General features: G+C 35.0%; 1 long non-coding RNA gene across 2 annotated transcripts; it reads left to right on the forward strand.

Moving 5' to 3' along the window:
- The first annotated feature begins 4,248 nt into the window (after positions 1-4,248).
- Positions 4,249-24,130, forward strand: LOC135293931 (uncharacterized). 2 transcript variants are annotated; one of them, XR_010356050.1, is made up of 4 exons: positions 4,249-4,620; positions 13,826-13,888; positions 17,600-17,745; positions 20,273-24,130. It is a non-coding gene; the product is annotated as an uncharacterized LOC135293931 (long non-coding RNA). The 2 variants fall into 2 exon arrangements; XR_010356049.1 differs by having other exon boundaries at positions 4,250-4,620; positions 17,600-24,130.
- The last annotated feature ends 47,959 nt before the right edge of the window (positions 24,131-72,089 follow it).

Consider the following 72,089-nt stretch of genomic DNA (forward strand, 5'->3'; position numbering starts at 1 on the left):
CCCGCTTCTGGCCGGCTGTGCTGCCAGTCCATGATATTGACTTTCAAGGTTCAAGGAATCACAGGCACTGGCTCTCTCTCTCTATCTCCCAGGTTGTGTGTGTGGCAGGTGGGGGGCCTGATGCTTCTCAGGGCTCCTCCACCCTTCCATTTTGCAAGGCCTTCACTCCCCTCCTCTGCTGAGTCTCCGGCCTACCTCACCCAGCCCCGTGGCTTCCCTCCTCCAGCCAGCCCTGGCTGGGCAGGGGAGCTCTGAGCTCCTTCACCCGACCGGAACCAAGAGAGAGTTCTCCTGGGAGTTCTTGCTTTTAACCCCCTGTGTTCTCAGAGGCGGTCCATACCTTCAGTGGCCCAACCAGGTGCCAATATCCAAATCCAAGCACTGATTGGTTTGACCACAACCTCCCAAAAAACTCACTTCCTTCTTAACCTAGGGCATAGATCAAATATTTATGAGTTAATTTTGCTCTGTTTTTATCTCTCTGCAAAAACTTTCAATTCAACCATGCTGCTACTGCAAATATATATATATATTTTTTTTTTTTTTTTTTATTTCAGCTATTCTTGTGACAAAGGAAATTCTAGAAGACTTACAATTTTTCTATCCAGTTAATCTATGGAATAGCTTACCCTAATGTAGTTGAAGCAATAATAATAAGCAGGTATTTCAACTAATTGGAAAGGTCTGTTTACATGGAAAAATAGAAGAAGAAACTTTGAAGATACCAATATTTATCTGTTTTATGACTGGCTTATTTGTTGGCTTATTTGATTGGCTTATTTTTTTTCTGAAGCACATTCTATAAAGTGGTGGACTACCGAAAACAGCATTAAACTTTGAAGCAGGGAGAGCAAATATGTTACAAGGTTTTACTCTGCTTCAGTTCTTCTATATACTACAAGTAACATCTATAAGCTTAAACATACTCCAGAAAAATTCTTCATGCAAAGCAATTATGAATATTTCTATAAGTTTAAAAGTTGCATTTTAAAGTGAATAAGCAAAGGTGGAATTTGTCCAAAACCAACACCTACAACAGACACAAACTGTGGTTTTAAATCAGGCTTTGTGACCATTATAAGTGACACAGAAATCTCATTCAGTGGGAAAATTAAAACACTGAATACTCAATTTCTCCCACACAGTTACAAGTAAAGAAGTTAAGACAACCTGTCATTGTACTCCTATGTTTTGAATACCTTGAAAGATGTGAACCTATTCCCTTTGCAACATTACACAATGCCATGTAATGTATTTTCAGAAATGTGGACATGACTTGTTTATAATATAATTATAATCCAATTTTAAAAGAAACCAAAATACTCATATTTTTTTCCTACAGAAATGCTTTGTTAAACAAGTCTTTAAATTGTTTAAAAATGGTACTAATCTCTTTTACATTCAATATCGGTTTTCAAGTTTTCAAGCAATTGAGTTTTCCTTGTAGCTATTTTAAAATCTTGTTTCTTTCATTACAATCCTAAATTGAATCATCAATACCTTAAGTTATTAAAGATTTGGGGAAAGCAGAGAGGAATGTTAGGAGAGCATTATACCTGGAAGTCAGCCAGGTCGAATATGTGAGAGCCATCCAGACTCCTGAACTTAATGCTATTATTAAGTGTTTTTTAACAATCAGAGAAGTTTATGAAACACCAGCCTCACACTTATATCAACATCATAATTCCAAAAAAAGAAAAAAATATATTCTAACATCTGGAAACAGGACTGGTGAACTCTCCACTGAAATTTTGTTCTTTACTGGATAATCAATCATACTCGGAGGAGATAGCAGCAAAGATGGGGCAACCCTGCATGTAGGGGCAACTTTGGATGGGGCAACCGTGGATGTAGGATGAGAGGCTGGAGAACAGCCCTGCAGAAAGGGACCTGGGTGTCCTGGTGGATGGAAGCCTGGAGTACAGACTGAGTACAGACCTCGTTGCAGTCTAACTCTCATATTTATCTGAAGTAGACCATCCAAACTATACTTTCTCTTTTGCCTCTAAAGCACTGGAGTGGAAGGCATGTTGTTCCAAAGACAAACATTTCTATTATGAACCTTACCACAGGCAGCAGGTTTGTTCATGTCAGATTTGTTCACGTCATAAACATACTTGATAGGTGACATTTATTTTTATGTAAAATAAATACTTTGATTAATTCATCTGTGTTTACCTGCAATGAGGTGTGTTGGCTATTTCCTGCCTCAGGAGCTGGTGTTTGTAGAAATATATCAGTCACATGCTAGCATCTCAAACTCCACACTCTTGTATAAATACAACATATATATGCAGACCAAAATCTAAAAAAACTCCCATCTTCTGAAAAATATTCCACACAAATGCATAAAAATGAAAAAAAAAAAAAAGTGGCTATTTGAGGTCCTTTATTCATTGCCTTGTTTTTCTTAAAATGAAAGATTGGTTTGGTTCTATATTTACTTTTATTTCAATGTAGTTCTATCTCAGATCCCTGCATCATCCAAAATTGACCATCTTTGAACATTATCAAGCAAATCTGTCTAGCAAAAAGATAGAAGCTATAAAACAAGCATAATGCTGTCAGGCTTCAAGATTCATCAACAAATAACAATAAAAACAAATTGTAAAAGCAATTTTTTATCAAACCATACCATCTAGATGCCTTTGTCAGTGTTAAAAGTGATTTTTAATCTCAGTGGAATTTGGCTTAATATAACAAAAAGTTATCTATCTTTAAAAAAAAAAAATCTATAAAAATGAAATTTAAAAACCTTAAATAATACAAAAGAAAAAAATACATTGCAAGTTGTTTCTTTATGACTTTCTTTAACTTTAGCCTAAAGACCTTAAGACTTGGTTCTAATGACTGTCTGTCATTAGACAGACAGTCATTAGAACTAACTAACCAGGAACTGAAAATGAATAAATTTAGTAAGGGTTTGTGTATCTCCTCTTGCTAGCTATGGTGAGTATGACACTACAAAAAATTACTTGTTTCCAACAGTTTACAAAATAAGTCAGTCAAGTTTAACAAACATTGTGATGCACAGTTACTTATCAGTGTCCTAATAGTTGGTCCAGTGAAAGAAAATTTACTTTGAGCAACATCAGTAAAGATAGCAAAATCTGATCTGAACACTAACAAAGTTTTTTTCATGGAAAGGTTTCCCTTACCAAAGAGATGTGGTTTATCCAAAGCTTGCCTGCAATATTCTGTATGTAGTAGAGCCAAATCTTATTATATTGCTAATTAATCATTTTTTGCCACCCTTGGTTACTCAGCTATGTAATTTAATTAAACCAAGTCAATTTCTATGGATTATTTTAAATAAAAAATTGCACAGCTATTTAATGACCAATCTTTTGTTCTCTGTGATTGGTAAATAAATATCTATCCAGTTGCATGCTCACTGTTCTCCCATTAGGATCAGGAGGAGAATCAGAATGGCAGAAGTGGGAAAATTCAAGGGTCAAGAGAATTTAACAGCTGAAGGAAAAAAAAAGAAGTAAACATTTCATCAAGTGAGTCAAGAAGAATCAAGAAGGTGATCAATGCCGAGTCAGTATATGAGCAATGGCTACTTTGGAAAAATTCCCACAGATTTACTGCTGAGCATGGGGTTTCATTGCATCCACTATCACTTTGGTCATGTTGGGTCAGCTCTCCCAGTTGTCTCTTTCCAACTCTTGTGCAACCCCTGGCTACTGGCCAGAGTAGGAAACAGAGAAGATCTTGATGCTACATAAACACTGCTCTCTAAAAGACGAAACATTGTTATCAATGTTATTGTTATGTTATATTATAACATACATATTGTTATGTTATAACTGTTGTCAAAACAGTTTTGGTCCTAAATATAAATCACAGCACTATATGGGCTGTGTAATACACCACTCTGCTTGGTGAGTTCAGGGGAAGGTACTTGTATCTACCCTGGGCCGTATATAGGAGAAACAACAAAATTGTCAGGAGGTTAAAAAAAAACCCACACTTTTACTCACAAACTTTAGAATATTCCAATGGAATAAGTCACTTGGCAAAGTTTAATGTAGCAAGCTTTAACTTGTTCAGACACAACAAGGGATTTAAACAGCTATCAATTGTAATTTTTCTTGGTCCAGCTTATTGTGTATTTTGGGAAGAAAAAGTGAAGAGATAGAGAATGAGGAAAGAGAAAGAAAGAAGAAGGGAAAGAAGAAGCGAAAGAGAAAGAAGAAGGAGTTAGAAAGGTAGCCACCACATTGTGCAGTCCCAGCACCTTTTAAATCCAGGGTAGTGGAGAGCACCTCATAGCACAAACTTATGCTGATATCAGCACTAAAGTCTTGTGCCTGCATTTCATACAGAGTCAGAATGTTCCCAGCTGGCCCTTGCAGCCAACCACCCCCATTACTACGGTGATCATTGCTGACTTTTCCAATGCTCACTCACCTCAGTGCAGCACAAGAAGACTCAGGGGTGCCAGGGGAAGCAGAGCAGCCCACCTATGGCTGAGCTTACCGTGTTCCCCACCACCTCCAAACTGATTGTTTTGAGCCAGTCAGCCTCTCCTCCAGTCTCCTGCAGACTGTTAAACAAAAGTGAGCTCCGTGCCAGCCAAAGTCAGCATTTTCCCATTTCAAAATGAGCAGCTAGGTAAGTCATTTGGGCCACGGTCGCTTAATGTGTTCCTAATCAAAGAAAAAGGCTCAAATTTATACTCTGTGTAGTTAAATGTTTCATTTTATTAGATAGTTAAAGAGTTCTGCTGTGTTTTTTTCTAAACATTGAAGCACTGTCATGAGAAAAGAACTTTTTGCCATAATAGTGCCATGAGGGAAAGTCCCATTTATAGCTAGTGCGTAAAGAGAGTAAAAGTAATAATATATAACTATAGAAACAGGTTATAGACAGTTGAAATTATAATAATTTTTTCAAGGAAAAATCTTCTTTCAACTAATTTAAATGCATTTTAAACAACATATGTATTCAGAATATTCTGCACCTTTAACAAAAATTTTGCATTAAATTCAAAGAAAATTTTAAGTATAGAAAAATGTTGATGTTTTGGTTTGTTTGATATTGAATCATTGAATTGATGTTTTCAAATATCAATTTAACACAAATATGTGTGCTCATAATTAGTTATTAATACATTGCTAAACAGTCATCTTGTAGTCATCAGTAAAATGTGTAATCCTCCAAAGAAATATGTGCATTTAACAGCCACAACTGCCTAGCATTTAATTAAAGGACTACAAAACTGAGATTTAAGTAATGAGTCTTAAGCAAAGAGTCTTAATCAGTTTTTGGTTTATGGACACAGCTTGAATAGAGTTTGGGGGGAAAAAGAGAGAAAGAAGTAGGTATTAAGACCAAGGTTGAAGCATAAATTGCATCACAACAGATGTTAAGCCTCTTTTCTGGGTTATTTGGGGCAGACACTAGGAAAGAATTAATTGCACTGGAGAGAATGAAGCACATAGATTAAATATCAAGTTGTATTTTGTGAGAAAATGCTAAGGATTATAGTATTCTGTGACTGAAAATGGGAAGGATTTGAAGCATATGTCTGTGAAGCAATTTGTGATAAAACTTCTGTAGTTTGAACCAAATTCAAAATTTCATTTGATAAATTTAGTTTGATAAATTACTATAGAGACAGGAATTAAGATCTCCTAATTCATACCTTTATCAGGAGACAACTCTCTGTGTATATATTTACAGATTGATTATGCTGAGCAGTAGAAGAGAGATTATTGTAAAGGACTGACCTTGTCTGAAGGCCAGATGTTCACCAAGCCACTCTATCACTCCCCCTTCTGAGTTGGACAGAGGAGAAAGGAAGATGGAAAACAACTTATTGGTTAAGATAAAGAAGTTTTCTAAGGAGAAAAGAAAAGATTATGTGTGCAAGCAAAGTGAAAAAAAAAAAATATTCTATTATTTACAAGTAATGCCTTCCTAGGAAGCAGAGCTTCAACATTTATAATGGTTGCTCAGAAAGGCAAATATTGTAATTAGAAATGCACCCCTCTTCCTCCTCCTTTTCTTAGCTTTTTTATCTGACCTGATGTCATATTCTATGGAATATCCCTTTTGTCACTATGGGTCAATTGCACTAGTTGTGTCTCCTCCCAGGAATTCCCACCTCCATCCTACTGGTAGGGTGAAGAATGCAGGGGAAGCAGCACTGATTCTGTGCCAGCGCTGCTCAGCAGTAGCCAAGGCACTGGGGTTTTACCCACACCTTTCCTACCGATACTGAGCACAGCACTGTAAGGGCTGCTGTGAGAAAATGGACTCCATCTCAGCCAGATCCAGTAAATCTATCCATGACACACAGTCTGCCACATATACTTGAGGACTATGTTGATAAATCTCACCAATTGACTTGATTGGTGTTAATTCATTTACATTCTTAGAGGAAGAAAACTTCTAACTTTGAATTGCATGACATTTGCATGACATAAACATTTTTCAGACAAGGAAAAGGCTGACTTCTGGACATGAATCCCCCACATTTTAATGGCTTGTAATTTCAAGTATTATGTGTGGAGAGAGACCACAGAATCACAAGAAAAAAAGAAAAATGGTTGGAAGGATCGTCTGGTGATTGTTTACAATCCAGCTCCCCCTTGAAGGAATGATAGTTTAAAATCTTAAATAAGAACATTCAAAACATTTTCAGTCAAGTTTTAAATATCTCCAAGGGTATAAATTCCACACTCTATGTGTTCTGCTACTTAACAGCTGTCATTGCAGCTAAACGTTGCTAATGCGCAGTGTGAATTTCCTTTGTTGTGACTTTTTTTTTTTTTTTGACCTTTGCCTTTATGTACCGGTTTTAAGATAGAGTTAATATCTTCACAATAGTTACTGTAGTGTTACTTTGGATTTGTTCTGGAAACTGTTTTTGACAACACTGAGACATTTTAACTATTGCTGAGTGTTTACACAGCCTCAAGGTTTTTTCTGCTTCTCACCCCACTAGTGAGGAGGCTGGGGGTACACAAGAATCTGGGAGGGAACACAGCTGGAACCGCCAACCCCAACTGACCAGGGGGATATTCCATACTATATGGCATCATCCTCATCAATAAAAAACCTGGGGAACATTCAGAGCACTTTTTCTTTTGAAGTAACTGTCATGTGATGAAGCCCTGCTTTCCTGAGATGCCTGAACACTTCCCTACTGATGGGAAGCAGTGAATGAATTCCTTTTTCTGCTTTCCTTGTGTGCATGGCTTTTGCGTTACCTAGTAAACTATCTTCATCTCAGGAGTTTTCACAGTTAGTCTTCTGATTCTCTTCCCCTTCCCATAAGTGGGAGGTGACTGACTGGCTGAACTGTGTTTAGTTGCTGGCTGAAGTTAAAAAAGACAGTGCTATGCACAACATGGAGCTCAAAAGGTTCAAGATAATGACAGATTTTAATGGAATTTGCTGGATCATGAACATGAGCATAAACAGCAGGATAATTTTTACCATTTTCAAACAAGTTGAAGAATATTTAGTTAAGATATTTTTCATTAACTTCTCTGCAATAACAGGAAAATACAAAAAACAAAAATGAAATTTAAAAATGTCCACAAAGAACTAAAGCAAGCCTTCAATGAGTTTCAAAGCCTTTTAAGTAACAGAAATTTGTTTTTGAAATAATATAAAAATGATATTAGACATAGTTACTGCTGTTGTGCTATGCACCTGGGATTAATTTATATAATAGGTGGGCAGGCACGCTTGTTAAGCAATTTGTACATTGAGAATTTAGTAATCAAATCCTCAAGTAACCTGATAATCTGTTTTATTAATGTACAACAAACAAAAGATCATGAAAAAATTAATAAAGGAAAATTGCACTGGGGATTACCATGTTAATAGTATACAATGCCAAATATAATAAGAAGTAGACTTTTTTTTATTAAGTACTAAATACAAATAGAAAAGAAGACAGAATATTATGACTGTTTCCATCTGGCAAAGAGCATGAGGTTTATTAGTAAGCTACAAAATGAGCAGCTAAAGTTTGAATATAACATCTACACAAATTTTGGTAAAATAACTTTTCTTTCTCTTCATAAACCTGATTTTTTCATAAAGAATTGGTTTTACTTTGTTCATGGTTTTTATTACATTTGAAGCAGCAGGTTTAGGGTGTTTTTTAATGACCAGATATGGAACATTTAGAATATTCCGCTCCTGGCCTTGAAAAAAATGACCACTAATATTCTTCTAGTTAAACCTGTGCAAGTAGTTCTTGCTGTGGTGTGTAGTAGAAGAAAAGTTACCTCCTTCATGCACAGCCTCATTGAAATGCTGTGAATATATAAGTCTGACACTTCTGCTTCAAACCAACCCAGAACTGTTAAGCAGGCATCATAGAAGGATAGTAAAATATTTCTATAAGCTTGTGAGGGAGGAATACAAAACTTGCTCTAAATATAGGCAGCATTTTCTGCAGTTATGAAGCTATAAATGGAGTTATGCAAAAGGATGGTGGGGTGGTAGGGACACGATAAAATTTTAGGAATTGTGACTAGGGCTCTGTGTCTGTAATGTTTTCTGTCAAGAATATAATAATAAGTGCACACTAGTTATCTGCTTAGGTGTTTTCACATTGAGTTTTAAAATAAGTTAGAAAGTTTATGCACAATTTAGCAATTTCTTATCGGGGGATCTAGAGGAGCAGCATGATTTCAATAAGTGGCAATAACTGCTACTATGCAGTCAGCAATCTCGATGGCAGTATGCTACCATTCTGTTCTTCATCCCCAGAGGCCAAATCTGTACAGTGTCCTGCTGTAATCAGCAAATTACCCAAACACCTCAGAAGGGCCATAGACTAATTTGTTTTAGATATTGCTTTTCTTCCTCCAAACAGAAAAACCTGTTTGGTCACTGCTGGAAATAGCCAATAATTTAAAATTCATCAAAATCAAATACTGTGTGTGGCCTAAAAGACTGTGATTCTCTTGAATAGGTTTAGCCTAGTGAATCATGTCCAGTTACCTATATCATTCTTCCATAAATAGTCCTTTGCTATGTGGTCTGCACACAGATCATCTTGATCTTTTGTTTCACTGTAGTAAGTGAAAAACATCAATAACAGAAAAAGAAATAGACCATAAAATAAAGACAAATATCTTTTGCTTTGAACAACTGCATCACAAGGTATATGTGTCTGGTGAATAAGAAAGTGGAGAGGAAATCATCTTCCAACCTCCAGATTTCTGGTCTGGATTAAGGTCAAATCACCACTTCTCAAAGTTTTTTACTGCACATAAAAGCACAAGCATTGACCATTGGATTCTTAGCATTTTGTGTACTTCCTCCTCTCTCTCTCTGTTGCAGTTTTAGGTCTAGATGATGAATTTTTCTCAGGACAGTGAGGTCTAGAAAGTATTTCTAGACCTCACTGTCCTGAGAAAAAGTCAGAAATCAGGAACCTCTTCCTGTAAAAGAAATTCCATATCTATATCTCTGTCTTGTGGATTTAGTTTAAAATAGTATACTCATAAGCAAAGTTCCAAAGCAGAAAGAGGAGAAAACACCATTTCTAGCAAAACAGTCCTTCCTTCCTTCCTTCCTTCCTTCCTTCCTTCCTTCCTTCCTTCCTTCCTTCCTTCCTTCCTTCCTTCCTTCCTTCCTTCCTTCCTTCCTTCCTTCCTTCCTTCCTTCCGACACTTCCTTCCTTCCTTCCGACACTTCCTTCCTTCCTTCCTTCCTTCCGACACTTCCTTCCTTCCGACACTTCCTTCCTTCCGACACTTCCTTCCTTCCTTCCTTCCTTCCGACACTTCCTTCCTTCCTTCCTTCCTTCCTTCCTTCCTTCCTTCCTTCCTTCCTTCCTTCCTTCCTTCCTTCCTTCCTTCCTTCCTTCCTTCCTTCCTTCCTTCCTTCCTTCCTTCCTTCCTTCCTTCCTTCCTTCCTTCCTTCCTTCCTTCCTTCCTTCCTTCCTTCCTTCCTTCCTTCCTTCCTTCCGACACTTCCTTCCTTCCGACACTTCCTTCCTTCCGACACTTCCTTCCTTCCGACACTTCCTTCCTTCCGACACTTCCTTCCTTCCGACACTTCCTTCCGACACTTCCTTCCGACACTTCCTTCCGACACTTCCTTCCTTCCTTCCGACACTTCCTTCCTTCCTTCCTTCCTTCCGACACTTCCTTCCGACACTTCCTTCCGACACTTCCTTCCGACACTTCCTTCCGACACTTCCTTCCGACACTTCCTTCCTTCCTTCCTTCCGACACTTCCTTCCTTCCGACACTTCCTTCCTTCCTTCCTTCCTTCCGACACTTCCTTCCTTCCTTCCGACACTTCCTTCCTTCCTTCCTTCCTTCCTTCCTTCCTTCCTTCCTTCCTTCCTTCCTTCCTTCCTTCCTTCCTTCCTTCCTTCCTTCCTTCCTTCCTTCCTTCCTTCCTTCCTTCCTTCCTTCCTTCCTTCCGACACTTCCTTCCGACACTTCCTTCCGACACTTCCTTCCGACACTTCCTTCCGACACTTCCTTCCGACACTTCCTTCCTTCCTTCCTTCCGACACTTCCTTCCGACACTTCCTTCCGACACTTCCTTCCTTCCGACACTTCCTTCCTTCCGACACTTCCTTCCTTCCTTCCCCTCAAATGTCACGCTTGTCAAATGTCATTATTCGTTCCATGAACTAAGTAGAGCCCAAAATGGCAAAATAATATTGTGTCTGAATTGGTTAAAGGACAAAGCAACTCAGTTTTACATTTGATAGCTGCTGTGTACATAGGCAGTCCCTCAGCATTTTTTACAGCATATACAAAGAAAAGAATGACCTTTGAAAGACATGGCTTCAGTGCTTTGCAGGCATCAGTGGAAAATAGATGCTAGTTCTATTTTTCACAAAATAGCCACTAATTTTGAAATATTTTCATAATATGGACACTCAGTAATTCTAAATTTAAAACTGATTAAAAAGCTAGATTTTTATTCCCTTGCAGTGATTACTTTGCCATTTCTTTACAGTCCAGATTGGTTTGGGGTTTTTTCTGTATGTCATATTTACACCTGAAGTTAATTTTATAGAATTGTATGTGTCAAAAATGTTTTTTCTATTTAAATGTCAGTTCTGGGGTTTTTTTACTATATCAGAAATATTTAAATCTGGGTTGTTTGTGACTATGATGGGCTGGTTATTTTATGCAAATATCTATATTTTCTCTGCAAAGTTTTTAGGACCCATCAGTTGAAATTTGCTCATTCAAACTGAAAACTGACTTCATGTTATTTTGGTTTAAGTTTGTTTTGGATTGTATGCACTATCAAAAGAAAATAAGAATTTTCTTGTGAAAATTTTGGATGGGGAGAAATCACTTATACACCTCTATTGTTATGTAGAGTGCAATTATACGTAAATACCAACATAAAACTTCACCTTTTCCGTGCTCATTTTCTATCTTTGTTCTGTCTTTCTACTAGTCTCAGCACAATTTTTTTTATTTAATACAGGAAAAAAAGCACATTTATAATAACACACAAGTGTGGTCTTAACCTTTCTAAAAGCGGGTGTGAACAAACTGTCATAGCCCTAAATAGAAAATAACCTAGACAATGCACCACTTAAGGATACATATGACAACTGCCCTTGACCCAGGAATTTTTTCATGATTTCTGCTACACATTTGAAAGTATTTTAAAAAATATTTGCTGTCAAATTCTGCAGTATATCTACCTCAAAGGGGCAAAAGGATCTTTGGACAGGGGTTCTCAGGGCTCACTGAAAGAGCTTTAAACTAGATTTGAAGGGCAAAAACTAAAAATTAGGTTCACTACATATAAATCTGCTGATGACATGATAATATTTGAGGAATGGTGTGTGAGATCTTTCAGTCTGACACCTCAGTAGAGGTAGGGGATGGAGATCGATATGCCATTAAATATGCAAGAATTATTGATGTGTTAGAAATCATGGATGCACCTGGGAGTGATCCCAGGAATCAGGGCTTCTTGCCCCCAAAAGATCAATGGCACAACTGAAATGCATCTACCCTTTGTACACAACATGGGCAACAATGAGGAGAAGTTGGAAGCCATTGCATAGCGGTAAAAAAATGATGATATAGTGGGACAGAGTGGGATGAGTTGCACAACTGGAGTTGCAGTACTGGGTGGCTATAAACTCATCAGAAGGCATTGCCAAGGAAGGAGAAACAGGCAGCCCTCTATGTTAGAGCGTGCTTTGATTGACTGGAACTTTATGATGTTTACAATAGGATTGGGTGTTGATAAGGATAAAGGGGAAGGTCAACAAGGCAGATATCATGGTGGGAGTCTGTTATAGACCTAACCAAGATGAAGAGGCAGATGAAATATGCTATAAGCAGCTGGGAGAAGTCTCATGATAGCTAGATTTTGTTCTTGTGTGAAAATTCAATTTAGCAGATGTCTGCAGGAAATCACATGGGATAGTCTAGGATGTTCCTAGAGTATGTGAAAGGTAGATCCTGACATAGCTGCAGAGTGCTGTGAGATATCCCACTGGACCTGCATTTGAGAACAAAGAAAGACTAGTGGGTGATGTGGTGGTTGGAGGCTATCCTGGGCACAGTGATGACAAAATGATAGAACTTTCACTTCTCAAAGTAGTGAGGAAGGGGGTCAGCAAACCCCCCTGTTCTTGGACTTCTGGAGGGCAGGTTTTGACCTCTTTGGGTTTTTACCCTTGGGACAGAGTCCTGAAGGGCAAAGAGATAGCTGGACATTTTTCAAGAAGAGGATCACAGAGGCCATCCCCATGTGCCAAAAGACCAGGCAGCAAGATAGAATATCAGCCTGGCTGATTAGAGTGCATTAGCTTGAACTCCAGGACAAAAATTGTGTTCAAGGCTGTTGTAGAAGTTATGCAGGGAGGTAATTAGAATGGAAAAAGCCCAACTAGAAATTAAACTGGCTACTGCCATTAAACACAGTAAAAATGTTTTTGTATATACATTAGCAACAACAACAACAAAAAAATCTAAGGAAAATCTCTGTCCTTTATTTCATTCAAAGGGAAACAAAATGACAAAAGATGATGAAAAGTCTGAGGCACTTAATGCCTTCTCTGCCTCAGTCTTTAGTAGTAATACCAGCTGTTCCCCAGGTACCCAGCCACTTGAGTCAGAACATGGGGATTGGGAGCTGAACACAGGGATGGGGAGCTGAATGAAACCCCCATAATCCAAGGACAAATGGTCAGCAATCTGCTACATGACTTAGACACACACAAATCTATGGGGCCAGGTAGAATCCACCCACAGATATTCAGAGGTCTGACAGAAGTACTCACAGAGCCACTTTTCATCATTTACCATCAGGCCTGCCTAACAAGAGAGATCCCAGTTTCCGAGAAGTCAAAAGGAGTCTCAGAGCAGCTGTTACTGCTCCTTACAACCACCTAAAGAGACTCTTCTCCAAGATAACAAGTGATAAGACAAGAGGAATGGCCTGAAGTTGCACTAGGGTAGATTTAAATTGGCTATTAGAAAACATTTTTTCATGGAAAGGATTGTCAAGCATTAGAACAGGCTGCCCAGGGAAATGGTTGAGTTCCCATCCTTGGAGGTATTTAAAATATGTAGAGGGACAATTAGGGGCACTTAGGGACATAGTTTAGCAGTGGACTTAGCAGTGCTGGGTTAATGGTTGGACTTCATGACCTTAGGGGTCTTTTCTAATCTAAATTATTCTATGATTCTACAAATTTGACCAATTGCACCGAGGTCAAGGAGGCTGCAGCCTCTGAAACATTGTGTCAGATGTGTTGTTTAGAACCTTTGAAAATCTGTCACATTAAATCTTTGTCAATAGTACTGGCTTTACTAGAAGTAAAGGCTGGTTATTCTGTTATCAGGGATGGAATTCTCGGGATTATCAAGCAAGGAAAATTCATTGCCTTACACTGCTCATTTATTTGGTAAGTATATTTTTGTTTTTGTTTTACAATTATTCATAATAACTTTTAAGTGTTCTGTAGTATATTTTGAAAAAGTAATATAATGTTAATAACTTAAAAGTATAGTACACCTTTTTCTATGAATTTTTTTATTAGGAAGATTTAATTTTGGATATGAATTGAAAAAATGACAGCCCTCTGAAATACAAAATGAGTCATTGTATTAACAGTTTTGCAAAGTTTGCCTTCTATTTGGCCATATTATTTTTTATTTTATGGTATATATCTGGGAAGCATGATTATTCCTTTGTCATGTGCTGGCTAGTGCACAGAGAGTCAAACAAGCCCTCATTGAAGGGCAAAGAAGGCTGGTTTATGTCTGGGAGCAAATGAGTGTGCTCAGTTGGAAAGAATTTCTGAAGTGCATCATGTAGCAAACCATTCTTGGCTGAAGACAGACCCCAAAGGTCTATCTCTCAGGAGAGCTGTCCAATATTAGATGATAATACCTGCATTTATTTTGCCTTGGTTAAACATATAGATGTTAGATTTTGAAGCCTGAGAGGGTCACTTTTGCCTGTCTTAAAATCAATGGGAAGGAAAAAACCCAATTAAACCAAACCCATTTCATCTGAGGAAATGCATTAAAACAGATGAATTATTTTTCCTGACGAATCTGCCCCTTTCAATGAATTTACAAAGAAACTCAAAGTAATTAGGAATGATTATGGCAACTGAAGTTAGAGAATGCATTTTCCATTTTTTGCTATGGAATTCAAAATGTAGAGGGAAGTCTGGGATTGTAATCCATGCTCTCAAACACTGTGCCTCACATTAAGTTTGAAAGCCTGATGCCTTGTCAAGGAACCTCATTGAAAATTTTAGAGTGCTCACTTCCATTTGAGAACTTTAAGATGCGATCTAGTATATATTTTGAGGTCTGCAGACCTTAAGAGATCTGGACCTACTGTAGAGTCTAGCAAAAGGCCACAAATATGTTTGAGGGACTGAAGCATCTGTCCTATGAGAAAAAATAGAGAGAGATGGAACTATTTAGCCTAGCTCACCTCCGGGATAGCTCATCAATATACATGAATACAAGACAGATGGGTGCAAAGAGAATGGAGCCAGGCTCTTCTCAGTAGTGACAGTAACAGGAACCAGAGACAATGAGCACAATCTGAAACATTGGAGGTTCCATCTTAGCATCAGAAAACGTTTTTTTTTTACTGTGAGTGTGACTAAGCACTGGCAAAAGTTACCCAGAGATGTTATTGTGTCCATATCCTTGGAGATATTAAAAAAAAATCTGAACATAAAAATCTAAGCAAGGGAGTTTAGGTGGCCCTGCTTGAGTAAGGTGGTTTAACAAGAGATCTCTTTCAGATTCAATAATTCTGTGAGTCTGTGATATGAAAGGCAGATCTTGACATTAAAATATCATACCTTATAAGAAAAACAAACAAAAAAAATTACTCCATTCCATGAAGAATTTTAATCTTTTATGTAAATTAGAAGTATGCAGATCATGTAAACATTACTTTGGAAAGATAATCTAAGACTGTGGTAGAAATGCTGATAACTAATGGTGTGAAGGATTCTAGAATATTTTTGAGTTTTTTCCAAGATTTGGGGAGGGGTCTGGAAAGTGAGTGTTCTGAACACAATTATGGCCATCCCTAACATCTATTTACCTCTTGATCTCAGTGTCACAAATGTTTGTGGACATGGGCAAAAAAATCAAGCAATCAATAGCTTGTGGCATAGCAGTGTCAATACAGCTAGAGCTTGTTAGTGATTGCTTTAGAATTTACTAAATATAGCACAGTGCAGTGGCTAGGTAGTGAAAAAGACCTAAGTGCCAAGCTTCTCATCTCAGGGAAATTGCTTAGGGTTTTTTTATGGTTGATTTTCTTTTAAAGGAAATCTGACACTGTTCAGGGCACCTACCTCTAAATTCATACCACCCAAGTTCAGAAATTTAAGTGGCTTGTCTAAGCTAACAGTTCAGTTGCCTTAGGTTTCTGCTCTGTAGCTTCTATTGCCACTTACAGCTTCCATTTCAACACTTTGTTTTTAGTTAGGTTAACCTTAGCAACACTGATAGATGCCATGTCTCTCATTCAGTGTAAAAAAACCCCATCACCCTGTCTACATCCTTTATAGCTGAAACAGTAATATCTGTTGGCTGTAAAAAGATACAGACAGAGCTGGAGTAAGAGTTATCTGTGTTTTCCTATACTTTGCTACAAAGAGAGGCTTACTGTGATCTGGCGATAAACACAGATGTGCAGGAGTGACTGGACTAAAGCCCTCTGTGTGAGAAAGAAACAGCAAGCTGCAATAAAAAAAACACAGAGGGGAACAATATACAGAGATACACAGACACAAAAATATTGCTTTCAGTGTCATTTCAACATAGAGCTTTTTGAGCTAAGTGTTAGAACTATGCTGAAAAGAGCTAGAAATTCTGAGAAAGGAAAATGTAAAGAGCAGTGGCATTTTGTTTTCTCATTGATTCTAACCTTATGTGATTCTGTCTTCAGTGAAAGAAGATGTTATATATTCCTTATATAACTTTGGGACATCTCACTCTGCAAAATACTCCAAAATATTGCTGCCATTATCTCATACTGGCCAATCACTTACATTTGAAAACTACTTAGAGGTAAATGGGAGATAAGGTTGCTGGTTTTTTTTTATTTTCATAACATTCTTAAAACTTGACATTATAGGATTCAAAAACTCCTTAATTTTATGACAATAAGCTAACACCCTACTTTCTCATTAAGACACTGAAAAGGAGACATCTGATGGCCAAGTTGTTTTAATGTAAGATATATCGTTTTATAACAGATGTGTCAGGCATATTGAATTGTCTCAATATGGTTGCATCTTTATATTACCATAAAAGGAAAACAAAAAAGATGGAAATTAATGCATATTTTGTTTCCCTGCTTTTATATTTTAAATTTTTCTATTAAAAAAGAAGAAAATATTAAGAAATATTATTAAATGCTTGCCACACTTCATTCAGATTATGACAAAGTCAGCTCAAAATATTGCAATTCTTGCACTGATTTTAGTGGAATTTGGATCAAAATTTGCTTCTGAATGAAACAGGTAAGGAACATGAAGTAAAAAATAAAGTCAATCCTGAATGAAACATCCTTAGAGATGAAAGTAGCCTTGGGAGTAATTGTCTGTGAAACAAACTGAACAATGAAAATGTGGTTATAAAACTTTTTGAAAATAAGTAATGAAATGATCTTTTATCTTGGTGTGTAATTAGAACTAGTATGAGTATTATTATTAATAAAGGCAACACACAGTTACTAAGAATGCATTGTAAGCAGTCATATAAATAACAAGCCCATGACAGATTATTCATTATGATTTGGAAAAGAGCACAGACACAGGTCAGAAAGATTTAAATAACTTCTACAAAAATCATATCAGCATTTCTATATTTTCCAAAATCACATAAAATTATTAAAACTTTGCTTCCTTTTCCTGTTATTTTGAAATTTTCCTTTAGAAAATATTTTTTCCAAACAAATACATTATGCAAACATCTAGTTCCCATAAAAACAATCTCGTTAAAAATAGTTCATAAATAATATTTGATTTTTATGACTAAATCCTGTCTTGAAAAGCATGGACACACATTCTGACCTTCTATGGTCACACTTGTTTTCCTGACCTGTTTTTCTTGTCCCCTTTGTTTTCCAGAAGTGCCACTGGCAAATCACTGCTGCTCAATGTGCTGAAGAAAAGCTGGCTTTCTCACCATGTGTTGTTTACACTGGTAAAGTGTGCATTAGACAGCAATTTCTTCCATCTATTACAGTATATTTGGCATTGCTCAGACTGGGAAGGTAAAAATCCCTTTATTTTGATATTTTCCTTACTAATCTTAACACCCAGAATCACTCTTATTTTTATGCGAGTGAATTGAAAACAACTCAGGAATTAATGTGAACATATATTAGAGTGGGAGGAATGTCAGTTTCTGAGTTAAGTGTATCAGGTGATACATGTCAATTATAGCAAGCATTTTCTTCAGGGAAAAGGAAGAGCTGTATCAGTAGTCTGATAGCAGACTGAAGCTGAAGCAGTCCATGTAGAAAATCTCTTTGTTTGGTGGTGTTGGGTTATCTTTATAGATGTGTATGTACATGGCAATGATCTTGGTAATTTCTTTGGAAAAAATTGTAGAAGAGTAGATCTAAATTTTGTGGAGATCGAGTATAGCAATAACTAGGTTTTGAAGGTAACTGCTGTTTTTTTTCTCATTTTCTTTCTATTTTTGTTTCTTTTTCATAGTTCTAAAACAAATTAAGAACCGGAACTTCACTTTAAACACATCTGCTGTATTATCTAACCTCAAAACTAAGCTTAGGCTGGAAAATAATAAGCAATTTTTGAATCAGATTTCACCTGATGTATTTCTGGGTATAATGTCAGAATGTCTCTGCAGTTCATCTCATTCTACTGCTGAACTCAGAAACACGTTCAATCTGCACAGTCATATCTCCCTCTGTCCTTAGAGAGATCCTTGATGAAAGTACTATCCCCTAGATGAGGGCGTGCAGGCAATAATTCCAGGGGTCAAGTAGGCATGTGTTGTGGTTTAATCCATCTGACAGCTAAACCACACAGCCATTTGCTTATTCTCCTCCAGTTAGATAGTAGACAGGATAAAAAAAATTAAAAAAAAAGTGATGCTTTTGTAGGTTGAGATAAAGACACTTTATGGACACAAAAAGAAGGCAAAATAATTAAAATTGTAAAAGAATACACACACACTAAGAGATGCACAATCCAATTTGCCACCAATTACTGACTAAGCAGTGTGTTACCACTCCCTGGCCAACTCCCTGCAGTTTTATTGTTCAGCATGGCTTTCTACACTATGGAATATTCCTTTGTGTCGGCTGTCCTGGCTACGCTCCCTCACAAATTCTTTTGCACTCCCGGCCCTCTTGTTGACTGGGCAGCGTAAGAGGCTGAAAAGTCTTAATTTAGTGAAAGCACCTCTCAGCAGCAACTAAAACATCAGTGTTTGTTATCAACAATTATTATCATCCTAAGTCCAAAACACAGGACTTTACCAGCTGCTAGGAAAATTAATGAAGCCCAAACCAGGACAGCCTGCATGTCTCCTACTACTTCTAGAAGCTTCTGTTTCCTTTCCTATGTCCCTCATGCTTAGCAAAATGTCATTCAGCTTCACTTATCCATGAATAAAAAAACAGTCATTCTTCTTGATCCCACTGAAGCCTCAGAAAAATACTAATATGTCACTAATGGAGTTTTCATGTTACCCGTTCAGATTTCCATCTTCAACAGCACTTCAGCAACTGAATGCACATCCATTAGTCACCTTGAATTCCTGTTAAGAGTTGTGTACTCCATTAACCCACAAAACATTCTCTTCTCTTCTCTTCTCTGAACAAATGTTATTAAACAGAGTTGCAAGAAAAGTGCCTCTAGTACACTGACCATGTAAGAGAGTGTGCCCTCCCTGCACTTCTTATCTTCACAATGGTTTTATGACATGGAGGGAACACAAATCACAAGTCTTTGGTAAAAGCCAATTGCACTCTTGACTGAAAAGTAAGCAATAAGAAAATCTATCTACACAAAAGATAAGGGCTACTGTGCCAGGTCTTTCAGATTCTTTCAGTAGGTAAATTAGTTGAGCATGGGTAGGAGATATTTGTAAAGATATATACATCAGTGGGTGACTGCTAAACCTTTTCATTTAAGAAATAGAACCTCATGAAGAGCTTGCACAAGACTTTCTAACCATAGGTGAGTATTCCCAGGATTATGTGACTGATGAAACGAAAATCTTGTGTGATTCCTTCATTAACATTGCAGTGAACACAGCTTAGTATGTTTCCAAACAAGCTGGCAATGTTCGAAGCCCAGCTAGAATTCCATATCTATAGATATGTACCAAGCTAGGCAGCCCACTCACATCCTGGGTGTTGGCAGCTGGGGCTGCAGGGTGGTCTCTGTGAGGGGCTGCCAGGGTTGTCCTGTGCCATACACAAATGGCTCCTGCAGCTCCAGGTGACCCACTGGAGAGCATGGCTGAGCCTGGAGCCAGGGCAGTGGCTCCTTGGGGAAAGGGCAGAAAACTGAGAAAGAGGAGGCAGAATAGTCAAGCTCAATAGTGAAGCTGAGCCTGTGAAGAAACAGTATTTAGGGAGAAGGCATTTTTTATTTTGTGGTTGTTTTTCACTGTCCTGTCTCTTATAAATTGTCAACAAATTAAATTCATCTTTCCCAAGTTGAGTCAGTTTTGCCCATGACAGTGATGGTTGCAGGTGATCTCCCTGCCCTTGTCTTAGCCCATGAAGTTTTTCATCTTATTTTTTCCCCTTCTGTATCCAGCTGAAGAGGGAGAGTGAGACATTGGCTGGGTGGACATCTGGTAGCCGGACAAGGTCAACCCACCACACATTCCACTAAACGGAAGAAAAATGGACAAAACATGTTTGTTGTTTTAAGGAACTTTATTGAGAAGTGTAGCAAGTATAATAAATGCAGTAACAAAAAGATGTCATTGTTCTTCATTTACACTTTTTTTTAAAGAATAAACTTGAATAAAAGGTGCCATTTTCTCTGCAAGTGATAATGGTCTAACATGGATTCTAATTATTTTGCTTGTTTATAAATATTTTCTTCCCTTGCCATTTATAAGATACTGCATCAGTCTTTTCAGTTCCCTTTGGTTTTTCCTACTGCAATATTGCTGTATTTGGTTTGTGTGGCCAGGTTTTGGCAGTGGAGGCACTGGAGGGGTGTCTCCTGTAAGGAGCTGCCAGAGGCTTCTCCTCTGTGCAGTAAAGTCAACGCCAGCCAGCTCCAAGACTGACCTGCTGGTCAAAGCTCCAAAGCCAAACCTGCTAACAGTGGCAGGAATACCTCTGCCATAACAGATTTAAGAAGCAAACTAAACCCTGCAATTACAGCCAGAGAGAGGAGTGAGAATGTATAAAGCTGCCTTTCAGACGCCCAGGTCAGGTAGGAAAGCAAGGGATGATGTGCTCCAGGCACTGGAGTTGAGATTCCCCTGCAGCCCGTGGTACAGCCCATGGTAAGGCAGCTCAGCTGTGCCCCTGCAGCCCATGGAGGTTCACCATGCAGCAGAGATCCACCAGCTGCCCATGGAGGACCTCAGGCCAGAACAAATGGATGACTGAAGGAGGCTGTGGCACTGTGGGAAGCCCTTGCTGGAGCAGATATCTGGCTGGAGCTGTAGACTTTTGGAGAGAAGAGTCTATGCCGCTGGAAGGACATGTGACCTTACAGAGGATCCACGCTGGAGCAGAGGAAGAGAGAGGAGTCATCCCCCAGGAGAAGAAGGATTGGCACATGTGATGAACTGACTGCAGCCCCCATTGCCTGTTCCCCTGCCTTGGGGTGAGAAGGCAGAGAAAACTGGAAATAAAGTTAAGCATGGGAGGAAGAGCAGGATGGGGAAAATGTGTTTTTAAGAATTTTTTTTCTCTTATTATCCTACTCTGATTTTATTGGTAATAAGTGAAATAAATTTTTCCCCAAATAAGGTTTGTTTTGCCCATGATGGTAACTGATGAGAGATCCAGCCCTGTCTGCCCTTTTGCTGTATTTCTCTCCCCTGTCCAGCTGAGGAGTGAACTAATAGAGCAGCTTGGTGGGCACTTGGTATCCAGCCAAGGTCAGCCCACTACAACCTTTCTGGTTTTTTCACATCATTCCTTCTACTTAATAAGGAATAATATAATATATTAATTAAAAATATACATGTATGATTGAAGCCCAAAGATTATGAATTTTGATATGATTATGAAGAAATTCTGTATTTGTTTCTCCATGCTGGATAGGTGGCAGATGTGAAAACACTGCTATTTATGTCAAAATATTAGCAAGGAAAGACTTGCAAAGACGACATCAGAGTGGTGATATGCCACAAAGCACTTCAGTCTCTGAAAAGACACCAAAAGAACCATTCAAGGATTAAAGACAGTTTGAATATAAACAAGTTTATTATTGAAGTATCAATTACTGCATGCATCAAAACAACTAAATAAGGGTTACACTACAAATGGTAACATCAAAGCAAAAGATAGCTCTAATTTTTGTTGAATACTAGCATGAAAAAACATTTTAATGGAGCCTGTTTATCAGTTCCTGTATTTTCTTCTAAGAAGCTTCTTTATCCCCCATGGTAATAGCTGCTGAGTGTCATGAACATTTTGAGTGATGTCTTATTCAAGATGGAGAAAAAAGGTTTAGGCAGAACCGTGTGCCTCTGTAAAATGGAACTTTAGGAACTTTATTGGTTTTAATTGTAAAGTTTGTAATATAATGCATCTGTATGTAGACAGTACATATGTGTGTGCCTGTGTATACATATTTATATATACATAGCCAATGTGTCCGTGCACAAATTTTAATTAAAAAAATCATTATACTTTGAAGACATATATGAAGACAGGGTGCTCACTTCAGAAATGAACAATCTGTAAACCAGATTGGAAATCCCTTTATCAGGATACCTTTACCATGCACATAACCCATCCCATTAATCTCAACAGAGATGCCTGTCTCTGTAACTGTACTTCAAGCGAGTCAGGACTTGCCTGCTTGGCATTAAGGATGCACTTGTCATGTCATCTGTGTTACATTTTATACGAGAGGGAATGCAATTTGACCTTTATTTTCTTAGTCTTTGAGAATAAATTAACATTAAATTTAAAAGATAAATGGCATTGCCATTATAGGTTATGCTGAAAAGATTTTTCATCTATGTCAACTTGCTAAATACTATTTGTGCATAATACCAGCACATAAACTCACACAAGTCTTGCTTTCATTCCATATTCAGACTAGATTCTAAGTAATGTGATTATAACGCATTCTGTGGAAAAATGCTTTCATCTAAAGCAAAATAAAATTAATATTGATCAATGATCAATACCTGACAATGATCAATACCTGACAATGACATACCTGATAATCAAAAGCAAAATCAGAAATGAAGGGTAATATCGATTAACAAACTTAAATTGTCAGTTAATTGGATTTTCTTTCTCCCAGCTCCAATTATTGTTGTTCATAAGAAGCCTCTAGACCTTATCAAACTTTACATGTCAAGTTCACTGGTTTTCTTTTCTAAGACAGACTTGTTTATTTCACAGATCATGCCTGATCCCATGGGAATTTCTATCTTAAATGACTAAAGTGTACCATATGTATTAGAGACATCCATACTTTGGAAGTCAAAGTGAGTTGATGTAATTCCCATTTAGCTGTGTTCTGGTACTATCTTTAACTGTCAAAATTTTTGGAACGTACTTGTTTGTTGACTGACACTTCTATGTATCTGTTCTTTTAACCTGCCATTATAAAGTTTATCTCATTCACCTGTGAGTAGTATGATTTTGGACCTTTTTTTCTTATGAGTTATGACAACATTTCCACAGTTCCGCTTTTCTTTCCAGTATTTATCTTTTATCACTCATAACAGAGATTCTCATAACTGCCAAGGGGTGTCTGTTTTGTTTGTATTGTTGAATTCACTCTCTAGGAAATACTGAGATAGATGGGTGCAAATCCATAAGAAAATAATCAAACAATTGCTAATTCCAGTCAATTAAGTGATATCAAAAGAAAAAAAATAGAGATAATGCTGTTCCATTAGTATATTTGCATTCATTTAGTGTAGATGTGAAATTTGAAAGTCAGACTTTTTAAATTGGCTGGTCCTAGTTCTGCCTAAACTGCTGTGTGAGTTCAAGCAACTCACAAGACTGCTGAGTGTCGATATTTATGTAAAGGAGAAAATGGTGCTCATGAACTTATGTGATATCTGTACTGTGCTTTGACTAAGTATTTATTTAAAATGCTTTGAGAGTCTACTTGAAAATGTCTTTGTTTGTGGAAGCTTTGTCTTCTCATTCCTTTTCTCTAGATGTGTGGTGTTTTCTCTACTTTGGAGTTCTGTATTATACAGTATATTAAGAGACTTTACCATCTTATACTGCGCAAATATTGAGGAGGCAGAAGTCATACTTAAGTACCCAACACATAGAAAGGAAAATATTTAAATATGGTTTGGCAACAGTGCATATGCTATTTGTCCTCTTTCAGTGAGAGGATCTCCTTCACAAAGTAGAATAAAATTCACTTTTACAGATTTGCCATATTTTCTGACAAACTGTACCTGTAATAATGAACAGTACATATTTAGCTTTTGTGATATCCAGAAATATAAACATAAATATAAACAAAAGCAAGTAGTTGTAATAGAATATCTTGAAAATTATTTGAAAAAGAAAAGTCTTTGCACCTGATGCTACACTTTAAGCTTTGCTTTTATTACTGTAAAGATAAAATTCTTTCTTGTACTTACATTATAACATACCACTTGCATTTAGCTTGTAAAACTGTAAAAAGGCTATAGTAGTCCTTATTAAAGTAATTAACATATAAAGATAAGATGCCACCTACTTCAGTATGGCTGAATTTCAATACTGATATTTTGGAAAACAAAAGAATCTATTAATGTCTTTAATTCTATTACTTTAAATCAGTTTCAATATAAGACTGATTTCCATTATTGCACTTTTAAAAAACAAAACTAGTATAATAACTAAGTAAACACTGCAAGTCAAGTCTAAAACATTGTGGAGTTATCTAATGGAAAAAAAAAGCGGGGGGAGAAATTAATATTGATAAGATTTTCAGTGCATTTTTTCCACTGATAAATAATTAAATAGAATTCCATAGAAAATATTTTATTCTAAAACAATACAATAAAAACAAAACCCCACAATGAAAGAAAACTAAATAACTTTAGCTGTGATCACCTGACAATATTCTCCCTGTCTTACCTCTTGTTCATTAACATCTATATTTCCTGACTAAGTTTAAAGTGCCTAATTATAGGACCTATATTTAAAAGACAAACAAACAAACCTAAATTCAAACCCAAACCAAGAAAAGGATCATCAGCCATTTTATTCTTTTTCAGTCTGTAGGGAGACAGGAACTTTCATAAGGTTTGCCAGTATAAAACCTGAAATACCTTCTGAAGGTATTAAACCCCAACTAAGTCCATTCACTACTAAGAAATCTACCAGAAAAATGTTCCTAAATTTACATACTGTACATTAACATATAAAGTTGGACGGGCTTAACCTAGACTCTGATAATGAACTCCATTACATTTTTAATAGTTAATTTAATATTAGTCGAATAGAAGAATATTCAGTAACATTTGATAGCTTCATAATGTTGGGAGAATTGGGCCTTTCTTATAGGCTATTATTGTACAGACCAGAACATACATGTCACAGTGGCCATCTTTTTCAGTGTTCTTTTACAAATACCTAAGCCCAAAACCAAATCATTAACCAAACCACATTTGTTTATGCCCCCCAACCTTCACAAATAATAATAATTCTCAACTCTCTGTCCCAAAATGCCAACATTTACGTACTTTGTTTTTAGACATATTTGAACAAAAAAATTCCATGAATTTTCATTTTCCTTTTCCAAGAGTCCATTTATTTCTACCTTGGTTTTAGTTTAATTAAAGGAATGCAAACTGTCTTTTAAAATGTCTAAAGAATAACAAGAAATAAACAAATGATCTCACATAAAATCTGGCAACCTGAGTTCCCTTTAAATTTTTGTTGTTATTTTTCTTTCTGTTTAAGAGGTAAACATTATTTATAAGTGATAAATTATAAATAATAAAGTGATCTGCTGAAAGAGCAGGGAATCATTTCAACCCAGTCTTGTAAACTATAGTACAGAAGATTATAATTTTTTGTAGTTAATATACAAAAACTGTAGAAAGGAAGAGCTGGCCTTCAACTTCATATAGGCATGAACTTTTTCTGAAAATTAAGAATGGGTGTAAAAATTATTAAATTGTAATTCATAATAAGTAATGCTTTTCTTTTGTGTACCTTGCCCTTAATTTTTACGTCTTTAATTTGCACATGAAAAACTTAACAAAGATCTGGTCCTATAATTTTTGTGTATAAATTCACAATTCCTACAGAGTCTGTATTATAAAGGTACACAGGGTAAATTTGTGCTTTCCTACAAAATGTTTTGTTCTGTTCAGTAGGAAAACATCAACAACAAACACCAGAAGCCTCAGTAAGCATGCACATCTCCCCAGCCCAATTTATGCACTGAAGCCAATGTAAAATCTACAAATGAGAACATAGAAAGAAAATATGCCATAGAACAGATCCTCACGTGGTGTTAACTGTCATTTCTTTGCTGAAGTAACTAGAGTATGATGTTTTTCACCAGCTGAGGGTCTTCCCCCGGTATTCTGTACCTTCTTCAACAGGAAAACAAGCATTGATCACACTGTGAACAGCTCTAATTGAATGTTTCTTTGCTTTTGAATGTAACACCAGCACAAAAAACAAAACAACAGTGAAGACTCAAATATATTCCCCTTTCTTTTCACTAGGATTAGTAGATAGTTTGCAGCAGATGTATAGAAATACTTTGGAAAATTATTTATGAGGTGGCCAAAACTAATGATAAAGCTTAAAGTAGGCTTATCCTTTTTTCGTCAGCATTTTTTGGTATGTGCTTATTTTCAAGCATGTGTATTCCATTGAAATCAATAGAATAAGCCTGTTTTTAAAGTTGGAGGAAACTGTATACCTGTTATCCTAAAATTGATCCTATATAATGATTCCAAAGTTTTTGCTAAAATTTTGGCTGCAACTTGGTATTCTTTTTTGCAGTTTTGACTAGTTAGTTAATTTTCCATGATGGTGTCAATTTTATGTATACTTTATGCAGAGGTAGAAAATTGATGCAAAAACAGACTAATTGTTCATTTTCAGGCAATATGGGATTTCCATAGCTTTGTATTTCCTTACATGCATTCACCACAATTGCAATTTTCCGTCATCCTTACTTAGCATTGTTATATATAAAACATATATTTAATATACGGAATTTTATAAAATATTATTGATCCTTCTTAAATTGTTCTGAGACCAGTGTAAATCTCCTTTAGGCATTCTTTCTTTTCTTTGTCTAAAACATACCTCTTTGTCTGGGACAATTTGTAAAATTATGGTTCAGGGAAACGTTTTTACCAAAGCAACTGATGTTTTCAGGTCAGCTCGCAAAAATAAAAACCAAAAATCTTTCTTCATTCAATGTCTTCAATTAATACATTTTACCTGCCAATATTCATGGATATTTTTACCAAAATTTTTCATTTTCTATGTGCTCCAAGTTCTCCAAGCTTCTTAACATTGCAACAATGACATGATGCTGGGATTATTTTATGTAGGTGCAGATGGAGAATGCAGATGGAGGTGCAGAATGTAGATGTAGATGCATCCATATGTATATTTCTTCAGCTTTTGCTACTCCTGAAATTGAACTTGATTTCTTTTCTACATGGGCAGGAGGAAAAAAATAATAAGTGATTTGAAAAAAAACACGTATACACGTACATTACATTGAGTAATTTACTAGCATGTTGATATGGTCTCTACTCAGGTTTGATCAAGCTCTACAGCTGCAGAGCACAAATTTCACCCCACATCCTTAAAATATTCTATTTATTGCAACAGAGTAGCCATCATTGCTCCAAGAAGGAAATATGTAACTTCTATACAGAGATAGAAGTTGTTACAGTTTTTTTAAATGGGCTTTTCTAAAGCTATTTGACTAACCATGCAAAATACCACAGTGAAGAAATTTTACATTTGTCTTAGTGGTAGTAGTCATCCAAAGAATTTATCCTAGACTGCCTTGTCTCTGGATTTGTCCCTAAAAACCAGACTGAAACAGCCCCAAGCTTCTTAGCAGCTGAAATAGCTGGGTATATGAACCCTGCCTCTGAAACGATTTTTCAGATAGATTTTATTGAAAACTTATTGCCATAGCTCAAGGACTGTGGCTTTTGTTAGTCAAAGAACATTTTGCTTAATTTCTTTCCATTTAATTTTCCTTTGGTATCATTCTTTCAGAGCTCACTGAAACCTTGTAGTTCACAGGGCACAATCTGTGCAGGTATGAGTGACAGCTATAGAATCAATTCCGACTTTACAAGAACAGTTGTCTTTCTCAGAACTAGTTTTCTTCTTGTGTTACCATGACATTCAGGATCACATGTATGAAAGCTGTTTCCCACTTGAAAAAAGGTGTCCTTCATGATGGATCTTACTTCTAATTTCACTGCAGCCTGTATTGGGTGACCTTGAAGACTTGCTGCAAAGCCCATCTGTTTGTTGAAGCTTTCCTTTAAAAAAAAAAAAAAAAAGTGATTTGATTGGCAGGCTGATTAAAATTACCTATGAGTAAAGTTAGGACCTGTTGTTTCAGTGGTAACAAAATTACAGTAGGTACAAAAGAAAAGAGAGGAAGATTTACAGACCTCTTTAAAGCTTCTTAATTTTTTATTTCTTTTAAATTATTCTATTGTTTACTGTATGTATGGAGCATGGATAGGCATTGTAAGCAAATATGAGTTAGCAGCACCATCGTTTTAGAACAGATTGACAATGTCCACTTCAAGGTGTCTTTGTCTTTTTTTCTATTGCCTCTTTGTTTTAGAACTAAGACATCTTATTCTACCTGAATGGTCTAAATTAAAAGAAATCCTTAAACTCTGGAATTTTGGGTTATTATGATTTGACCCAGCTGTCCATCACTCTTCTTCATCAAAGTCTTTACAGCAGATAAGGTACCCTGATGGTCTCTTTGTTAGGAACAAAACTCTATGCCACAATTTCATGTTAAAAGATAAAAGGAAGTACACATTTAATTTTTGTGGGGAGATATTTCCCACATAAGGTTTATAACTTCCTACGATATATTCATTCTTTTCTTTATTTGGACTCTTGAATCTGTGGATTGTTTTGCAGTCTTAAGGAAAAAAGTGTCTCCCTGCATTTATTTTCAAGTAGCAGTGACCCATATGCGAGTCAATTTGGAAGGCTTTGTTCATCACAAGTTCTATTTTAATCTTCTTTTACCATTTTTTGGGAGAAAGAATAACAGTTTTAATTTCTTTCCTACTCCTTTTCCTTTGTTGTTTTCAATTCCAAGCTCAGCCAAGAAGTTTCTCCCTTTAAAAATATATATAATTTAACATATCTGTGTGACTCACTACACTGAAGCAAAAATCTATCCACTCAGGTTACAGAGTACATATGAACAGGAAATTACTAGGTCATTTTTTAACAAACTAAGAAGAGGATCTTTAATGTTTAGAGCCATTTCCAGTTTTCCCAAGGGCTTTATTTATGTAATAAAGATTTTGCAGATTTATTTTACAAAGCTCTAAGTACCCCCCTTGCTGCATACTCACATAGTAGCAAGATAGCATAGCACAAATAGCTGACACTCCCTCACTGCCTTGTGGCAGACAACATCACACCATTGTAGGAAGAAATGCTGTGCGTATTTGTTCATTTGAAGACTATGCATGGACTTTAGCAAATCTAAGAAAGAAGATTTAAACAGCTGGGCAGGGACATGGACACATTATTAGCAAAAGTCTTAGCAACCAGACAGAGCAGAGATTCAGAGACCTAAATGTTCTAACAAAAACTATGCATACTCTTCCATAGCACAGACATGCCTTTATTCTGAACAGAGTGTACTTGCTGTATAAGCTATAATTACCTGTAACCTTCAAAATTCCCTTTAGCTTGATATCTTAGGTCTTCAAACCTCTCTAAAAGCTTTGTCTATCACATTAACATTTGTTAGGTATAACATATCCTTGCATTGAAACCATTTTTGGAGAGAATGTCAAATTATTCCACTTATATTTTTCCCATTCAAATACAGATAGACTAACGGCATTAGCCAGAGTGTTACAACTCACTTTATTACACAGACAAGAGAATGCATTCAGAAATCAGAAACAGGTAAAAAAATCATGCGTAGAATGTTAGCTGAAAAAGCACCTGCTTAGGAAACAGTATCTTGACCAGAAAAACAAACACACAAACGAACGAACAAACACACACCCTTTAAAAAAAATCACACAGACCTCAGTATACTTTATATGAAGTTCTTTAACACACAAACAATACTTTTACTTACTTTTACGTTTACATAAAATTTAAATTTAAATTCCTCTTGAAGAAAGCCATATTCTGAAAGTCTGTAGTTTATTTAGCTGTACAATGTATGAATCAAACAAAACTATATTACTAGAAAAGCTGAATTACCTTATCTTCAGACAACTATAAGTACTAAAAATTGAGAAAAATATTAGAATCATGGAACTTCCCAGGTTGAAAGGGGCTAGAAAGATCAATCCTATGGCCCAAACTCTCTTGAAAAAGGGATCTTATTGTATGATAAGGCAAAAAAACTCGTTATATCCTGTGCAAAAAGTAGTGTTCTTTGAAATATTTAGAGATCTTCAACCAAAGGAGACTATAAGAAGGATGCACTGAAAAACAATCTCCTGTAATTCAGAAAATTTCCTGCTTTCTCATACCTCATAGTGCAATTGGTCTCATCCGTCTATTGAGGTCGTCTTAAAGATGCGTAGTTTTGGTGGACAATTTATACACCTCACTCTTATATTTCTGAACATGAATGTATTAAAGTTTCAGTTGCTTACAAAGTAACAAATTGCACTATTTGAGAGGCCCTCAGTATCTGAGGCAATCACTTGAGACTGTACTTAAAGCTATTGAAACTTAGAAACAACTGCCAAATAGCTCAAACCTGCTTGTCAAAAGTATCAGGACTATGAACTAAATAACAAAATGGACACATAGCACCTGACTGGCAGTTTTAACTTTGAAACATTTATTTGTACTGTCTAACGGAAGTTTATTTCACTAGTAATAATTGCATTTGTATCTGTAACTGATTTCTAAATTTGCAAAAATATCTGTACATCAGTTTGGATTTTTTCACCTAAATTTTAATATTGAATGCAATATATTGCAATTCTACATTGTAATTTTCTTCTAGTTATTTGCTAGCCAAACACTATTAAAATTAATACGGTTTTGGCAACTGACAATGGATAAAACACTGGGAAGAGAAACAATTTTGGTTTTACCTTCATTATTATTTTGTCAGTCTGATAAGTAAATATTAGGCATAAACATTTTAGAAATATGAGACATAGGCATTTGTAGATTACTTTTAATGTTTTATTTACTTTAACAAAACTACATATTTTCCTACAGCAGTAATGAGTCAGGAAAATTTCAGATACTTTCATTCTCCTATCTTTTAAAAAACATACAAATTTCAGGGCAAGCTATCATCCTGTTACTTAAAGAACTTCTGTGTTGCAGGAATGTCTTTCACAGTCAGACCCTGAAATGGTCATTCATGCTTTTGTTATTTCAAAATTAGATTTTTGCAATTTCCTATTGGCTGCTTGCCCAGTAGGATGCTGTATAAACTCCAGCTGGTTCAGGATGCAGTTGCCAGGTTTCTGTTCTAAAAGGGACAATCCAAGCATATTTCACTCTTTTTGAAATCTTTGCTCAGATTGCTGGTTAGAGAAAATATTGATTATCAAGTAGCCTTTCACATTTTCCAGCAGAAACATGACATTAGTCTAATGCACTGATTCAATATTTTATTTTAAGACCTTGCCTATGAAACAATACCCAATGAGGAAAACATCCATGTTGACCAAGGTCAACTTGCAAATTTTAGTGAACTCTTATGCAGTATCAGTAACACTATTTTTCTCACTTAATGTAAATGATCCAAAGTTTCAATATCAATTTTTACATAGAACTACTCATTTGTGTAGATGGATTGTCACGGGTTTTCACTAGCTGAGAATCTGAGCCTTGGTTTTAATATATTTTTTTAAATTGCATTTTGTGATTGATTGAACTGAATACAGGGTCAGAGGTTTTGACATTTTCACTCAGGTTTATGATCTAATTCGCACTTTGGACTGAGACTCCGCAAGCAAATGATTTCTGTTTGAGTTCATCACAGAAGAAATTCTCACAGATAAAAAATAAATTCAAAAGAGAAAAAAATACTGACTTTTTCTATGGTAGCTTACACTAGTTGATGAAGCTTGACATACTTCTCAGCTTTTTCAAATTGAACAAACTTCATTTCAGATATAAGGGACATCTGGAAAAATTTAATGTGTTACTGAAATTGCATTAAAACATACAACAACAACAAAAAAAAAAAAGACAGAGACATCTAGTAATTAAGAAACTTAAATTACTTCCAATACAAATGAATCCTATTTTTAAAGTTCATGAAACGTGGTTCAATTATAAGTCAATCTACCAAAATGAATAAACTACTGAGTTCTTAAACTGTCTTTCTTACAATGGTCCCACGTATTGAAAACTAGTTTTAATTCAGTGGTTAATTTTTTTGGTTGGTTTTTTTTTTTTTTTTTGTGGGGTTGTTTTTTGGGGTTTTTTTTTTGTTTTTTTATGAGCAGGAGTGGATAAGTAGTATGTCCACCTGGAGCCCTGAGTTCCACCAGGTGCTGCCTCCTGGAGCAGTGGTTGTAAGATTATGTACTTTGAATGCTGCAGGTATTTTTAGAGCAAATTTTCAAAAGCGTTAAACTTAGTAGCAGAGGTGACTGGTGTCATTTCCAGAAAGCCTCAAAGATGTTAAGGGCAGCCTACAGAAGGGAACTGAGAAGCTCAACTACACTCCTGAAATACTGATGCCAAGAAGTGATCTTTAACTTTAAGCCAAATGGTCTGTAATGCCTCATGTTCGCAAGGCTATAGCCTTGTACATCACAGATTTCCTCTGGGTCCAGCATGCAGATCCAATGGGTCTATTATTGTTATTTTTCTAATCTTTTCAGTGCCTTCAGTTTCACTTGTCATGATAGTGAGGGCTGTGTGGCCCACAGAGCAGCCAGTATGGGACTGGGTGCTCCCAAGACAATGAATGCTCTGCAGCGAGTGTGGAGCTGCACAAGGGTGGCAAAAAACATGACATCTCAGATAGACAGGAGAGAAGGAGCTATGGATTTGTGCATGCTTTGTACTGAATTTACTTTCAGGATGAGGGTAACATGCCATACATCACCTTATATCCATTGTCAGCCTAAACCATGGTCCCAGTTCTTAAATTCGTTTAACTTCTGAGATATCCAGATCATTCAGAACAGGGTTTGGTTTTGGTATGGGGTTCTCCCTCTTTCTCTCTCTCATTATGTTATTTATGAACTCATTTATGTTTATTCAATTTTGGCACTTGAAATACGAGTAGTTGCCTGTTCTGTATGCAAGAACTTGATATTGCTTTTAATTTTCACAGCTCTCTAAAACTGTCCTTTTATTTTTGCTGCCCTGTTTTGCTGAAATTAATCTGGGGTAAAAAAACCCAAAGAATAAAATGGGCTCCCTCTGAGTACTTAATTTTCTTTGTGTTGTGATTAGAGAGGAATTCTTTTCAGGAGAGGATTATAATCACTTGTTTCAAAACAGATTTTTAAAGACAAAACCTCAGCAATAAATTAAAATGACACTGTTACATAGTTCATTGCACACTATTACAATATCTTGCACTGCTGGTTTACAGGATCTCAGATACTAAATACATATTCAAAAGGGGACAAGTAGATTGTTGATTCTTGTCAACAAGACAAGACATAAAAAATATACATAAAAATGGCATATATTGTTAATAGCATTCATTTCTCTAGGCAAATTACCAGTATCAGTTTTATTTACATCCGATGAAACTCTCATTCTGTTTAATATTCCACAATAAATTACACCATGTTCTTTAGTAGTATTATTGTAGTGAATTTGAATTAGAGAAATGAACAGGCTTTTCACTATTTTCTGCATACTGACAATAAAGAATCTCTTATATTATTCCCTGCTGGCAGAAAAGATGAAATTTATTCCTTCTTCTGTTTTTATTTTAAATTTCTAAGAAGGAGAGTGAAAACAGAAGATGCACTATTTCACTACTTTCTGTACATTTTTCATAATAATTTAAACAAAGAAAAATATTACTTATGAAAGTGAAAAGCAGAATGTCTACTAAAGGATAAAAAGTGTTAATTAAGCTAAATAAAATATATAATTGAAGACATAAATTGAGAACAAAACATGGTGTGGAAATATTATTCTTACTAGAAACAGTAAATGTGGCAAATTAAGATTGTACTTAAAATATTCTGTCTGTTTGCTTCACTCATAAAACTGAGAATGCAGCAAATACATAATTTTTTTCATAGTGTTCAGTAGTAGTGGTATACATTTATAAATCATACAATAGAATTGAATCAGATAGTCTGACTATTTTAGGGTAACAACTACATATATAAATGACTATACTGAATATTTGGAATTGAAACAAAGGTAAAAAGATGCTACTAAAACTGCAAAAAAGAAATGGATTTTATATGTTTTCCATTATGGAAATACGGATTACCAAAGGGGAAAATATATAGATATACTGAATGGGTAGTTTCAGTTTTTCCAGGTTTTGATAGCTAAAGTGTAAACAAATCTATTCGGAAAGGGATATAGCTATTTAGGGCCTTAATTAGGTGATTATATGCAAAATTTAAACTGAAATGTTCTCTTAAAATTTTTTTTAAACTGAAATATATTTACAATTAATGTATTTTTAGTGTGTTTCAATAGAGGAGGGATTCAGAGTACTGCATTAGGAAGCAGTAAATATGATATTGGGTCTGACTTTTTACTAATTTTTAAAGTAATAATTTCCATATATTCTGAATTACTTTTGGTTCTTCCCAAAATATATTCCCAAATTCAGGTTCTTTTATAGAGTTGAATTAGGAATAAGAAAGACTTCAAGACTTGTGGAAAAAAAATCAGACTAGATGATAGCAGTTATCTTTTTAGCCTTATATTTTTTCATTTTTTTTAAATACCAGAGACAATTGAAAGTGGTTTTCATCTCACCTAAAGTTGCACTTTAACTGTCTATATCTGAGCTAGAAATCCTTAGTAGTTGCACAATTGAGAAAAAAAGGTGTGTTTCAGGACAGTCCATTTTATCTTCTTCTGAAATGGCTAATTCTCTACAGAGACTGTAAAGAATTGTAGGGCCACTAATTCAAATGCAAGCATCCATTTTCTAGGATTCACATTTATTTACTCTCTTAAACCTCTGTAAAGAAATGAATTAGAAATACTAGAATAAGAATTTCTAGAGTCTTCTGGGTTTTTTTTCATCTTATTAACTGTTTTCAGAGGAACGAACTCAGACATTCACAGAAGGCCATATCACAGACTTCTGTTTATCTCTCTCTCATCTGTTACTCCAGCTATCTGAAACTGGAGAATTCTGCTTACAGCATTCTTAAAAAGATAACAATTATCAGCCTAGTTTAGGAACTACAAGTGCAGATCTTGACATGTATATAAACAAACAAAAAATATAGCTGTACCTATACTTAGCTCATTTTTTTTCAATGCATAGAAAGTACTGACAGCATTTATTTCCTTTTAGCACCATGTTATTTTTAGCCACAGATAATTCACATGATGTTTGGATGATTTTATGGTCTTGGCTTTTTTTCCTCAGGTGTACATCTTTAAAAGAAAACTGTTGGGGTCTTATTTGCATTTTAGGTTTTTGGGGTTTTTTTGTTTTTTTCCTATTTAAATCTTCATTTTCATTCATGATTCATATCAGTTTATTTGGGTTTTTTTTTCCAGGAAAGTTGGCTAAATGAACAACAGTTCTTCTAGGTGAATAAAAAATAAATTCCTTCCTCTCGCAATATTATGAGCATTAAAGTGGTCAGAAAACAATTTATTATCCTTACATTTGTCCTTGAATTGGTCAGTTTCACAGGGGCTGACAAAGACACCAAAATTGTATATACACTATTTTGGTGCAACACTCATTTTTATTTGGGCATTACACAAAACCCTCAACTTTGCCATGTAGCACCTAAATGCTTGATATTAGTCCTTTGTTTCTACCCTCTCATTTTATGGTAATTATAACATTAATTTTAGACCTCTGAGAAATCATTTAGGAAAATTCTATAGAAATGAATATCAATGTAATAGTTTTATCACCTAAAACATATGTTATGCCCAGTCTTAAAGTATTCATTTTAACCTGTAATCATCATGGTTCAGAATGACATGGAAATGCTCACTAGGAAGCTGTTAAATTATAGTCAGACACCTTACAAATGTAATGAAGTATCTCTTAGACTGATATCAGAACTATTAGTCATATGGAGAATGAAATTTTTTTTTCTATTAAAAACAACAAAATTATTAGTAGCAGGAAAAAAAAAGTTTTTAAATATAATACTTTGACAAGAAATTAAGCAAAAATAAAACTTTCAAAAGAGTAGTGGAAGGAAAATATAGTATGGAAAATTGGAGGAACTACTTAAATACGTACTTTGTGCATGCCTTTTGAATGGGAATTTATACTGTGTTTTCAGGTGTATCATTTTAAAATACAATGAACTGTATAGATAATACTTAAACCTGATTTCACTGCTAAGAATATAAGGTTCAAGTTGGAGCACATCTAAACCATCAGTATGTACATATAGGTGTATGCTTTGTCAAAAAGATACAGATACAGATTAAGAATAATATACAAATAACTGTGATCATTCTCAGCTGGTGTGGAGAGCAGCTGCAAGCATTTGAAGACAATCAGCCATCATCACCAGTTTGCATTCCGGCCAGCTGTACTCCATGTGTGTCACATTTATCCATATCTCTCTATCTCTAATCTCTCTGTCAATCTCTGCCTATCTACAAAGGGCAATCAAGAAAGGAGTCACTTTTTATTAATGAAATTTCCATCATTTGTAAAAAACATAATATTAAAAAAAATTACTTTTTTAAAGTAAAAAGAAAGAAAGAAAGAAAGAAAGAAAGAAAGAAAGAAAGAAAGAAAGAAAGAAAGAAAGAAAGAAAGAAAGAAAGAAAGAAAGAAAGAAAGAAAGAGAATATGGCTTAGAGACCAGAATTTTCATTGCCAGTTTGGAGCCTAGATATTCTTATTGTGTTCTGTGCAATAAAATACTTTTTGGTCAGTCACAGAGGATAAATCTTCAACTCAGACATAACTCTATGTCAATTGAGGACTTTTCTCTTCTTTTTTTTTTCCATTAGTAACGCAGATAAAGAAGAGCTTTATTGGCCAAGAGGTATTTTTATTTGTGGAGAGAAGCTCCATTGTTCTGGGGTATTTCTTTCCCAAAGAGTTAGAGAATTAAAACCCAGCTTATAGAATTTAGTTCATCTCTGGATTATTTGCTATCTTCCATCTCACTATTAAATCATGTGTAGAGCTATAACTGAAATGATACTGGGGGCTTGTCATCTTGCACTAGGAAACCTAATCCCGTATTTACCTTTAATTGTGCTCTGACACCTATTAGTTTCAAGATTGTAAACTAGGTCTTCTCTGCCCAAGGTAGCTAATTAAAAGTATCTAGATACTGCACGCACACAGAAAGCTACTGAATAATACATGAAGATTGACTGAAGTCAATTTCTTTACATTTTTATCTTTTATTCATTTAGAATTTTCCGAAAAACAAGGTTTGTTAAGGCAAAAAGAAGCTGAAAACATATACTATTAAATTTTTTTCATTCATTGTACCAGGCACAGGACACACACTCTTTTTATTTTGATACATTGATTTTTTAAGCAATAGTATAAGGCATCCTTGTGATATTTTCCTTCACAATGCAGATCACTTGCCTTCAAGAAAAAATTAAGCAAATTATAATAGAGACAATCAGCCATTTTAGCTTTAATTTAGGAATTATCTTTTTTTGCTACTGTTGTTGCTTGAATTTGGGTTGAACTGTAGGCAAGTCAATTAGACTGAAGTTTCCAGTAAAGCTTTTCAAGGGTAAAACTTCAGATCCTTTGAGATCTGTTTACAATTATCTAGGAGTGGTAGTCTGGATCATCTTATAGAACAATGCCTATGTGTTCTGGGTCACCTCTACATTGCTCTGCTTCAAGGAGTAACTCCTGGCTTTCAAGACCAAGTAATAGAGCATGACTCACACCCATGCAGAAAGCCCCCTCCACAGGTGGCTGATTGTGTGGCATACATACTAGGTGGTCAGAGACTTTCTTTTGCATACATGGCCCCAAACTATATATACTTATTACAGAAATTGGAAGTTTAAATCATATCTGATATGACATAGGGATTGAGTCCCAGTTTGCCAGAATTTCCACTGCCTAAAAATGAGGATTTAAAGCACATGCCATGGTGTATACCAAAAGTGTGGCATTGGAGTCAGTGAGAAAGGATAGGTTGGATTCCATCTACACAGGGACCCTCAGCCAATGCAGATGTATCATTGGCCAGAGAGCTGGATGGGGCTAAGGCCTCAATGAATCACATGTGTAATTGGAGCTCCTATAAAAGCAGCTGGAGGAACAAACTCGAGGATGTTTTGTCACATGAAGCTTTGGTGTGTGTGTGCCATCCCAGTCTCCGACCATTGATCCCCAAAGACATGTGGATACTAAACATAATAAAAAAAGACATTTTTGAGTGTATTCAAATATTATAGACAAGCTAAGATTAAATTGGAAGCCATGTAGTGTCATACTTAAAGCTTACTGAGAGCTGGAAGCAATTAAACATTAATTAAACATATTCTCCACAGAGGCTTTGTTTCAGGAAGAACTAGCTGGTTTAAATAAGATCAGTTTGTTTTTAGGACTTTTTCAATCATGTAAGGAAAATGGTTTACACTTTCAAACAAAATGCCCAGCCACGGGTGTAATGCTAAAATTATCTTCTCCTCCTTTTTCAGTAAGTATCAGTTCCCAGAAGGGAATTCAATATTTCTTTAATTCAGAGGAAAGAGCTAAAATACACTCTTAACTATGCTAACATTTGTCTGCCTGCTAATTTTCAGTCTTCTTCATATAGATCTTCCAGATTACACTTCAGAGAAACCTCTGATATTCAGAGATTTACACCAAAAAAAAAGGCCTGTAGAAAACTTTTGTATAATATTTCATTATTACGTATAAACATTATTAAATGTTTAATATTTTGAAGTTGCAGTACCTAAGTTAAATGTTTCTTCTTATAATGACTTCAGCAGCTTTTTTGAATTAAAAATATCTACGTTATGACCATAAGTCTAGTTTATCCAGAACTTTGTCTTCCTACCAACAAGCAAAACAAAATATTGTATCACTCCAATAGGGTAATTTCAAGGTCTTCATATGATATATAAAATTTAAAACCACAAGCAATATCATAAAATATTAGCAATAAAATAGCAAACTTAGCCAAGAACCACTGCTTTAAAATCTCCTTTGGCCTTTTCCACACTAAGTAGCAACAATCTTCCTATTAACATAGGCAAGACATTGTCTGCAGAATTACAGTTCTATGAGCAATTTTATAGAGAGATGTATGGATGTATGCCAAGTTCACCAGACTTCCTAAGTTTACAGTACTGTCACTTCCCAGATCAATTTCTTTGAACTGTCCAAAAGCCTCCTTCCTGTTCATTGGGATACAGGGTACTCCAAGTCACCTTTTGACAACACAGAATGAGATTTTTATTTAAACAGCAAAAATAAAATTATACCAGAATTAGAGCACAGTAAAATACAATTACTTGTGGTCACATACCAATAGATTTCTCACATGTAATTTTTAATAAAATTGATAATAGGAGATAGTGTTTTATACTAAGACTTACAAGATTTGGATTTCAAATATTAAAAAGTGTTTTCTTTGACCTATATAAGTACTAGTTTTGTGGTTTAGCCACAGGTGACAACTCAGTCTTACACTGTCACTTCCTCACTCCCTAAAGTGGAATGGGAAAGAGAATCAGAAGGTAACAGTGATAAAACTTATTGGTTGAGACAAATCCAGTTTAATAGGTACAGCAAAATCTGTGTGCTCAGGCAAAGCAAAGCATGAAATTCAATCATAACTTCCCATGGGCATCCATCTCCAGGAAAGCGGGGCTTTATCACATGCAACAGTCACTTGGGAAAGCAAATCCCTTCACTCCAAATAGTCTCCTCTTCTTCCCCCACTTTATGTGCTGAGCATGATGCCATGTCCTATGGGGTCAGCTGTCCCTTCTGTGTCCCCTCCCAAAGTCTTGTGCAACCCAGATGCCTTGCTGGTGGTGTCGGGTGAGAGGCAGAAAAAGCCTTGGACCTGTGTAAGCACTGCTCAGCAATATCTAAAACATCCTTGCATTATCACAGTTTTCAGCAAATCTCCAAGCCATATCCTCATACCAGCTACTATGAAGAAAATTAACTATTCCAGACAAAACCAGAAAAAATAGAATATATTTTCACTGGCCAGATTCCATCAAAATTCCTAATTGCTCATGTAGAAGCTTTCTAATGTACACCATTTTGCTAGTGGCAGTGGTAAAAAAGTCAATGTCCATCAGATATAGTCCAATTTGATAAAGAGGCTACTTCCCTTTTATTATGCAAAACTATAGCCACATTCAAAACATCAGAGTAAATAAATTAAATATACACACATATTTTCCTTGCATATCAAAATATTTCCAACCTATTTGCTCATTATTTACACATTTTGTCTGAGTAAAAACAAGATACTTTAACACACAATGAAAAATTTCCCTCAGTATGAAATATTGTGGAGTTAGTAATAAGTTATTATTGGTTCCTAAAAACCAATAACTGCAGGAGTAATATGTAGGTGTCATGACAAGAAAAAATACCTCCAAAATTTCTAAGAATTTGTTGAAAAAAATAGTGTATTATTTATATAGATATAAAAAATATCTGGTATTTTCAGCTTTATTCTTGAAGCCAACTATAAGAATACTAAATGTAACATAGAGCAGAAGGCCCATGTACAACACATAGTATACACCTAGGTATTTTTCCATGTGTTTTTATGGAGATTTTAGGCCATATGGAAAATTGGTTGGATTAGAATTCATTACTCTATTTGCTTTTTGTGAGAATAAAATAAATAAATGATATGCAAGTATGTCAAACTGATTCCTAAAAATGCAATTCCACACTAATCTGAAACCACAGGATTTTGAAAATTGTGGTTTTGTCACCTGCTTACAAATAGTCAATGAAATTGTAAAAAGATGTTAAATGGTGCAATACAGGAGTTTTTTGAAGTTCAATAAGCCTGGACAGAGATTGATTGCTTTAGGAAGTATTTTCTGTGTGGTAATTATTATTTAATATCATATTTTTTCAAAATAATATCTAAACAAAATAAAATTAATTGGAGAAAAAATTATGAACAGTGAACTTAAGTTTGTGATATAATAGTACAAACTTGCATAAAAGGGAAGGTTTTCTGGGAACTCATACTAAGCAATAACTAAAACTGAGAGGAGTTTTGCTGACAATTATAAAGTAATGCACACAGAATCCAAAATCCTTACATTAGGCACAGAATTAATTCAACTGAACTGCAGCATAACCTCCAGCTGATCTTGGGGCTTTTTAATACCTCTTCTGTCTGCCTAGATATTGCAAGAAAACATCTTTAATGAGTAGGCAAAGCTAACATACACACAGATATAGATTGATATAATGTAGGATTTTTTTTTAATCAGAACCGTCTTATAAACTTTACATATTTTGTAGAAGAGTACCATTCTACAAGAGCCTACTTATTGTGGAAAATACACAAAAGTAGCACTACAACACCAGAAATAATTGCAAAGGGTTGCCATTTAAAATATTTATACTATAGAAAGGTGCATGAAAAAAATCTTGCTTACTCTGCTATTTTCACAAGAATATTTTCACGCTTGTCTTTCTCATCACAATAATTGTAACAGCAAAAAACGGGTTGATTCCTGGAATAAAATTCTCAGACTTGAAAAAAACAATGGAAAACCAGGATGCAGAGACCTGGGCTGGATTTGGCTTGTCACATCCAAGAAAGGAGAAAACAGAACCCTGAAATATTTAAATTTAAGAATGGAAAATTGTGTCCACAGATATTAAATCTATCACCATATCTTTTAACCTACACAAAAACTACCACTGATTTTTTTGGGTTTTTTTTTCCCAATAAATGCTATACTTGGAAAACCATTACTAGATAAAACAACCTGCTTTCCTCTTCTAGATCAAGAAAACAATGCTATTTACATACTGACAAATCCTTTTTATATAATTTTCATGGCTCATATTCCAGGTTTCTCTGGTTTGTCTACAAAATCATCAAAATTAGAAGCAACAAGCAAGCAAGCAAGCAAGCACAAGCCCTTAGGGTAGAACTTCTGTATCATTTTACAAACAATATTGCAGATAACACATTTTGGTAAAAGCTTCTAAGCTTCTTTTTTTTTTTTTTTTTTTTTTTTTTGTACATGCCCTGCTGGAGATCCTAACATCTTCCTGTTGTATTTCTCTTGACTGACATATTAATGAACATTTGCAACCTATTCATCTTTAACCTTTGTGTTATAATACTGCCTATATAGCACTCCATTATTGACTTCCTGTATTATCTTCCAGTATTTGCTAATTATGGTGCTACAAGGCTGACTTCTGTGAGAAGCTACTAGAGGATTTCTCCATTTCCAGCAGAACCAGTGCCAGATGGCTTCAAGACAGACCAGCCACTGGCCAAGGCTGAGTCAGTCAGGAATGACAGAAACACCTCTGTGATTTAAGAAGAAAAGGGTTATTGCACAGAAGCAAATGCAACCAGAGAAGAACAGAGTGAGAACATGTGAGATGAATCTCTGTGCAGACACCAAGGTCAGTGGAGAAAGAGGGGGAGGAAGTGGTCCCAGCACCGGAGTGGAGATCCCCTGCAGTTCATGGTGCAGACTAAGGTGAAGAAGCTGTGCTCCTGCAGCCCAAGGAGATCAATGACAGTGCAAAGATCCACCTGCAGCCCACAGAGGAGACCCAGCCTGGGGCGGGTGGATACCTGGACAAGGGCTGTGAACCAATGGGAAACCTATCCTGGAGCAGGCTCCTGGCAGGGACCTGCAGTTCTGTGGAGAGAGGAGCCTACACTGGAGAAGGTTTCATAGTAGGACTTGTGAACATGTGCTGGAACCATGCCCGTTCTTGAAGGACTGCATCTTGTGTAAATGTGACCTATGTTGGAAAAGTTTGTTGAGAACCATTAGCCACGGGATGGACTCACACTGGACAAATTTGTTGAAGACTGCGTCACATGCCACAGACCCTACTCTGGAACAGAGGAAAGATGCTTCTCCTTGAGCAACAGCAGGAACAACCTGTGATGAACTGACTGTAACTCTCATTCCTTGTGTCCCTGTGCTGCTTGGGGAGAGGAAGTAGAGCTTGCAAAGGAGGTAGGGGTGGGGGTGAAGTGTCTTTGATATTTATTTTATTTCTCATTGTCCTTCTCTGATTTCTTTTAGTTATAAATGCAATTAATATCCCCAAGTGTTGTCTTTCACCCATGATGGTATTTGGTGAGTGATCTCTCCCTGTTCTTATCTCAACTCATGAATTTTTTACTATATTTCCTCTATTCTATCCACTTATGGAGGGGAGTGATAGAGCAGCTTTGGTGGGTTTCTGCAATCAAGCCAGGGTCAACACATTATGTGATCCTAAGACAGATCATACCCTATCTTTTCACTTACCCCCAGACAAGTTACCATAGTCAAGGAGGAAAATGAAGCTAATTTACATGACCAAAGCAAAGACCTTTGGCACTCATAAAAGTAGAAGTGGGGAACCAATTTTGGTTCAAATTTCCATCCTAAAAAAACTCTCAACCTTGACCACCTTCACTTACATCATCAGTGACTATCACTGTAGGCATTAACACTATCAGCTTTGCGGCATTGCACATTCACAGCTAATTTGGAATGCACTTTTTAAAGACTAACTGCTTTGAATAACAGCATGTGTGGTCTTAATGAATGTGTACTGAAGTTTCGTTTCAAATTTCAGAATTTGATTGGTTTTTCAGTTTCCTAAATAATTTCATTGCATGGATCTGTGATTCCTTAATAGTTGGAGAAATATCTATATATACCCACACATGTAAGTATAAGTATACTTATTTATGCTCAGTTATAAAATTTAACATTACTTTTTGGTAAGCTGATACTATTTTTTTCCTTTTTTTTTTTTTAAATCAGATTACTACTCTCCACATATTAAAACTGACTGATAAATATTTTTGTAAAATCCCTCATTTCTTTCTACTTTGTGAAGTAAAAGATCGGAGTGACAAATTCTAATTGACAACATCGTTTTCTATCTATTAATCAGTTTTTAAAATGATGTTTAATGTTTCTGTGCTTTCTATCTCAAGCATGGATTTTACAGCATCATTTCTTTACTACACATGTTATCATATTAAAAATGTTCTTAAGTGCTGCTGATTTCACAGTAAATGAGAAAAGGTTTCAAAATCTTGACAGACTTGCTTGTCAGGTATAATACATTTACAAGAAAAGGCAAATGTTATAGAAAAGTAAAGTAATCTTCAAAATAAGTTTCCAGCAATGAGTTTTTAAGAAGGTTTTCTTTGAGATGTTTCTTGAAATATTTTACTACTTTGCTTCCCCGATACAATCTTTTTTTTTAGAACTAAATTTATACTTCTTGAAGATAGCTAAAGATGCAAGTATTCAATTTTAGAAATTGTAATTTGGATATAACAAAGGAGTCATATTTAAATCAGCTTTGTGTCTTCCTCTTACCATAACTTGCACCTCATTTCACTAGAAAGACCACATCATATTTGGGATCCAGAAATGCTATGGCACTGCAGTAGATCATTTTGAGTAAAAGAGACAAAGCAGTTCTCACTTTTCCCAACATAACTACACAATACAAACTTCCAAATAAAAAAAAAAAAATTGAATTATCAGATTGTTAAAATTAATTAATAACTAATTCATAATGAAACACTCTTTCCTAATACTCTATTGCAGTACTAATTTAGAAAAGTGACAGCAGATAACAAAGAGTTGTTTCCTTAGCAAAAGTAAAAACATGCAGGTTTTGAAAAATTAGATAAACTGTTATTTTCAGACAGGAAGAATTAAAGGCTAAATGTACATGTGACATTTATTAGCTGTAAAATTTTGCTGTCTGAAAACAAGGAAATTATTACAACAATGATTATTACACATCTTTTTTTTCTGGTCCTATTTGTCTCCTATATATATACATAAATGCTCTTTCATAATGATAAAATTCGACGTATCAGTAATCATAAAACTTGCAAGTTGTAAATATGTACAATTAACCAAACATACATTCCTCTTAAAAATACTACATAAAGTTAAACATACTGTATGTTTTATTAAAACTAAAACTATTTTTATTTCAGTTTAGTCATACAGTGCACAAGTATTCCCTTCTACATTAAATTAAACAAAAAAAAATATTAGAGGAGTAAATTCTTCATATTTACAGGCATTCGGTTCTCAGGACAGAACTAAATCTAATTTAAGAAAAATCAGCATAACTTTAGGATATATTTCAATTTGGCTAAAATGTCTTTCAGGAAAAAAGAAATCTTTAAAATTATGTTATAGTTCTAAATACATATATTTGAACATTTACGTAGGTTTCTATCTGTTGGTGTTTGAATTCTGCAATATATTTAACAGTTTAAAATATATGCAATTTTAAACAAAAACAAATATTAAATTCAAGGTTAGATTCAATATTAACAACTGGGGCATTTTCTGCTTAGGAATGAAATTAAGTCTATCTGTGCTTGGCAAATTGGAAGAAGATCAGTGGAAAATTGTATTGTCTCTCTGCCAATATCTGGAATAAAGAGATAACTTTCAGCTTTATACCGTATTTCTTACTCTGTTAAGAAAATGTACCTGGTCTCATGCATCTTCACCCAACAGGTCAGATGTTTATCAGAATCATCTTCTTTCTTTTTTAAAAGTCTTCACATATGATTATGATTTAATTGCAGAGAAAGCAATCTTGATTGTGAGTATAATAACAAACAGCCCTTGAGGCTGCAATGTTGATGCCACCTAGAGTACTACACAACTGAGAATACTAAGGTGGGTTATTTTGCTACTCCTCCTCCAATTTCAGTGATGTTACTGCGTTTTTCAAAGCATGGTCTGCTGTGTATTTCTTGGTGACTGAGAAATGAACAAATTACTATGTCCAATTTATTTATTTTTTTCTTTAGTGATACTGATATCAATATTTGAGCTATTAACTGCAGATTTCCTTCCTAACCAAAACACAAACAAACTTTTTTTTTTTAAATTATGTAAGCTAAAACTATTTTAGACTTCTTCATACAGATGAGATGACTCATTACCTAAAAAACAGCTATTGCTTTCACCTGATCCTGGAGGAAGTATACAGTAATTATCACAAATACAAACATTTAAAATTGTTGAAGATTAAGCTCTGACAAACTATCAGGTAATAGAAAAACTACTCATATAGTTTTATGATATAACTTTTCTTTTTAAGACAATGAATTTTTTTTCCTTTTTTGAGAACTACTAATATAAAATGACCCAACCTATTTTCTCATAATCTCTGCTGTATTTTAACTCTTAGTAGTTCATATATTTGATCATCTTGTTTGCAAACTCCATTCGTTAAACCATTCAACACTTTAAAGAGACAAGATGGATAAATATATTGTTGAATTCAGTCGTACATAAAGTCCTTAAGAGACTTAAAATGTTTTCTTAATTTTCACATTTCCTTTACACTTTCTATTCCTTATGTATACATTTCTCTAGGTCTGTATCACTATCTCACATCATAGAAAGACAGCAAATTCCTTTGCTGTTTAAGGGGGTTTTATATCTCCTGCTCACCCATTTTCCTCTCCAAGGTATCTGGGGTAGTTTCCAAGCTGATTAAGTAAATTCATGCATATCCAAAACACAATGTGCTACCCCCAGTCTTTAGTAAATAAGTAAATCTACAAAAATATTTTCTTGCAATAAAAATTTAATGAAATTTTATCACTGGGAAATTTTTAAAAGCAATAAAAATTTTAACAACATTTTTTTTTTAATCAATGCCTGCATTTTTGTTTTATTTTATGCCTTTATGTTACCTTTTCTTCCTTACTGCCTACAGCAAGGCATAAAGTTCAATGAGATATTAAAAAAAATATTATTCTGTGAAGGCTGCAATAGTTCACAGGACTATATGAGTTCTTTCACCTCCAAGTCATAGGCTAGAATGCAGCAGAGGCTGATAAGGGACTGAAAGGTCACCATCTGGCAGCTGCTCTAAAGGTGCAGTACAAGTCACCAGCAGAAGTCAAATCCCAGTGGACAAACATCTCTAACACAGAAATCATCAAAACACCTGGTGTTCATTGGCAGGCTCTGATAACTGAATAAAGATTGACATGAAGATGCAATTACATTCTCCTCTTTAGGTGCACCCCCATGGACCAGAGTTGAGATACATGAGTTAGTGCATAACTGACTGCAGATGTATCTGCTTGTGGCGATAAGAAAATCATTTCAATTTGTATGGCTGTCACAAGCTAATATGCTTTTTAAAATCTTTTCTAAAGGAATAATTACTTCCCCTTAAAAATAATTCTGTTATTCTCTGCAACAGGTAAACATTGGCAGTGGCACAAATTCTATGATCACAGTACTCCTTTCTTTCTTTTGTACTCAGGTATATGCAGGGATGTATTTGAATGGAAATTTTTATAATTCAGCATTACATTGTGCTAATGCTAGTGTGTGAAATACACTTCTGAAGGGATGATTCTTTAAGTATACTTGCAGGTTTGTCCTTGAACAGTTGATTGGCTCTGAACTCTTTTTTTTTCTACTGGCGGTTTTCTTACATTCCTTCTTAATTTTGACTGGCTTCTTCATTTCTGTTCCACATTTTCTCCATTGCTTCTACTTCCACTGGTTATTATTAAGGATTGGATGGCTTACCTTCCTCCTTAATACTTAGATTGCTGGTGCAGCTTAGATAGTTGGTTAATAAACACTCTGTGATTAATAAAAGGGAAGGAAAAAATGACAGCTCTGAAAAATTCCTGTAGACAGTAGTCGTTACACACATCATCCGGCTTTCAGTAAAACATGCTTCCTTAGAGGCTGTATTTTGGGATTTTGAGAGACAAAATCATTAAACGCTCCGTTTCATGTGAGTTTTCCTGTGTACATATAAAATTAAGGCATTGTGCGATTACATATCAAGGTATTATGAACATGCATGAGAAATAGGAATTTGGTTTTTTCACACTTTATCTAAAGGCTCTTCATCAACTTCATACAAGCATATTTTTTATTATGTAGTGTTATAAACTGCCTGAAAGAGGCTCCCTTTTTGCTCCATTTTTCCTTTCAACATCCCATTCATTAAGGATAACATAAAAAAGGGTTCACCATTTATTAGTGCATTATGATGAATAAGCCAAAAGAAAAATCTGAATTCAGAGACTTTTTAATTCTAATATTTGCCATCTATCCTGGTTTTGGGATTTGTCCTTTTGTTCTCAGAGATTTTCAAGGCTAAAAATCTCTCTTTCTTCAGAAATTATTTCCATTGTTCTGTCACAGCCCTTTGATTTTTTTAAGTGTTGACATCTTCTGTTACCTGGTAACTTCTAATCAAGGTGAGGGTATAGAAAGAGCACTGAGACCAGTATCTCTTCTGCCATCTCATGTCCCATTTATTCAACATTAAATGAAAATGTGTTTCCTTAGATAGATGGTTTATTTTTCATTTCCTCTCACTTAAAATATATTATCACTACAAAAAGCTCTTTGAACCTAGAAAAATGTTAATTACAAGCAGATAACCTCTGACATACAACTTGACTAGAAAAATATACATCTGCATGTGAACAGTTTTATTCCCAAAGGGTATGCTTCATGTCTTTGCTCACAAAGTCTGGCAGAATGTAATTTGCAGCTGGTCTGAACCATAAATCTATTCCTACTTATGAACCATTTTCTTATTACTTAAAATTCTAATATATTCCATCTAATCTATGTAACTTATAGTGTCTGGTTTTCCAAGACCACAGAGTTAAATGCTTGAATGTAATACAGCAGGAACAACCAGTTGCTTTGGAAATGGATGTAAAATTTGATATCTGGATCTGAGTTTCAGCTCTATCACAGATTTTTTTTTCATTATTGGAAAATCACTTAAACTTTAAAGTGTATTTTGATCCTAACATCCACTGATGTCACCCAAATGAATTAACATGTTAAAATCAGAGAATATAGTGTGAGAATGAATAGTGACGATTTTTGTTAAAGAAAAAGATTCTACTCAGGCATGTGTCAGGCTTTGATGTTAGTATAGGCTAGAAAAAACCAGCCATAGTAATTAAAATAATTCTTGGGAATCAACACATTCAGGTGGCCTTTTTGGCAAATTTCTATGGTTTCAAACACTAGTAATTAAAATTATAGATGTAGTAATTCCTAGAAATATGTAATGGCTTAAAACATGTAAATCGTATTTTCTATTTCAGCAGTTATATTCAGAGAAGGTGTCATGTAGGTACATTATAAAATTTTCATTCAGATAACAACCTCAGACAAATTTTAATTCGCAACCAAAATCACTGGACAAAACTATCATTTCTAATAATATTTGCACTGTGCCTGTTGGACATGTTGGACACGGACAAGGATGATGGTCAAAGTGAGCATTGACAATGGAATCACAGATTAGTCTGAGTGGTAAAGGACCAACAAGGATCATCTCTGTAGTGAATGGCCCACACTGTGATCAAAACCACAACCTCAGCATTTTCAGCACCATGCTTTAACCATCCGAGCTAATCTCAGGAGGTTTCACTCATGGAAGCTTCTTATTCAGGGGTAGCAGCAGATTGTGTCACTCCACCCGAAAGCTGAAGGGACAGTAAGCAAAAACACACTTACACTGGGTTAGTGTGAGGGTACTCAGTGCCAGGAGGTTTTTGTGAGTGACATCCAAGTACCCAGGGAATGCATCCCTCATTCACAGGGAAAGTATTTCAGTCACTCTCTTTGGTGGGGATAAAAAGCAGAGGCATCTTTTTAAAAGACCACTACTCAACAATTGTGCCAGATGTCTACAGTAGAATTCCCAAAGCCATGTAGAAAACCAGCTTATTTTATTATATCTTTACTAGACTGAAACTCAGACTAATTTTGTTTAGGAAACTTTAAATTAACTTGAAACCAATGGTTAGTTTCACGACACTTTAGCATAGAACTTTTTCTTCTCTTAGCTTGCCACAGATTGTTCTATTTAATTTTATTCCAGGGAAAAAAAAAAGTAAATATTTTAGTGTATTAAAACACTAGCATGGAATAGTCTCTTGAAATTCTTGGGAAATCAGTTCTAGAAAGCTCTCAGGAGCAAGATGTACTTTTGTGCTATCATTCATTATATTAATGGAATACATAGAAAAAAGATACTCTAACTGCAATAGAAATGAAACCCTTTCTTAAATTTGACTTTAATAGAAATTTTATTTAAATTAAACTCACCACAAAACCCATTTCATAGGACTACAAATTCTAAACTTTAATAAAATGAATAAAATTATTAAAATCCACTCATCAAGAATGAACATACATACATAGGTGATCTAAACATATCCCCATCTCCAGTCACGAAATTTTTGAAGTTTCTTTTAATGAAAAGTGTTTTCACATTTTTTCTATTTTCACCTCATTGAAAACTTAAAAAAACTTCAAAAAGTTCCAGTCACACATTTTTTGTCTTAGAATACACTAATTTTTTTCAAAGTTACTAAGTTTGCATTATTTTTATTCACTAAAAAATGTTAATGTACTAACTAAATACTCAAATTTTAACGTTTAATGATTTTAACAGTACTTAAAATCCCAATAAAAAAGAAAAAATTGAAAATAATCTGCCAAAAAAAGAAAAAAGGAGCTGAAGCTTCTAATTAATATGAGTTGGTTTCACTGGCAAGTAAGGCAATAAGCTAGGGAATTTGTTAAGTCAATGATGATACTGTTCATTAAAACTACAGCAGTTAGGAAAAAGCTGGCAGTTCATGAAGGCTTTGTCTAATTTAAATTTTCATATTTTCATTCTTCTTTAATTTTACTTTAATGTGATGAGGTCTGGCATGCTCAAAACTTTCACACTATTCTGGAAACAGTCTGTAGGGGATATAAAACTAATGATCCAAATCGAAAGGAGTATCTGTTAAGTGAGAGCATAAGTCAAGCCAAAACACATTATTACTACCCTGTATATATTATATGCTGAAAGGGTCAAGTTACTCTAAAGTACTGGCATAGACATAAAGTATGGATTTTTTTTTTTTGGTCATCTGGCTAATTTAGGGTAAATTTGATATGAAAAGACCTACTTACCATATTATATGGAAGTATTGAAAACATATACTAAAGAAGGTATTTCAAGGCATTTGACTTAATAGAATACTTTTAAATTACTTCTAAACTTGTTTAGCTCATAGCGGTAGACATGGAAAATCTTTTCTGCAGATACAGAATGTAAATAGCATACTGAAAAGAAGCTGTGGTTGAGGCAGAAGTTCTGAAAACTAGAAACTAGGGTGATTATGAAGCCTTGTCAAATATAAAAATCCTGAGATGACCTATCCTGGGTTGGCCATGTATGTTTAGAAGTCAGTAAGGATTAATACATTAATACATGGGCATTGTCTCTGAAAGTGTGTAGCCTTGAGGAGTGAGAGAGAGAGAAAGCAAGAAGAGCTATCTGACAAGACCTGTCTGCCCCACTGTAAAATCAGCACCTACCTTGTGATTTATTCCATTTTTTCAAGCGAGCAAGTGTCATAAACAGCAATGTGAGGTTTCAAACTTCCTACAGGTTGTTATGTTTTGGTCTGCTTGTATGGTAACACATAGTAAATGGGGTAAAAATTGATCTATTTTTATTCTGTCCTCTGCGGTTGTCTTGATTCCATAAAGCAACAGTTAATTATTCCTGTAGCAGTTTGCCTTTACTGATACAGAATTTCCTTCCTAAATCATAAAATCATAGAATAGTTTGGTTTTCAAGGGACCTTTGTCACCATCCACTCAGTAGAGGGTTCATTATAAATTCTCATCAGGGTGAACAAAGACAACAGTCCAGGAGCCAGGGAATTCCTATGCTTTTACTATACAGCTGCTTTAACTCCAACAAACAGCTCACTGTTTAGTTTCCAGCTAATAAGCCTTTAATTTCTACAACACACTTTAACAAGACCCTGGTCCTCACAAAAAACCTCAGTACCGAGTAAGGGGTAGAATATGACAGCTGCAATTTGCCAAGACAAAAAATGAGAGAAATGAAGGTGGAAAATGGAGAAAGACAAGAAAAGATCACCAGTACATAGCTCCTGTGTTGGTCCTGCATATAATTTTTCAGATCTTGGGTCAATGAAGGAAAAGAGAGAGATAGAGAAAGAGAGGGAAAAAGGAGATGGCAGGGACTGACACACATAATTATCTCACTATTGACAAGGTTAAGGGTTGTTGGGTTTTTTGTTAGATTTTTTTGCTTGTTCTTCCTAGCTAATTTGTGAATATAGTAAAAACTCCTAGCAGAAAATATTCAGGTAAAATTTCTAATATGAAATCTGGTCATCTATCCTTAGGCTTAACTTCCAATCTTTTCACCATAAGACTAACATTTCCTAAGAATTTTTTTTCTCCTTAAAAGAATTTATGTCTAAAAACCTCCAAGAAACAGTGTCAGTTTTTGTTTTCAAGTACATTAGATTAATTTGTCTGCATAAACACACATTTCTTACACAATCTGTAATAGATTTGTTGATGAATCTGACCCAAATAGGATTGGATTTAAAAAGTAGCCTACTTTTCCTTTTAAAATACCCAAAGGTAGACAACTCTGTGTTTTATCAGAAGACAGAAAAATGACTAGACCATAGTGACTCTCCAGAGAAAATTCAAATTTGCTGATTTGATCAGCATGGCAATAATGTATAGATAACCATCTGCTTGCTTAGATGAATTCAGGGAGCTTCACTCAGACCCATCTAATGAGATTGGAATGTAAGAATCTCTAAACTTTAAATCAGAGAATGGCCTGGGTTTCAGAAGCAGACAGTCAGGATCCAATTCTAATGTTGAATAATCAATATCCACATACTAGATCAATAGTACCTATATACCTGCATCTGAGCTGAAATTTAAATATGTTGAATCTAGCAATGCTGCTAGATTCAACATATAAATAAATCATGGAGTTGGCATTCTGTAAAATCTCCCAATGGCTGTGATACTCTGTGCTAGAGTAAGGACTTCAAAATTTGGCTTGCTGCGATCATAAAACAGACAGCTCATAGTCATAGAAGCCAGAACAGTAATATCCTAGAAGCCAAGCATATTGCATGAGCAATGGGCAGATTCATAATGGCTTATTCTTTACAGAAGCAAACGCTAATAGACTTCAACTTTCTGGTACAAGTTTCAAAAGATGAAGTCATGCAAAAGCTTAATTCTGTAAATTTGTTAAACTGCAGAATGATAAATCTGCCTTAAATGACTTCTTCATCACCAAGGAACTTAACTTCTTCAGACAATGTGAGCCTAGTAATTTTTCTAGTGTCAATAAAAAATAAAAAAAACCTAACCAACAAACCAAACAACCACCAAAAATACTCCCAAACCCTCTGACTCTATAATACCATCTATAACACCAGCTATGTTCACTTCAGCACACGTAAACTGAATCACATTGTTGACAATATGTAAGGTGAATGTTGTATCACAAGCTAGATAGTCTATTTTTTCCTCTTTCTTGTATCTTCAGAAAGGATAAAGAAGAAAAAATAGAAGAAAAAAAAATCTGCATTTCATAAAGTAGATCAAAGTTATCTCTTGTCTCAACCTTTAGATTTCTTTTTCCTTACAACAGAGTAGAGAAAACATTTAGATTTTGCTGACCAACTGGGGAATCACATACTTAAGACTTTTTAGAAGATGACACAAAGAGAAAATGATTTACCAACAGAGGGCCCTGAAATCCAATTAGTGCAGAATGAGTAATCAGAAATGACATCCCAGATATAAATCTGATATATTAATTGAACCAGCATGGGAACTATGTAAATAAAAATAATCTATTTATTATGTGTTACCACAGGGAAAAAAAAGAAAAACAGAGATCATGAGTTCTTTCAGCAATTAATTACTTATCATTAGGAGTAAAGATTTGTGAAGTGAAAATCTCAGGAGCAGTAGACCGCTAAAATCTGTATGTTAAATGCCACTAGATGCCTGATTATTTCTTTGCAATTGCCTCTGTCCTTGCAATATTTTTATAACATCTCAGTGGGAAGCACAAGATTAAAAATATGGAGAGTGTGAATTTTTCATTTAATTTCATTCATCTTTCGTCATTGTACAAAAATTATGAAACTATTGCCAAGTCACTGAACAGCGAGGAAAACCAGGTGATGACACAGCAGTAAGCAAACAGCAAACTTTTGGAAATGTGCAGCCTAAGAAACATTAAGGCACATTATTGTTATTTATAGCTTATTTAAGAGGAAAGACAGTCAAAACTAAATGATTTGCAGTAAATATTGTTTATACAAAGAAAATCTTTCATTGCTAGTATTTGTCTATAGCATTCAAAAAATACCTGTTAATAAAAATGCATTTGATAATAAATAAAAAGAAATGTGTTTAAGGTCAGTCAAGGACTTCTTTCAGATAGTGATGAAATACACTTGACAGTGTAATAACACATCAAAAATTAGAAAGGGGTCAAACATTAGAAGATATACACCAATATTTGTGTTCACTTAAAATACCATCCACTGAAACTATGGACAGTCATGATTTAAAAGCAGATTTTTGTTTCCACTGCATTTTCCTTTGTTTTTCTTTCACACTGGTGTGAAAATATCACCCAAATGAAAAGAGATTCAAATGAACTAGTACAGTCGATTAGTTTAACTGTGGTTGTGCCAAAAATATAAATGCCAATCAGGTATTTTGACTGCAGTGCAGTTTTTGAAAGTGATCTCTCTTTTTAAGTTGAAAGAAAATTTCTGATTTGGCTGATCTATTGATCAGATCTGATATGGAAAATGACCTTTTTAGGTCATTTAGTCTATTTGACTCCTAGATCAGCATCACTTCCTAGAAAATATTTTTGAGATGAAAAATTATAGTGAGGTTATGTTGTTGATAATTCATACCCTTTTTTTTTCATTATGGCCCCTAGTGACTTGATCCCTGCACAGGTTCCTAGGTTATTGTGACTGTAAGATACTCACCAGTTGCTTAGAAGTCATCTTCATTCATACTTTATGCTGAATGTGTCAGCATCTTTATAGGCAGACAAAAAATGTTGGCATTGTAGAGGGGCTCCCTGCTCTTCTGCATGCTCTGTTCTTCAAAAGGCACAGGCTTCAAACAGCAGATTAGGTTAAATTCTGACAGGTATTTTCAGCAACATCACTCTTGTCACAGTGAACCATATTTAGACATATTTTGACAATATTTTCAACTTCACAATTAAATCATCATGATTGTTATTTATCTTCCAGGTGCCATGCAATATCTGTAACCAAGGATGCTAGCACACCTGTAACTTACCAGGCCTCTCAGTATGAGTCCTTTATTGTTTTCAGATTCTAGATCCTGCAGTAACATATTTAGAATTAAATAGTTGCAACCAGACCCTGTGTTCTTTTATTCCACTCACATTAAAGTGCTGGCTTAGCTTTAAAGAGGTCTTTTTGGTCCTAAAGTCTTTTACCAATATAAATTGCAAGATTCAAGACTTCTTTGAAATAATTCTAATAGGGATATATGTTGGTAAACTAAGGGCTTTAAGGCATTTTATAATCAAGGTTAAATGCCAAAAGAACTTTTGTTCTAGAGAATTAAGAGGGTGCACAGGAAAATTTCAGAATCATTCATTTGCCTGATGAACAAGCAAAAAAAAAGTATATCACAAAGTATTTTCATTTAATCACAGGAAGAGTTGAGGAAGAAGGGACCTCTGGAAGCCATCTGCTTTAGACACCCTGCTCCAGCAAGGCCACCTGAAGCCAATTTCCCAGGACGATATCTAAACAGCTTTGGAATAGCTCCAAGGCTGGCTATTCTATAACCTTTCCGGGCAACCTGTTTCAGAGCTCAGACACCCTTATAGTGAAAAGTATGTTTCCTTCTGATGTTCAGAAGGAACATCCTGTGATTCAGTTTGTTTTCATTGTGTCTGGTCTTGTCACTGAGCACTGCTGAGAAGCGTCTGATTCTGTCCTATCTTCACCTTCCCTCAAAGTCTTTATATACCAAATCCCCCTGAGCCTTCTCTCTTCTAAGTTAAGTAGCTCCAGCTCTTTCAGTGTTTCCTCATAAAAAAAGTTGCTTCAGCACATTTATCATCTTTGTGGACCTTCCTTGAACTCCCTCCAGCATGTTCATGGTGCTCTTGTCTGGTACAGTACTTCAGCTATGGCCCCATCCATGCTGACTAGAGTGGAAGAACCACTTGCCTCAGCCCTGCTGGAAATACTTTGCTTACTGCAACCTCAGATATAATGAGCTTTCTTTATGGCAAGGGAAGTGTGCTGGCTCCTGTTAAACTTGTTATCCACCTCCCGAAAGATCTTTTCTGCAAATATCCTTTCTAGACCTCTGCCCCACAAAATATGGTGCCTGAGGTTGTTCCCCTCCCCCGCGGTGAAGGATTTTGCATTTCCTGTTGAACTTCATGAGATTCTTTCAGCCTCTTTCTCCAACCTATTGACATCTTTCTGGATGTCAACATAACCTTCTAACACATCAACCACTTCTCCAAATTTGATGGCAGCAGCAAACATTCTGAAGGTAGATTGTGTCCCATCACCCAGATAATTTTTGAAGATCCTGAACTAAACTGGGCCAGGCTCCCAGAGAGTAGTAGATGTATTTTCATCTGGATTTGAGTAAGAATTTTGGTACTGTCTTTACAGCATTCTTCTGGACAAGTTACCCAGCTGTGGGAAGGGGGTTTCAGGTGCACTGGGTTTTCTTCCAGAAATCTGGCTGAAGGGCAGAACTTGAAGGTACACTTTTTAATGTTTGGCTTTTGTTAGGAGCATTTGGTTCATTCACATTGGTCTCCTGGTATTTTTGCCTTATTTCTTGTCTGTTAAGAAAAACTGCTCTTGAGGTCAGATATTTTTGTGACCTTGTAGGACTTTAAACACTGTGCATGGTGTAGAATATTCATTCAATCATTCCTCTTTTATCCTTTCTTAAAAAAAGATTGCATTTTATATGGCATGAGGTCTGGTTTTCTGTCAACATGTTCATCTTTTAGAAGAATAAAATGAAAAGACACAATGAAATATACTGATTCAGGTCACTTGGATATTGCATCTCTGTGTGGCTACCGTCCTCAAGAGAGTAATTATTTAAATGACTCATAAGCCTTTTCTCTTCTATTGGCCAAATTTTGTAACTGGACAACTCATATTAATTCTCTTTGATAGTCATGAAGCTTAATTTTAAGTTCTCTTGTTGAACCAAAAAGGCTCTTCCTTTCTAACTTCTATCATAGGAGAATGTTGCATGAGTCTAAATGAATCCTGAAAGATTGTAAGAAACTACAATATGTTGAAGGTCTTGAGCAGAAATCAAGCTTTCAATTTTATTTTTTCTACTGGAAAACTAAGCTAAAGATATCTGAAAAATGTATATAGCAGTACAGCTGTAGTATACATGTCCTATTTGTGAAGAACTCGTGGTTAAACAAGTTGAAGGGGAACAGATATTTTCAGATATTAGAAATCAGATTATGGAGTGTGTTTCATCACTTAAAATATTATATCTCCCCTCTCTCTGTTCTAGCCTCTTAGTCTTCATATCTCATATGGGGATTTTCAATTTAAAATACCCAATAGTATCCCTATTAATATAACAACAGCATATGATTACTGTTGTGGATGACCATGCCTCATAAGATCAAATGTATTTTGATACTCATAGAGAAAAAGACACAATTAGTCTTGCTTTTAGGCTATTAGGCTTTTTTCTTCTTGAAATTCCTTGTTTATAATCCAACTGTACTGAAGCATTGACATCAAACTAAACAAGTTACAGTGATTATTATAAATAATATTACTCATTATTTACTGTCACAGCTAGTAAACTTAAGACATCAGTTTATGGAAACATGCTGTCTCAGAATAATACCTTTTTTATGTAGCAGGTGTGGTCATATTGTTGTACTGACTTCATGCAGAAAATATTTTTTGTGAAGACTTTTTTTGCTTTTGTAGTCACATGAATAGCTTACTGGGGTTTTTTTTTGGTATTTTGGTTTGGGGTTTTTTTTTGAGAAATAACAGATGTTTTTCAAAATGGTATTTAAAAACTAGAACAAAGGAACCCAGGTAGAGTCCATGAGCCTTCTTTTAAGAACAGAATTTCTACCTGTTTCCTTAGAGATTTTTGGGTGAGTTATACAAACCCCACAGGTTTCAGCAATAGTAAAAACTTAATTTAGACCATTCTTTGCCCTCTTTCTCCTGGCCTTTATTTGCTACTCAAAGTAGTGCAGATCTCTACAGATTCATATACAGTGTTATAATATGTTGTCTGCGGGATGCAAAGGAAATCAGAGCACAGAAAACATTAATATAAGTACTGTATGAGGGGAGAGACAAGATGGGAGCTTACTTTCAATACAGTTCATATTGGTTATTACTAATAATAATTAGCTGTAATAATTTTAATGATTTTAATAATAATTAACCAAAAAGGATAACATTTAGCCACTCAATATCCCTATGAAGTCATAGATTGTTTTAAAACTGATTATGGGTTTTCCAAAGCAAGAGCAGCAGTACCAGGATTTTGTGGTTTGTGTGTATCTCTAATATTAATGTTTTACTTCAAATTACAAGCTCTTCACGTATCTTGTGAAAATCAAATTGTTTAGAAATTTTGACTGACTTGAGAATTCTGTCAATCAAAGTCAACTGCAAACAGAATTGCTGGGTCTCTTAGGTTCATGATGGCATCTAAAAAAAAGTCTACGTGATAAGAGCATAATACCACTGGATCTATTGAAATTGTCTCTACTAGAATTTGAACATAATAGATTAACATATGTTCATATGTAACTATTAATATTGTATATGGGAACCTAAAAAGAATATAAATTTACCATATTATAGCAATAAATAGATCATTTTACTTTTTCTTATTATCACAGAATATCCAGTCAACTGGAGCATTCATATTCTTTTTTTGATGTACATGAAAATTACACCTTAATAATAATAATTACAATAATTAGGGTCATATGGTACTGACCATCCAAATTATAGTGGGCCCTCCAAATTACAATCTATTGTTTGTAGACCATATACTTTTTCTGTCACTGTCTGTTGCACACTAAACTTATAAATTTCTTTCCTAGCTAAAATGCAAATTTATATTTGGTGATAAGCTTTTGCACAACCTCAAATTTTAGGATTTAAATATATGATTTAGGATGTCTGGCTGTATCATGATTATTGGAAGCAATGTTTAATAAATAGGATGTTAATTACTTCATTTTACACATAGTGAAATACTTCAGAAGAGGATTACACTATTTCTAAACATAATAAACTCTGTTAGAATAAATATTTTCAAGGACTTGCTACAGAATACTTATCTTTGTTCTAAACATTTGTTGTATTATTACCACTTGAGCTCATTTTCTCCAACAGCTATATAATGAGTTGTTTTATTGTCTCACTTTTGTCTATGCTAGGCACTTGTTTGTCCCAAAGGAAGAATACAAAATTGACAAAAGAAATTCACACTCCCACAAGTTGGATATTCTTGTCAGTATGATGACTCCTCACTGGAGCTCTGAAGTACTGAAAGAGTAGAAATTACAAAAAACAGTCATTCAAAAAAATTTTGTACTTTGTGGTATGACCATTGAAAACTGAACTGTATTCTTGAAATAGGTTTTCCTCAGAGACTTCTTTATACTTGAATATAGTAATTTGTCTCATTCATTAAACTTGAGGGAGAAACTTATTGAAGATGCAACATTTTCAAGTGTTCTAATTTTCCCAAGGTCAGTTTAGGAGATAAAAGGAATTAAAGCATATAATGTGACATGCTGCTTGATTACATTTTTAACATCTCATCAGTGTTCTTTAGTGACTTACATTTTTCATTATCTGTTCTTCTTAAAGTTATAGCTCCTGTTGTTTGCCTTCCATACTTTGAGACTTTGCTTAATTATATTTAGATTCAGTCAGAGACAAGGTGTAGGAAAGGTGAATTAAAAAACATTTCCTGATAATAATGAAGACATGATCTACGCTGCCTCTCTTGACATGTCTGCTCATATATTCATACAAAATGGTCCAGAGATATATAGTTGGTGGGCAAAAAATATGGTTAGCAGTACTTTTTTTTTCTCTTTGCTGTAATCCCATGGCTTTCCACAGATGAAAGTGATGAATTACTATCAACCAAGACAGCTTTTTGATGTGTCCTCTTGTACATGAAAAACTGGGCTGAGACCATCTGAAGTCATTTCTCTAGAGATTTTGAACAAGTATAAAAAATGGTTTTGTTTTGGACTAGGTAGGCCTCAGAAATGAAAATGCCAGTATGTCGAGGACAACACATCAATCTAATTTGCTACCTGCATTCCCAATCCTATTCTATCCCTACTGAAACTGCTGCACAATAAGTGTTACAGCAGTAACCATATTCTACTATTAAGCTGTAGCTCTTTTCAGGAAGTGAGAGTTTGTCTTTTTGAAAAAGCTTTGATTGCAAATGCTGTAGGTGCAAAAAACTAGTGAAATGCTCACTTAGTAATTTTAAAGTGATGCAGGGAGCCTATTTAATTACAGGAGAGAGACATAATGGGGTGAGAAGTTATAGTTAAATCACTTGATTCCATCAAATAGCATTCTTCTCATTTTTTTGCTAAAGAACAGTTCAATATTTTACAGTGGGGTTATTCTGCTCTGTTATTTCTCTGTTTAATAAGACAAGAGCAAAATCAAATGTAAAAGCAAATTAGAAGCAAGAGGTTTGGGAAAGGTGTGGTTACATGTAAATATTGTTTCTTCTTCCTTTCATCCATCTGAATGACAAGAATGATTTATGGTACTTTTTGATTACAGTAGACACACTGAAATTAGGATTTTCCAAAGCACACAGGGTCATATAGAAAAGAAATTTCTAGAGCACAGAAAAGAAATTTCTGGAGTACAGAGAGTTTACATAATTTCTGACTTCTGTATAAGGATTCTTTGGATAACAGCAGCATTTCCACACTTTTTTTTTTTTTATTTCTTCAAGAAATAGTAAAATCCTAAACATCCTTTATTTAAATGTGATTCTAAAATTCTTCACTTTTTGAGTATATGGCAGAATTCATCAAGCACTGTGAGTGGAGTGTCAATATACAGATATAACTCTTGATCAGTTCTAACAAACTTCTGCATCTCTGTTAATTTCATTTTTTAACTTCAGTATATTGAAGGTACTATTACTCTTTAGGATTAATAACAATTTGAGTTATTGAATGTATGATTTTTTCTATGTGTGGTTGTACAAGGTGAGATGTAATGTCTCATTAATAGTGTGGACACAAATTTTAACTTGAAGTACTTTACATTAATTCAGCCCCACTAAAATGAAGTTATAGAAATGTATGTTTTATACAAACTTTGATCTGCACCATAATATATAAAAAATATTGCACAAGTTTACATTTTTTCAGTATTTCCTGGTATCATAATTTAGCTATCCAAAAATACTGCAATCAATTTCTGAAAAACAATATTAGAAATAAGAAAATGTAAATTTGATACAGCTTGGGCTAAAGTTAGACCAGATTAATTTAATCATATCCATCCACTGAGGAAATATTGATCTTTGCTGAGGTGAATACGACAATTTCCAAGAGGATGAGTATTGGCTCCAAATTTTAGCCTTGGGGGAAAACATTTCTTCATCTTCACAGAAATACAAAGATCACATGCAATTGAGCTTGTTTGTATCTATCATAAAGATTAATACCAAGACTTTGTGGGAGATGCTACACAACAAGACATTCTAGAAAGCATGGCACACATGCACATTGCAGCATGAATTGCACTTCTAAGGAAGAATTTCTTGCAATTAATTGAAGGCTCTTCTGAGAGTAAAATGGAAAATATTGATAAACTATATGAGTTGTACAATATGAGCAATAATTCTAAGTCAAATAATTTATGGATTGTCTGTATAAACATACTGTAAAATGCAATTGCAAAATAGGAAGATGCTAAAAACAGGCTTTATGTCACAATATTCCTTCCAGCTAATGAAGAATCATCTTTTTTTTTATTGAAAGTTATAATTGTGACAACTGGATACCTAAATAATTTTAATCAAAGAAATTAAACTATATAACGTCTGTACTTTTCCTATAACTTCTAGAATGAATGGGTTGTAGTCCTAGCTTGCCCAAGTGAGTATATCCATGGCAAAGCACATTACCCTTACAGATATTCATGCATAGAACTAAGCAATGAAACATAGCTCTGGTAAAAGAGATGTGTTTAGTTAGCAAGCTTATTAGTGAACTTACTATGAAGAACAGAACCTCTTTAAATCCTGTAGAGAATCTAAGCTGATAAGTAAAGCTAAATCTAAGCTGAGATATAAAGGTAAACAAGAAGACTCTATATCCATTGAACTGCTAAAAAATCCTTTCTCATCTGCACCCCATTGGAGCTACTTATTTACAAGAACTTGCCATTTCAGTTCAGACTCCTTATTATCCATAAATATGTTTCTGCACATGCCTAGATTTTAAAATAAAATAATAATTATTAAAGTTTGAAAAACAATCCAATGTTATTATTAAAAATTTCCCTGCAGACAAATGTTAGACATATACCTTGAGCTGCTTTAAGTCTATAGCAGGTTGCATTTTTTTACTTGAAAAATCTCCTGCAAGCCTACAGTTGTGTTTTGGCTTTGTTTCAGGCTGTGGTAATCAGTGTCCTTGGAAATTAAAATATTTATGTATGTCTGCTTGATGAACAGCCATTGCCCTCATGCACCCAAGCACATCCAAATTCTACAGATAATATGGGGGTTGCATCTAAGATCAGGCTTCTTTTATAAAGGAGGCAAAATGTCAGAGTGTATTCACAGTAATGTTACACTGTTGCCTGAGACAATTTAAGTCTCTATCTTTCTCTGCCCTAGAGACAGTTTTAACTATCAAGCTAACATGTTGATATATTTTTTTTAGTTAAAGCCCTTTTTTATGAGGCAATGGGTTGTTCTTGTATGCAGCTGAGATGCCACAACATCAGTCACAGTTCAAAATATTCAGCAGCTGACAGCAGATACTCAGAAACTTTCCAACTGGGACAGAATTTCAGTTCCTGTTTACAGAAATGGCTGTGTGAGTAAAACCAAATTACTAGTCATACAAAACAAGCAATTTTCTTTCTGTGAAAAATAGATACAAATAGGAACCAAATATGAAATCACTTCTGTGTATGCACCCCTGGGTCTGTATTCTCTGAGTTAAACTGCTTGAATTACATAGGACCTAGATTGGGTGAAAGAGTTTATTTCTTCAGATGAGATTTAAAATTTCCATTGAGAACACAGGTAATCCAGTTATCTGATTCACAAGTATATTATTCATTTGATCAAACTACTGTAGGCTAAAGGATACACATAATAAATTTATAGACAGTCACACATCTTCATAGCTCACTGAGTTCACATCTTTCCTTTAATATTCAACTCAGCCACTGAACCTTTCCTTTCATATTCAGCTCAGCCACTGAACCTATATATGAGCTGAATTATTGTCTTTCTTATTTTGAAATGTACCAAAGACTAGAGTTTTATACGATAGTTGTGGATTTGTGTCCCCTGTCACATTCCACAGAGTAGCTTCCAGTACAAAGGAAGCTTGGTAAATAATTTTAATAATTAGTGTATGCACAACAGACCTCATCTAGGACTCACTGAGCCTGCAGCACAGGAACATATTTCCATTGCATAGTTAATACTCTACATTGTTGTTCGCAGCATCTAAGGTCCCATTAAAGGCTTCTTAGAACCATTAATTTCCCACATAAATAAAGTTGTAGTATGTCTTGCCCTTCTGCTTTGAAGATAACCTTCCTGAAAGAGACTCAAAATTCAATAAGATAAGAAGTCCTGCTGAAATCAATGGAAGTAAGAAGTAACTAAGTCAAAATAGGCTTATTAACATTCCACTTAATCAGTAAATGCTGATAAATATTTATTTAAAAATATGTAAAGGAAAAAATCATTACAAATTTGAGTTTAAAAAAAAAAAGTAAAACCAGGAAAAAATCCTTACATGTGAACAGAAGATTAAAATGGCTGCTCTCTGTCCAATCTGAAATGCAAGAAATACATCTTTTTCATTAGTTCAAAGGAGAGATGCACTCCTGCAGATGTGGGGAGAGTATGGAAGAATGAAGCTTAAAATGAGGCATTTCAGGCAGGACAAGGTGTGAAAATTGAGACCTGAAGGTAAAAAATTGTAAATAATGTCAAATGTCAGCCAGGAAAAAAAAAAAAAAAAAAATTGTGTAGAATTGTAGAATTAGAAATTAAAAAATATGATGGTGCATCTTAACTGAACCAGATACCCCATTTTCACACCATATACTACAGACTTCAAGTACTCCAATGAAGCATTTCTAAATTCTAACTGGCCCCCCATACCCTCAATCCCAACTATCCTGACTTGGGAAAACGGGATAAGAACTGTAGCCCTTTCCTGAGTATCAGCTGTAGCAGCAAGCAAACACCTGCAAGGCAATAATTATCAACAGCTACAAGAATGATCCATGCAGGAGAAGAGTACTTGAGAATATATAGTTGCTTTCCTTCCCAACAGCCTTCAGTGAAGCTATATATAAACCCAAAACTTGCTGTATGCTAGGAGGGCAGCTAGTCAGAAGGTCTGAATTATGCACTGGGACAAAACAAGGAGTTTCAGAAAACGAGAAGGTATCAAATTTATCGGTTTGAAAATTTGGCTATAACTCCCACTTACTAAATATAACAAATGCAATAGCATCAGACAATGAGTCTGATCCAATTGCCCAGGAAATCAATGAGTGCCTTTCTTGTGGCTTCAGCAGAACTGGCACTTGTCCAACATCCTCTCACTTTATTGATTTTAATCCTATTCCTTCTTTCCCCTCCCTCACTTTTCACCTTCAACAACTTTTCTTCTGTTCTGCACCTTCTTCTGCTGGCAAGAAGTATTATATTTATACGAAGCTCTAAGTTCTTTGGATTTAAACTAATCATGATAATGTGCTAAATGGAAAGGTTGTGTTTTGAATACTTATTTAGTTATGGCTGGGAAAAATTTCATGAACAAACATTTCAAATTATAAATAAAATGCAGCTATAAAATTATAATTTGAAAAAAAAGGTATGCAAATATTTCATGCATTAAAGTAAACCTCTAGTCTTAAAAAGTTTAGGCCTGTTTCTGTGATTGAAAGAAGAACGCTGCAGTTAATTTCTTGAAAAAACTCTAAGGCTGAGATTATTTCAACATATTGAATACTTGAATTAGTATCACATAAACCACTTTGGAAGATATCCAACCACTAAGTAACAAAGGAATTTGCTAGAAATCTGAAACTGTATGCCTTATAATTACCAAATATCAAATCCTTGAGAGGAAAAAGCTGACTCATTCAGAGTAAAAATAACCCATTCATTCTAAAGGAAACAGTCTAGATGATAAAAATCTTCACATACTACTGAAATATAAAGAAAGAAGTCTGGATATTTTGAACACAATCCACACTATATTTTAAATTAATTGTGCAGGTAACTATTTAAAACTTAAAGTATATCAACTTAAAGACGAAAGTTAGTTAAGATGGCAAAGGGCCAATGAGGGGAAGCTGTACGAGTTGTTGCTGGGATCACTTGTTTTGTTCAGCTTGGAGAAGAGGAGACTGAGGGGAGACCTCATTGCAGTTACAGCTTCTTCAGTGGGGGAAGAGGTGGGGAAGACACTGATCTCTTCTCTGTGGTGATCCTTGGCAGGCTTTGAGGGAATGGCCTGAAGCTGTGTCAGGGGAAGTTTAGGCTGGATATCAGAAAAAGGTTTTCCACACAGAAGAGGCTGGACACTGCAACAGGCTCCCCAGGTCACAGCACCAGCCGAACGGAGTTCAAGCAGTGTTTGGGGCCAGTGCTCTCAGGCATATGGTGTGACTCTTGGGGAGAGTTCTTTGCAAGGCCAGGACCTTGATTTGATGATCCTTTAGGGTTCCTTCCAACTCAGCATATTCTGTGATTCTGTAAGTCTTTAAAGAAAAAAATCTTTATTTGAGAAAAAAAAAAAAAAACAAGAAAAAAGCAAACCATCTCATTACTAAAGGTACAAACCTTTTGAGCACAGAATCAGATGGATTCTGAGCATACTACTGCAATAAAACAATATATATAAATTATTATAATTTAAGTCTCAATACATACAATTTATCTTCCAAGGCAGTTTCTTGCAAAAAAATTTTTACCATACATATACACATAAATATATTTTTGGCAGTTTATCTCATTAAATATTCTACTTTTTATTAGTAAGAAATATTAGGTTAGTAAAGAAATGCCTTCATTCTACCTAAAGAATTACTAGCATAACATTGGTAGAATATTTTAGTATGGATTTATTCCAGTTTAAGTGCAAGGAAAATTTATCTGTTATATTAATATTACACTCTATTCATCCATTAAAAGCCAAATTCTTACTAAGATATTTACAAAATACATGTCCTACAAGCTAATGTAAGTACATTATAAACTATGATAAATTATTTTTAATTATAAAAAATGTTCAATGTGCTAGCTCTTTGGCTTACTTCAACAGCTGATCTTATTTCTTTTACTTTTCAATTTATTGGAAAAGTGAATTGATTATGAGATTAGGTTATGGACAATTTCCTTCATATTAAAATCTTTATACCAACAGAAGGAGAAATAATCAAGACCAAACTCTAACATACATTGTAAATAATAACTTTATAGTCCAAACTTCTTTAGCAGGTCTTGCTTGTTTCAATTTCCTGATTATTTTTCAATAATTTGAAATGTCTGAAAGAAAAAATAACAAGAACAACAAAAAAACTAAAGAAGAAAACATATCTAACAATATTAGAATTAAGAAATCTTTGAGAAATGTAGCAGATCTATGAACTAGCTATGAACAAAAGGAGACATTAAGGTGATTTAGGGACTGCAAGTGATAAAAGATCAGTTTTGGCAAGTTTTTGTAACAGAAGAAATTGAAGAGATATCTACCAGATATCAGTACAATTAAACACATTGAGGAAAGCAGTAATGAATAGCTGTTTTAAAAGACACACAAATTGTGAGGTTGGTGACTAACACAAATCTTGTTACTTCTATTTTCTTTGTTCTGTTCTAAACCATTTAACATCTCTTTAGTGTTCATTTCATCCAGTAATGCTAACTCTTCACAGTTTATGATCCATGGCCATAATCCATATTCTTCCAGCTAAGGAAGTAAAAACCTGTCTGCCAACAAATTATCTAACCCTGCTTGCGCACACACACACATTTGGGGCTTAGTTATCATTGCTCACTTAGGGTTTGTATGGCATTTCATAAGCATGTGTTTACCAAGATTAATACTAATTTGAATTATCCCATCTACTTTATAATTCATAAAATACTTTAACTGGTTGGAGATTTTAAGTGCCACTGCTGATTGTATTGTTTAATATGGATTTGATCTAAAATCCAATTAGAAAAAGCAGCAAAAGCATCTCTACAATAATTATGCCATTGTTTTCCATTCTTTATTAATATTTCAATTTTAATCCATATCTATAATTTTAATTTAAACTAGAAGTAAGCTACAGAATCAGCAGAACTGGGAACATGTTCAAGGCCAGACTGAATGTACTCATATCTGTATTGCTAAATAAAGAGATAGCCAAGGAGCAATATCAAAGATTGTACCTCTGCATTACTTAATATGAATAATTTTTAGATCTCTTATCTCTGCACACTCCACCTGGATGTCTCAAGAGGTATCTTCAGGCAGAACTCAAGGCAGTCATTGCTCATGAACTGCTGTCGAATGGCACTATGGTTATGGCTGTATAGGGAAGATTTCCTCTGTCCAAAACAGTATTCCAGCAACATCCTAAGGATTTTGCTCTCTCATGTTCTCTCGTACAACATTGTTGCACAGGTAGCAGCTACCCTAAAAGCCACTGAAGAAAACCATTCATCATTATTTCAGAAGTTATGACCTATGATTAAAAAAAAATAAAGTCACAATTACCTCCCTGGACCACAGGCTCAGCCTCTAAGTCCAGCAGAGGTCCAGGAACACATGATCAATAGCAAGTCTGTGAAAATTTTGTAAAAACCGATGGGTGTCAACAGTGTGACAGTAAAGCAGCTTGTACCCCTAGGCTTTGGAGACGAGGAGTCCCTGAATCACTATTGATTGGCTTCACAATACTGACACTGACTTGTGCTTGTAAGGTACCCAACTGTGGCAGTCAGCTCATTTCTATGGTGTTATTTCTATGAAGGGGTTCATATAGTGTCCCAGTTCTCATTTGCATCCATCTTCCTTCCACATTGTAACACTGGAGACTCACATTAGTACTGCATATGCAACAGAAGGCAACAGAAATATAGGACCCAAAACAAAAGACATGTCAAATCTACTTGAAAATATGGATATATTTCATAATGTTAACCTGTACTAACTTCATTGATATGTCTGTCCATACAGTTTGGTCCATACTTTATTGGTGTTACTGTCAATATTTCTCTCACAGGGCCATTTACACGGCCAGCCACTTATAAGAGGTTAGCTTTGCATAAGGCTCTCATTTGGAGCAAAATCAAACACACTAATTAAAAAACAGACTGAGTTTTCTTCTTCCAGAAACCATGTAGCCCTAGCTAGAGCAAGGGCTCACAAACCTCCCTCATGGTAAAAACTAGCCAGTGCACCACCTGGGACGAAGAAAGAATTACTGCACTTGACAGAAGAGATGCAATACTCAGCAAAGAACTGTGTAAGCAGGAGTTACATATGCACTGAAATTTTCCGTACTGAATCAACTAAACAGAAAGGAATTACTCAATTTTGCAACATTGCACCACTGGAAAAAAAAAACAAAAAACAGTAAATCCAGTCACAGTTAGTCCTCTTTATTTGTACAGTCTTCCTATAAATCCTGACAAGCCCCCTGATGCCTTGGCCATTGAATTTATCATTTCATCTTACCACATTTCATCATGAGGTACTTATTATTGTGGGTCATATGCATGATCATATTTTCCTGGGAAGGAAAACTTGGCTTCTTAGAATACTCAGATTATCATATTAATTAAAACTGGAAATGCAGAGCTGCATCCAGAAGATATTGTTACTTGCAAACTTTTTCTTAAACACAATGATAAACCTGATTGATTACAGTTTATGATAACAATAATCTCTGCAATACCATTAATTAGCACAGTTAATGACTAATTTGCTGGAGCTTTAACTGCCCTTGGCTTTCCCTCAAGCTGTTCCAAACTGGCCATTAACTGCTGGTTACAATTGATTTCTCAGGGCTCTATTTAAAAGAAATTTTATTTTAATTCAGCACCCACAGAGTCTAATCTTGATCTGGTAAACAAAAAACATTCTCTACCTTAGCAACCGACCTCTTGCTTCTCATTCTCTTTGTATATAATTTCAGGGATATATAAGGATGTAAGCTTTGTGCTTGAGGGATAAAGCAAAAAATGAAAGCTCTGCTATTCTTTAAACAAAATTTTCAAGTGGTAGGGATACCCAAAAAGGAAGAGAACTCTATTGACATCTGGTGGGAAAAAAAAAAAAAGACAAATTAAATGCTCCAGCAAGCCAAATTTTAGCTTATTTGTTTGCATATACTGTTTTTTGTGTTTGGAAACTGTTTCTTCTAATGGCCTAATGCAAAGAGTAATTTCTAATGGTAACACTGCACAAGAATAATTGCCATTGAAATGTGTGCAAACAGAGTGGACATTTTACCAAAGAAAAAAGGTCTCTGTAACAGAGTCCAAAACCTACTGCCCTTATTAAAAAAAAAAATCTATAAGACAGTGAGTTTAAGAGGTATTTTTAAGTTGAGAAAAAATAGTGTACTGAAGAATAACTTGTATTTTACAAGACCATTGTTTTATCGTGCTTTTTGATTTCTTGATAAGAATTTATAAACAATGGGAATAGCTAGTAAAGCTGCTAGCAGAGCAAGGCAGGGAGAAAAATGATGAGCAAGTAACATTACAAGGATCAGTGAGGGATTGTCATGATGAACAATGCAGGTCACATCACCATAAGGTCAGCAGTAGGGCTTCACTACCCAGCAAGATTGAACAATCCCAACTGTGAGGTATATGTTGCTGGGGAAGCAAAGAAAGAAATAGTTGACTTAGGAATTACCTTATTATAAGAGAGGTTCATGATAAATACAGCAGTTAGGAGCTGTATGATATCCTGCTTATGCTCTTTCTTACATTTTCTTTTTATCCGTCAAATAACCTATTCTTTTTTAAGTCAAACACTTCATGTATGTGAATGAGAAAAAAATAAAAACTGACTATTCACCAGAAAGTATGTTTTCCAGTGTTTAAGTATAAGGTTTTAGCCTGTAAAAGAAAAAATGAGATTAGCCTGCCTATTTGATTCCAAATAAGGTGTGATTGAAGGGTTATAGGGAATTCAAATCTGTAATGACCATTCTACTTGAAAGAAGTGACCTTATGTCATTGTTTATTTTTCAGCTTTCTATTAGAGAATCTTTCTTTCCAGCATCTTTATATACATTTTTCCTTCTAATTCATTGGCTCCCTTAAAGTATTAAAATGTTTCTTTCTTTCTCCACTGAAACTAAAATAACCACCTTTCCACCCATGCCTCAATTTTTCAAACAAGTGCTTAGATTACTGATTCCATAGACCTCTGGCTGTACACAGGCTTCCCTGTGAACAGCAACAAAGACACCTCACTCTTATTCTTTACACCTTTCATTGAACCTTAATCTGTGGCCTAAATGAAATGGGATAAAAATTCTGTAGTGGGAAACTCGGACTACATCTTTGAGCTTTAACCAGATTTATCTCCGTTTTCTTGGTCCCTTTCCTCTCAGTGATCTCTTTGTTTGGATCTTCATGCATCAGTCACACATTTTTAAAGTGGAAACTGACTGTTCCATATTTGTTTAGCTGGTGGCAGAATGGCATCCTGAGTCATGAATGGAGTTTCTTGGTAAACTTGCAGAACAAAGCTAAAGAAATAATGAAAAACTCTTCCACCTGTAAGACACAAAAAGCATGGAAAGGACAACCACCATTCTAAAGTGAAACATATAACTCCATGTAAATAATGCCATTATACATTGGTGTTGTGCAGGTTTTTGTTTTGTTTTTTCACATTGAATTCCATGACAGAACACATCCTACAGCTAACAAAAAACCAACAAAACCCCAAACAAAACAAAACAAAACAAAACAAAAAACAAACAAACAAACAAACAAAAAGAAGATTAAACAGGAAGCATTAGATTTCAAGTTTTTCAAGTTCTACATTAAGAATGATATTATGAAAATAAAATTGACATTAAATACCTTAGTAACTTAGTAACACAGTAACTGTTTTCAGAGATATACCAGATTGCCAAAATTTTATTTATATTGATTTCCTTTTTATATTTAAAAAAATATATAATCAAAGAAAAATTTCTACTGTGTTATAATTACTCTGCAGGATGTCTGTATTTACAAGTCTTTGTGTACATAGACAAAAGATTTAAAATCCAATACTTTCAGAATTAAAAATCTGCATGTGTTCACTAGATGATTGACACACACATATAGACACAGAGGGACTGATTGAACTGACTGACACTACCACCATGAACAGAAGACTTGTCTCAAGAAAAGCACACTGATATTAGCTCTTGTTTATTTGAGCTCCAGTTCAAGACTTACAGTATTGAGATAGCTCTGTCAAAGTCTTGTCACTCACTCTTCAGTGCAAAGTACTTCCCCTGTTCTTGTTCTCCCAGACAATACTCTGGTCTATTTATTTGTTATCTATTGCCTTGACAGCTCCAGCCTTCTCCCATACAGCTTCTTCACCATCTTTTGTGCATTTTTCCCAAAGTACTGAAGTGAAATACATCACTCTATTCTGGAAAATTAACATT

This window comes from Passer domesticus, chromosome 2 (genome assembly GCF_036417665.1).
Source record: "Passer domesticus isolate bPasDom1 chromosome 2, bPasDom1.hap1, whole genome shotgun sequence".
NCBI classification, from domain to species: domain Eukaryota; kingdom Metazoa; phylum Chordata; class Aves; order Passeriformes; family Passeridae; genus Passer; species Passer domesticus.